Source organism: Globicephala melas, chromosome 1 (genome assembly GCF_963455315.2).
Source record: "Globicephala melas chromosome 1, mGloMel1.2, whole genome shotgun sequence".
Classification (NCBI taxonomy): domain Eukaryota; kingdom Metazoa; phylum Chordata; class Mammalia; order Artiodactyla; family Delphinidae; genus Globicephala; species Globicephala melas.
In genome coordinates, this window is record NC_083314.1 from 72,550,032 (window position 1) to 72,620,007 (window position 69,976).

Genomic DNA, 69,976 nt, shown 5'->3' on the forward strand with positions numbered 1-69,976 from the left:
CAGTTCCTTCTCTAGTCCTCTTGCTTAGGTTTTAGGAAGTAATTCTCTAGTCATCTTCTCTTAAACCTGAAATTCTCAAGAGCATGACTGTATGGAATCCCGGTGATTTTTCTTCTGTGCTCCTAGTAGAATAACTATCCTTGCTGCCCTGTTACCTTTCAGTTACTCTAGGCCCAGTCACATTGTGTGACTCTGGGGAGGGATTAATTTTTTTTTTTTTTTCCATGCTTCACTAGAAACAAAGGAGTTTTGAGAATTCATTACCCAGAGTCACAGCTTAAGCAGCAACCTGTCTGGAGGTTTATCCCTGTAGCCTCTGCTCCAAGGGAGCCTCAGGTGAGTCTCTGGAGTTTACGCTCTTTGTCTATCCAGCCCACCTGGAGGAATCATTTCATTTATTCCTGGTGTACGGGAACAAAATTGTCTCCATTCAGTTCCTTGCAGTTAGATGAGGAAAAACATGGCAAAGGGAAAGAACGTTGAGAGATGTGGAACTGTACAGGCAGGGAGATGGTGGAAAAGCATGGGCATGGTCTTTGTGCCTGCCAGTGAGAAGAGGACAGCATAGTCTTCTGCCACCCTTCTGTGGCCATTGCCCTCAGCAGTCTTCCCAGGTGTATTTTATTTTATTTATTTTTTTTAATTTATATTTTTATTAATTTATTTTTTCTGGTTATATTTTAGAAGGACAGCAGGATGGGACACTGTTAAGGAGGAGACTGAAGCCCTTGACAAAGGCAGGTCATTGAGCAGAGGAGGATGGAGTGAAGCTTTCGAGCTCATTTTTATAGTGGCTGAGTTTGAGGTGATGGTGGGCCCATGCTGGGTGTCTTGGGGAGAAAAGAAGGAAAAGAGGGAGGAAGAAAACTTGTACTAAATATTTGTGATTTAGTCATGCCCACATATGCAAAAGAAAAGTCCTCAGTTTTGGATTCAGACAAACGTAGATTCCTTGTTATTATTAAGCTCCCAAAGCCTTAATTTCTTCATCTTTAAAATGGAATAGTAATAGGGCTGTTTTGTGTGACGTGCTTATTACAGAACCTGGTACATAGTAGGGGCTCTGCGAATGGTTGATCCCAAGTCCCTAGTCTTCAATGTAGTTTCATCTCCCAGAGGAGGGCAGGCCTGGAGGCAGAGATCTAACCACACAGGGGTGGGGGGTGGAGGCTGAGGCAGTGGGAGGTCCAAGGCAGGGAGGGAGTGAGGAGAATGAAGCCTTAGGATTGAATTTGGGGATGGCTCACCACCTGGGGGATGAGTCAAGCAGCCCAGGAAGCAGCAACTAGAAAAGTAGGAGAACCAGGCCTTGCTTCTGAATCCTGGGAGGCACGTGCATGTATTAATATTGATGACAGTCCTCTTTAGTAATGGTGATACTAATAATAACAGGAAGCACCTGAAACACAAGCTCGGCAGGGTCCGGAGCCAGGCATGAGGATGAGCTGCGAGAATTCTCAAGGCCCCTCCTTGGACCAGGGTGTGCCCACTGGGCCCAGTGCCCACTGCAGCACCCCATGGAGCACTGACCTGACAGCCCCTCCAGCAGGGTCTCCACACAGCTCTCCCAAAGCTGAGGAGAGACCCTCCCAGCTGAGGGCACAGAGATTTTCTTCAACGTTTTTGGGGGAATCAGTTCCACCTTGGAACTGAGCTCCTTCAGTGACGACAGGCCCCACTTGCTGCCTATCAGGCCCTACAGATGCCCTTGGTCAGGGCACCTCCCGTTCTTCTGCCTGGATGCCACCTGCAGCCTGTGGCCCCTCCCCTTCCTGCCCTGACCCGCCTGAACTTGCTCATCTCCTTGGCTCCGCAGATGCTGGGATTCAATTCAGCTCCCAACCCCGACTCCAGACCCAGCCCCCAGCGGGACTCAGCCCCTTGCTCAAGGCTGTTTTCCTTGCCTGTAACTCTCTCTCCCCCTCTCACATCCTCTTTCTCACCCAGCATCCGTTCTTCAGAAAGGTGGCCTGGCCGTATCCTGTTTCATGATTAGTCTCTACCCTGCTCCCAGATAAGGGGAAGTGGTGTTTACTTTGTGATCTTTGCCCTGTCCTGGGAATGTCCTGTCGTCCTCTTATATCCATCAGACTAGGCTTCCACTGAGGGCAGGGCTGTGTCACCTCTTTTCTCAACACCTACTCCCTTCGAGAGTTCAGAATCTCTTCATGAGCTGACCTTCCCTAAACTTAGTGTGATGGATAAAGATTGGACTAAATACTCCTCTCCTAACTTAGGGTGACAATAGCCAATGCCCGTAATGACTTCAGTGGTACATGGTGGACAAAGCCACACATATCCCCCCAGGTGCCCCTGTTCCTTTGACTAGCAGGCTCCTTAGGAAGCTCTTTCCTGTACAGCATGAAGGCTTTCCATTTGGTATATTAAGGACTTGTGGAAATACCATCTTCTGATCACTGCCATTAAAAAACTGAGCAACAGGTTCTTGGGCAGGAGCCTAATCTGCTATGATAACATTGTTTCTGTGGGGAAATCGGATTCCTTCCTTTCAATACCCATCAGCTGTTCCAGGAATGGAACACTCAGTCGGAAAAAGTGAGGAATGAGGATGGGAATCATCTCCTACCTGGCCCCCCACCTTTCTATCTATCCACCCAGCTAAAATCGATATGCCCAAGGACCTCTGGTTAGTCCTGAATGGCTGAGGTTTTCCCTTCAATTACATGGCTTGTCCCTATACTTGTGCTCCTGAGTATATATAGTTATACCACACCCTAGGTTGTCTCTAGTTGTTGAATACATTGTACCCTCAAAGCTGCCTGTCCATTGATCTTTATATCAAATCTAAATGTAAGGCCAGTATAAGCTTGAGCTCATTGTTTGAAATTTAAATGTTAATAAAAAAAAATGGGCTTCCCTGGTGGTGCAGTGGTTGAGAGTCCGCCTGCCGATGCAGGGGACGCGGGTTCGTGCCCTGGTCCGGGAAGATCCCACGTGCCGTGGAGCGGCTGGGCCCGTGAGCCATGGCTGCTGAGCCTGTGCATCCGGAGCCTGTGCTCCACCATGGGAGAGGCCACTGCAGTGAGAGGACTGCATACCGCAAAAAAAAAAAAAAAAAAAAAAATAGTGTACCCCCAAATACATAAATAAGTAAATAAAATGGATATGCCTACAAAATCCGAATTTATGCACCCAGGCCAGGCCTCTCTCCCACATTGCACACTCCCATAACTGCTTCGATGTGTAACAGACACCTCAAACTCAGCAAACCCTGCCCCTGGTCTTCCCCAAAGCTACTGCCCCCACTGCCTTGCCCACTGCAGTTGATGGCCACTCTGTCCTTCTTTAATACCTTTCTTTCTCTCACCACTCTCCCCACAACATCCAATCTGTCAGGAAGTCCTGTTGGCTATACCTTGCTTAGATCCAGAATCTGAACATCCGCTCCTCCACCACTGTCACCTAACGGCTCCCAGCCACCATCATCTTTTGCATGGATTACAGCAGCAGTGTCTCAACGGATCTCCCTGTTTCCTCCCTTGTTCACCTACACTTTGTCTCAACAGAGAAGCCGGGGTGATATAGAATCTCCCAACCGGAGACTTTTGGCTTCCTCACTGAGGGAATGTCTGAACCATGGTCACGTGTCTTCCACCTCTATGTCCCCAACTTCTGCATCAACCATTTAGTTCACAAGTATGTTTGGCGATGCACTTCCTGCGTGTCTGTGGTAGGACTGCAGGATTAAACCTGATCCTTCCAGGAGCTCCCAGCCTCCCTAGGGAGACCATTAATCCATTTGGAAAAATTAAAGAATGATTCGCATGATTGTTGATTCAGCTTCATGCAAGGCTAGGAGAGGTGATGCTGTGAGATTCCTTGAGGGAAGTCTTCTGGGAGGAGGAGTGCCTAGGGCTGGGCTTTGAAAATCTGATTGGAGAACAAGGTGGATAAACAGTATATTTTAGGCTGAGAGGTAGGGGAAGAGCCTGCAAAAAGGGGCAAAGTGCATGAGCTTGTTAGCTTCAGGGACAGACAATATCTGGGCCTGTCTGGAATGGAGGGTGTGAGATGGGGCTGCTAATTGCTGAGTCACCTCCATCTTAAGGCCTCCCAGGGTGGGGTTGGGGGAGAGGGGAGGTGAGGTGTGTGTGTCAGCTGGTATGCTCCCCACTAAGGGGTAGGGGTGAGCGTGAAGGGAGGTGTGTCCTTCTCCATGGTCCAGTCTGAGGGCCCTTATTTCTTTCACTGAAAGTGACCATGAAGCCTCATCTGTCCGGAACTCCAACTTCCTCTCCATCTTCCCGGGACTTACCTGACCCTCCTCTTCTCTTTAGCGTAAGGGACTCAGATGACTCAGTCCTCCAGAAATGAGGCTGTGCTCTGAGGGCAGCCTTTAAGCTATGTTGGTCCCCGAGGCAAAGAGGGAACTTGGTGATGGGATGTTTAGGTGTCCCTCAAACCGGGTGCTTGGACTGTCTCACAGGAGGCTGTGTGTCAGTGGAGAGGATGTTCACTGCAGTCAGTGATGGCTAGATGACCACAGCTTCAAGGGATGGGACACAGCAGACCACTAGTACACTCCTCTGCTGGCCTGAGAACACCGCCACCCCAAGGCCCTGATTCATGCTGCCTCACTGCCTCTGACTCTCAGCCCTGCCCTCCCCTCCCCTAAGTACCCATTGGCACTTTGGAAGAATAAGAAACATTCCCAGTCCAGAGCACTGAGTAGCCAGATAGTCTCTGCTTTAGCGCTCCTCCAGCTCTGTGGCTGAGAGCCCCCTGCTGGCAGGCACGGGTTTCCATTCCCAGGAAGCTGCACCCTCCTTACCGTCCAGCAAGGCATAGCCGACGACTCTCCTTTCCCCAGCCAGCCTGACCCTGAGGCGGCTCCTCTTGAAGTCCCCCCACGAAAGGATGCCTCAGAGAGAGGCCCAGGGCTTCTGACCTGGCTGGTGAGACCTATCTCTATGGGACAATCATGGTGTCTGACGATGACTCCTTTCGAGTGACTGATGTGCTGCTCTTCTCTGTCTGACCATGACACGGCCTCTGCTTGGAAAGGCTCTCCTGAGACAGCATCGGGGCTCCACCTGGACAACTAGGTGGGACTCTGAATGCTGAGGGTGTGGGTTGCATTCAGAGGGTGTTGGGGTCAAGGACGGCCCCTCATGGCCAGAGAGGCAGCTCTAGTGTGCCCCACCATTATTAACCTCGGGTCCTGAATGTTTAGGGGCTCTCTGGGGTGACTAGGCAGGATTCAGGCCAGGTGGCTGAGAAACTGACCAGGACAGGATCTGCTGGGGCAGTTGGCGCTGAGGGTGCTGTGGGAGGACCCCTCTGCCCGAGCTGTCTTGCAGCCCTTTCAACCTCAGGTTCATGTTGGGGGGTCTAGAATGTAATTCTGGAGCTGAATGTAAAAACTTAACTGGTTACAGGCATGAAACAGCTGTCCTGGGTGGGAGTGGACCGGGGCAGAGGGATCGATGGCTTCTCTTCCTTAAATCGATTTACATTTAAATTATTAGTTTGGGTCGTATGAAATCGCCTATATTTGAGCATTTTTTAACGTATAATAATGACCATTTTCATATGATGCCACCCAATACATTGTTCAGCCTCCAAATGTCTTGTTCCTTTTTTAGTATATGTGCTGCCGAAGCGAGCACTGTCTTGTTCCTTTTAAAGTCCCGTTCCCCGATAATTAAGGGCCAATTAACTTTTAACTTCCCCCTAAAACTTGCCCTTCTTTCTGTATTTCCAGTTTGGGTAAGCGGCACCTCCACCTGCTTAGTTACTCAGGTCAGACGCCCCAGTGTCATTCCTGACCCCGCCCAGACCCCCCTTCCCATAACTAAAAGTCCTGTCTAGTCTAGCTCCTAGGTATTTCTCGAATCATCCACTTCTTCACCCCGCCCCCGCCCTCGCGCACCTCAGTTCAAAGCTATCACCGTGTCTTGCCAGGATCCCTGCACTAACTTCATCTTCCTGCTTTCACACTCTCCCCGCATCAATCCATTCTCCACACAGCCCCCAGAGCGAGCTTTCAAAAGTGCAAGTCTGATCATATCATTTCCCTTCTTAAAACTCTTCAGTGGCCTCCGTTTACATTTAGAATTAAAATTTAAATCTTACCATGTCCTACCAGACCCTGCATGATCTGACCTCTGCTGTTTTCTCCTCCCAGGGCCCCCCTTGCTCATTAAACTCTGACCATGGGGATCTTCCTTCAGACGTTCGTATATGCCAAGGTCTTTCCGGAAGGTCTTCCCAGCACGCTCATCCTCAGCGTAGCAGTCCTCCCTACTTTGCTTTACTAACTACTGTCCCTGCTAGTCTCAGCGGGAACATCCCTCCTCAGAGGAGCCATTGGGGTTGCCCTGCAACAGCTATATTTTGCTCCCTCATTATTCTTGCTCACAATTTTCAGTCCTTTTCCTCTCTAGAGCTTAGCACAATTTTAATTACATCGTTGTGTGTATTTGTTTCATGCTGCTCTCTCCAACTAGATGGCAAGCTTCCTGGGTGCAGAGCTCCATCTGCCCTACTCACAGCTGTATTCCCTGTGTCTCTGGCCACGGTAGCTACCTGCAAGAGACACGCTGAATGATGAACGCTGGAGATGCATGGCTCAGTCCTGCAGGGAATCAGGGGGCTGTTGTCCCCCGTTTGATTCCAGAACAGTTTGATTCTGGTCTGCAGTGTGAGCTGGGGGCTTGCTCTTCATCATGGGACGGCAGGGGGAGGGTCTCAGGTTCAGGAGGTGGATGGGAATCATGACAGAAAAAAGTCCAGGGAGAGGGGTCCCCATATTCAGGCCTGCCCTTAACTTTTGTAATGATAAATCAGGCTAACAAACTGTTACATAAAACATGTCCTGTCCTCCTACTTTGACACATATACCTTCCAAATGGCCTGGAAGTCTAGATTTGGATTCAGAAATTTTGGACTATTGGAGTTTCTTTTTTTTAATATAAATTTTATTTATTTATTTATTTATTGGCTGCGTTGGGTCTTCGTTGCTGTGTGCGGGCTTTCTTTAGTTGGGGTGAGCAGGGGCTACTCTTTGTTGCGGTGTGCGGGCTTCTCATTGTCGTGGCTTCTCTTGCTGGGGAGCACGGGCTCTAGGTGCATAGGCTTCAGTAGTTGTGGCACGTGGGCTCAGTAGTTGTGGCTTGCGGGCTCTAGAGCTCAGGCTCAGTAGCTGTGGCGCACGGGCTTAGTTGCTCCGCGGCATGTGGGATCTTCCTGGGCCAGGGCTCGAATCTGTGTCCCTTGCATTGGCAGGCAGATTCTTAACCACTGCGCCACCAGGGAAGCCCACTATTCGAGTTTCATACCAGAACTTGGTAGCATAGGAGTAACTGGCCCTTTGCCCCAGAGCTAAGGCCAGCTCAATCTTTTGTTGAGAGTTTTAATCTTCAGTGAGTAACATGGGAACAGAAAACAGAGATTTATCCCACAGTGGCCCCTAAGGAAGGGGCCTGAGGCTTGCATTCCCCAGGGCCACCAGGCTTTGTTCTTCCCAAGGCCTGGTTGGTCAGGGTTTTCTTTGGTTCTCTAAGTGCTATAGACTGAATATTTATGTTCCCCAAAATTCATATGCTGAAACCTAATTCCCAGTGTGATGATATTTGGAGGTGAGATCTTTGGGAGGTGATTAGGTCCTGAGGATGGAGTCCTCAGGAATAGAATTAGTGCCCCTAAAAACAGACCCCAGAGAGCTCCCTTGCCCCTTCTGCCATGTGAGGACACAGCAAGAAGACAGCTGTCTATGAACCAGGAAGTCTGGCTCTCACCAGACACCGAATCTGCTGTTGCCTTGATCTTGCACTTCCCAGCCTCCAGAAACATGAGAAATCAATTTCTGGTGTTTGTAAGCCACCTAGAATATCATATTCTTTTATAGCAGCTTAAGCTGACTACGACACTGAGCTACCCACGAATTTCTAATAAATTCTTTCTCCCACTTTAGTTAGAACCAGAGTTGGTTTCTGTTGCTTGCATCCAAAAATAGTTTCCCATTGTTCTTAAATATATATATATATATATATATTTTTTTTTTGATACGCGGGCTTCTCACTCTTGTGGCCTCTCCCGTTGCGGAGCACAGGCTCCGGGCGCGCAGGCTCAGCGGCCATGGCTCACGGGCCCAGCCGCTCCACAGCATGTGGGATCTTCCCGGACCGGGGCACGAACCCGTGTCCCCTGCATCGGCAGGCGGACTCTCAACCACTGTGCCACCAGGGAAGCCCTATAATCCGTTCTTAGCGCTGGAAGGATCTTGCGGATTGTCTAGGGCAGGAATAGCATCTTGGCTTCCCGCTTCAATCAATTGGTCAGAGTTACTTGAGTGTTGTGAACTCCGTGGGAAAATTGTGTCATAATTAGTTCTCCACGTTCGACGTGGTCATGGAAGGTGGAAGTCTGGATATATGTACCACATATTTGTCATTCCTGATCTAATGCAACTTCCCACCTAGTCTGAAAATTCTCTGATCTATAGCATTGCTCTGAGATGGTTTCTGATTAAGCACCTTCATTGGAACAGCTCACTTCATATTTGGATTTCTCCTTTTGTTATGAAGTTCTTCCCTGGGAGTATGGGGCAGAGTAAGGGGCTGGGTTGATTTAGATAACCTAAAGCTAATTCTGATTGACTGCCACTGACTAGGTATGTGATTCTAGGGAGTAACAGTCTCTTCGGGCCTCAGTCTTCCACCTGAGAAATGAAAAACTTGAACTGAGTAACCACAAAGTTTCCTTCCAGCTTGAAGATCCTATTATTCATGTGAGTCAGTATTCGCCTCACAGAGACATGTTCCATTGGCCTCACTTACACAGTAGGGCTTACGTGAGAGCCCTTCAAATATTGGAGAACTAATGGCCTTCTGAGCTTTTTGTTATCAGCTAAACGTGCCCAGTTTCTTTAATCATTTCTCATATGATGAGGTTTCCAGACTTTTCACCATCTGGTCATTCTTTTCTGGACATTTAAGTTTTCCAATGTCTCCCTGGAGGTGTGGCTCCCAGAACTGGACCTGGGCTAGTTGTGCAGTGGGGGTATCCCCACTCTTTAATTTTTTTTGATGTGGACCACTTTTAAAGTCTTTATTGAATTTGTTACAATATTGCTTCTGTTTTATGTTTTGGTTTTTTGCCGCAAGGCATGTGGGATCTTAGCTCCCCGACCAGGGATCGAACCCACACCCCCTGCACTGGAAGGCGAAATCTTAACCACTGGACCACCAGGGAAGTCCCCTATCCCCACTCTTTACCCATGTGATCAGCCTGGCCCTCCTGGCCAATGGGACCGGTGCTGACCAGTGCACAGCCCACTAAAACTTTCTTGAATCTAGGGATATATTGTATATTTTAGAGGCCCTCCTTCAACCTGCATGCAGAACGGATGCAGGGAGCCATGGAGTCAAGTCTGGAAGGAGATGGTGCTTCCTCTGAAGACCAGTACATAACCAAGTGCTGATGAACTGAATAGGTGCTACTTCTTAATAAACATGGAAAGAAGATTTGCCAGAGATATCATTCATGTTTGCAGCAGTTATTTTTTTATTTATCAATTTTAAAATTGATAAATACTATCAATTTTTAAAATTGAAGTATAGTTGATTTACAATGTTATATTAGTTTCAAGTGTACAAAATAGTAATTCAATATTTCATAGATTATACTCCATTTAAAGTTATTCTAAAATAATGGCTATAATTCCCTGTGCCATACAGTATATCATTATAGCTTATTTATTTTATGCACTGTAGTTTGTACTTCTTAATCCCCTACCCCTATCTTGCCCCATCCTCCTTTCCTTTCCCCAATGTTTTTTTGTTTTTTGAAATGAGGCATTGGGTGCTCATAGCTCCACTGGTGAGAAAATGTGTCTCTAACCCTTCTCTCTTGCGATACCCTCCCCGCTCCATTCCTTCTGACATCGTGGCACATGACTCCTTTGCTCGAGCAGCTCTTGTATTTACAGAGGACAGGTACAAAGGCTCTTGCTCAAAGGAGATATAATGAAAACAAGGAAAAGCAAACACAGATTTGGAGTGGATTCTGGTCTGACCATGAGCCCACTGGAGTTAATGGTGCCAAGGTCATTATGGGAGGAATCTGACACTCAAACAGAAGGGGTCGCTCCTGGCTTCCCTAACCCCAGGAACGGGGTGTTCTGCAGATCACAAGGTCCCAAGTGCTGTGGCCCCAGACCATCACTATGGTCCTCCCCTTTCCTTCCCCACCCCCTTTGTTTTGGCCCAGTTGCCCTGGTCTCCGCTCTCTTCTTCATAAACCCCAACTATGCTCTCCCTCAGGGCCTTTGCATCCTCTGCTCTCTGGAACGCTCTTTGCCCAGCCACTGCATGGCTCACTCCACTGCCCTAGGCTTCTGTTCGCATGTCACCTCATCAGGAGGAGGTGTCCTCTGATCCCCTTATCTAAGACAGACCCCTTCTCCCCAACACACCATTCTCTTGCCATTTACTCCACCTTAGCTTTCTTAATAGAACTTATCCACATGTGACATGTGCTTACTTGCTTACTTATATTATCTAGAATATAAACTCCATGAAGGAAGGACATTGCTTTACTCACTACTGAGTCCCCAGTGCCCTGAAGTGTACCCAGTGCATGCCGCACACTCGATCAGTATTTGTTCCTGGGTGACTTTTAAAGCATCAATCCCAATGCTTTTCAACACGAACACTGTGGTGGTTAATTATTCCACTAGTGGACAAATGAGTCATTGGGGATGGGAACCTCAGTTGATTTGAGCAGCGTGAATACGTTCAAAAGGCCCTGGCATACCACACAACAAAACCACCGTCTACATGACGTCACCAAGGGTTACCGCGTGAAGGAGAACTGTGGGTCCCATCCCATCCAGAACTGCTCTGATCTGAGGCCGGGCCCTGGAGATGAAGGGAAGAGAGAAGGGGAGTGGTGTGTGTGTGTGTGTTTCCCTCATTCAACCACCATGGCTCATTTGCTAGACCCTGGGCTTTCTCTTTCACATCAGTTTTAAAGACTAAGGCCAGTTTTGCCTGGTTCATTGACCAGGCCTGGGGAATGACTCTGATGACAGGTGGCGGCAGCATTAGCTACTGTGGCCATGTGCACTGTTCAGGTGGACTTGGAAGAAGGTGATGGGAGAGAAGTGGATGCAGGGGAGGCATAAGGACTAGATGAAGTCAGGTGGCCATCAGGGGACCTCTGAGCAGAGCCAGCAGGCAGGGAAATTCCAGGACTAGTCGTGTGCAGGAGTGGCCATATGAATCTGGAGGCCAGCTGAGCTGACCATTTGTCCAAGGTGAAGTGACTGCCCAGGAACTGGGGAGAAGAGGGAAGCCCCTTGCACAGGGCTGACATCCTGGGTGGAGGGATTGAAGCCGTCCTAGGAAAATACTTCAAAACCTACCCCTGTTGCTTCAATGCCTCCTTCCTCTATCATCAAGACTTGAGTGAGGTCCCAGAAAAAAATCCGGTTACACTTGGGAGGGAGTAATGCTGGACCATATCATCTACTAATTCTTAAGTGTAAGTTTAGCTCATCAATTATTTTTTCCAGTGGCAATATTCCAGAGCTTTTTAAGACAAAATCGCTCAGTGACAGATTGTGTTTTGCAGAGATGGCCACAATAATAATACCTTCCATCCCACATGCGCTCCTTTCAAAGTGACCTTGAACATCTTCCCATTGAGTGGTGGGTCCCTTGAACTTGGGTGGATCTTCTGCACTTGCATCTGAAAATGAGTGTGGCAGATATTAGGATGCCTCAGCTCCTTTCCCTCCATAATTTCCCTTCTGTTTAACTTTTCCTGGCTCCTCCCTCTCTCAGTCTCAGGCAGAGACTCTCATCCTGAGCTGAGCTGATCTTCTTGAAGTTGTGCAAGAACTTCCTGTTGGCTGAGGAATTTAATCTCTCTTTTTCTGGTCACTGTGCTAGACAGTGAGGAGAGAATCTCAAACCCAACTCCAGCTCCTGTGGGAGGTATGATGGTCAGTGCTGAGGGTGAAGATGTCAATTAAAAAGATGTTACCAGCAAAATGGCACCCATCCCAACCATGAGATATCAACCATCCCTTGATTGTCTAGAGCTGTAAATTACCTTTGAGGACCATGAACTTGCAAGTCCTTCAAGCCGGAAAGAGAAACCCTTGACCCCCATGTCTCTTCTTCATCAGGTTCTAGACCTTTTCTTATAATTCCTTGGTTGTGGGAAACATCAGGGTCTCAAATGACAGGGGCTGGGGTTAGGACTGAAAGTGGGTGATTGTCCAATGTCTTTTAGAGGCCAGGACCCAGGCTGGAAGTGATCCTTTGATGCTGGTTGGTTAATAGTTGTGTTAGTCTGCTAGGGCTGCCATAACAAGATACGATAGAATGGGTGGCTTAAACGACAGAAATTTATTTTCTCAGTCTTGGAGACTAGAAGTCCAAGACCAAGATGTTAGCAGGTTTGGTTTCTTCCAAGGCCTCTCCTTGGCTTGCAGAGGGCTTCCTTCTCTCTGTGTCCTTCCATGGCTTTTTCTCTCTGTGTGTGCATTCCTGGTGTCTCTCCCTCTTCTTATAAGGACACCAGTCATATCGGATTAGGGCCATCTCAATGACCTCATTTAACCTTAATTATCTCTTTGAAGACCCTATCTCCAAACACAGTCATATCCTGAGATATTGGGGGTTAGGATTTCAACATGTGAATTTAAAGGGGACAAATTCAATCCATAACAATACTTCATGAACAGTGGTGGAGGAGTGAGTGCCCTGGACAATCAATCTATGGATCCTGGAGAACTTCCAGTGTCCTTGAGGGGATGTCCTGCTGGGCCCATGTTTCCCAGAGCACAGCCAGGACATGCAACCAGGGGAGAGGGAAGGGGGAAGGTGTGGAAGGTTGTGCCAGTGTTTTCTGTCCTCCCAGTGTGATGGCTGCCCAGGCTGCTCCTGAGCGGTGGTACAGGAATCTCACAGGAGGTACGAGGTCCATGGTGGTTTCCAGGTACCAGCTACATCCCAGAGCATCATGTGGCTAGGCAGTGGGTTTCCTCATGATCCAGGCATTGCTCACGGTAGACCCTAAACGAGGGGGTTCTCTGTCTCTGGAGCCACTTCACCAGCACCGACATCCTTCTTCTTTGTCCCTGGCAAGGAGATCAGAACGAAGGTTACCCCTCCAAAGTTTGTACCTAAGGCCTCTGAATCCTGATGGTCCTAGTTCAAGATCACCTCAGGCAAGGAATAGCTCTCCTGGTTTTCCAAGACCCTGGAAAAGGAGATGCTTCAAGGACAGGAAGTTCTTCCTAATGTCTAGACTTTCTCTGCAATTAAGGCACGCATTTAGCTGTAGAAGGTATAGAAACTTAGAGCTGGGATGGACCCAGTTAAATGACTAGGCAGAAGCCACGTGTCAGAGCCAAGGGTCAGCCTCCAGATGCCCTGGGTAGAGCCTTTCCACTATCCCCGGTAGTTGGATTCTCTCTACCCTTCTCAGTGTCCAAAGCTGCTCTTTTCTGAGCCTTGAAAACATTAGGCGAAGTGAAAGAAGTCAGTCACAAAGGATCACACAGTGCATGACTCCATTTACAGGATAGACTGTCCAGAAGAGACAGTCTAGGGACAGAAAGGAGATTAGTGGTTGCCTGGGGCTGGAAGGGAAAGGGGCACTAGGGAGTGATGGCTAAGGGGCTTGGGAATTTCCTTTAGGGGTAAAGAGGATGTTCTCAAATTGAGTGTGGCGAGGGATGAACAACTCTGTGACTGTAATAAAAGCCATTGAGTCTTACACTTGAAATGCATGAATTACACGGTATGTGCAGTATAGTCCAATAAAGCTGTTAAAACAAAAAGCTGCTTGCTTCCTGGCTTCCACCTTCTTACCACAAATCCTGGGGGCTGTCTGAGGCAAAGGGCCAGGTCAGACCCTCTCAGGAGCAGACAGGGCCCTAGGTGGAGTGTGACCCCTGCTGCTCCCTCTTCCCTCCCTTGCCTGTGGAAAGAACATACAGGAGCCAGCCAGCCAGCCCAGCTGCATGCTCAGTGGCTGCGCCAAGACTCTTGCCTTTTAGGACACATCCACTGAAGTCTTATGCCTCCTTCTCCTTGCTGACCCACTTTCTCCATCCTGGGACCAGCCAGACAGCCTAGGATGGACATGTCCACGAAGCCCAGGTCAGCTGGGGTAGTTCTTTCAGGAGCTGGATGGAGAGCACAGAACCCAGCTTAACCTCTGAGTGTCCCCTTCCCTCTTCTCCTGGGGGAAGGAGGCCCTATCAGTCCCTGGCCAGAGAGGTGCTTCTCTCAGGAAGCCTTTCCTAGGATGATTGGCAAGAGGGAGTTGGGATTCATCTAGATTTTCACTCAACACACCTTTATTGATACCAGCTATATTCCAGGAACCCTTGCTAGATGTCAGGGGGTGGTGACTCAGCCTTTATCTTTCAAGACCTGAGAACTCCGTGGGAGAGTGAGGGCAGTAAGTGCTGTGACTGAGATGAGCACTGGAGAGTCAAGGCAGGACACAAACCCAGCCTGGGTGTGGGAGAGAAGGTCGGGAAGGCTTCCTGCAGGGGGCACACCTTGAAGATGGTGGAGGTGACAGCCAAATGAAGAAGGCGAGTTGGGTGGAAGTTATGGAAAATGTGTTCCAGACAGAAAGAGTAGAATGTGCAAATGCCTGCAGAGGCATGCAAGAGAGTAGCTCATTTGAAAACTGCTAAAGGAACTTCAGGTAGTTCAGTCTGACTGGAGACCAGAATATTAGATGGAGAGGGCCAAGAGATGACACGGGAGAGGGAAGCCTAAATAGGAGGCCGTCCAAACTTGGCCCTCCTTCCCAGAAGACCTACCTCCTCCAGCCACCCCTAGCCCCTGCAGGACTCCTACCTGAGCAGGGGCCCCAGTGCCAGGCAGAGAGACCAGCCAGGATCACAAGCAGCAAGACAGGCACCACCACCAGTAGCACATCTTTGTAGGAGGCCATCCCTGGAGCTGGACATGGAGGGGGCAGGGTCACAGGTGGACTGGAGGCTTCACAATCCCTCAACCACTGATCCCCAGCCCTCGGCATACCTGCCTGGTGATGGCAGCTCTCCCAGGGGGTGACTGTGGCCAAGTCCCAGCTGACAGGGTTTGAGACAATGCAGGAATAGGCCACACCTTTGTCACCTGGTCCCAGTGACACACTCAGCACCTGTCCGTCCATGAAGAGGCCGCCTGGCTTGATATCAAGGTCAATGGTTCCCTCCCGTCGCCAGCTATAGGTTATGTCGCTGATGTTGGGAGCCCAACAGGACAGGAACACTTGGCAGGTCTTGGGGGGCTGAGCATCCCCTGATACAGCAGTGAACACTTGCACCACGGGCCTGGGCACTGCACCTGAGCAAGGACAGCAGAACCAGTGTGGGTTTTAGGGATGCTGAGCGGGGCCCATAGCTCCAGCTCTGGGATCCATACAGGGCTAGGTGCCACCTCTGACTAGGCCACTCTGGCTCTAAAGCCTCATCAGTCTCCCATTGCCCACAGGACAGAAGCTGAATTTCTAAGTCTGGTATTCAAAATCCTTCATTAAATGGTTGATGTCAACCTCTCCAGCTGTACCTCCTGCTGACCCTCTCCACCCATCTTAATTAATTTCCTGTTCTCCCAAACGTGTCATGCTTCATATCTTTCATGTGGCTCAGCTGTACACATATGCTTTTCTCGTCTCACCCTCCTAGAAAACTCCTACTCATCCTCCAAGGCCCAGCTTGGACACACTCCTTACTGCTCTGATTATGAAGCCTTCTCTGATATTCCAGGTACGGCTCTGAGCCCTCTGAGAACTCTCTGTATCCCTTGTCATCAAATTTCCCCGATACATGATACATCAGTCAGAGAGACAATAAGCGTTTGTTAAGGTAGGCACAAAAACAACAAACACATTCCTGGACTTTTGGAGATTTTGGAGTTTGGTGAAGGAGACGTACTAACAAGTGATTATGAATAACTAAGAAAATTAACACAAGGATGCAAAATTCTGTGAAGGAGCGGGCCAGGGGGTAGGGGCTCTACCTTTTTGTCTCCATAACCCTTGCTCTCAAGGTGCTCAGCTACCTGGGCCATTGGACAAATTGGTGTCCTGGCATCCCAGGCCATGGCTGCCCCTTCCTACATCGGTTGATGAGTAGATCACGAGTCTCATGGTGAAGGGGGCCGGCGGGAGAGCATTCTGGCAACAGTGGGAGGGCTCAGTCTCTGAGAGCATTCCAAAGTTAAGCTGAGTCAAACCTCATGAATGCCAGCTCGATCTGGTGGGATTTGTGATATGAAAAAAGAAAAGATTTGCTGGGCGCCCTAATAGTATAAACAAAGATTACAGGGGAGGGAGATATTTACACCACTTCAGAGGACAAGCTGCTTCCAAACACGATCAGGCACAGTGGAAACACCCATTGACATTTCTAGTAACTGATCTGCTAATTCAAATCATTCTTATCTATTGTCAAAGCAGAGCTCCTAAGGACGGCTGCCTGGCAGCTTTGTGCAATTAGTTCTAATCACGCTACGTATTTGGAAGCAATAAAACAGCAATTTCCTTAAAATCTGTAATTCAGATGCTGAGAACAAGGCATTTTAGAGCTTAGTGGTGTGGGTGCTGCCTGTATTATCCCATTCAACGTCCTCATTTCACATATGTGGCAGCTGAGACCCAGAACGGGGGAGAGCCTCCCTGGCTGCCTGGATGGCTGTGAAGGCTGTTCACTGTGCAAGGGCGCTGGGCTCAGGGGGTAACAGGTGAGGGCGGGGTGCTGAATTCCAGCCAGCACTCTGCTTGCCAACACGGTGCAACATGGATCAGGGTCGTGTGCATCGAATAGGACGCACATTTAATTGTACACTGGCAGCCCGTGTGGCTCACCTAAGTGATGAGCCAGTGATCTTCCTCTAGGTGTGGGAGGGTCTCTCTCTTTCCAGTTTGCTACTGCCTTTCTCTCCCTCAGTGTTTCGCTCTGCCCAGCTATCACCTCTACTCTCCATTCTTAAATTTGGACCTTTTCCTCCCCTTATTCGATCTCAATTTCTGAGGTTTTACTGAAATAGGGGTCACTGACGTATCTTTTCCAAGCCACTAGATACATGAATAGGAGCTCAAAGGCCATTTTATCTTTACCAGCAGAAATACGGTGGCAGTGGTAGAAGTGTAGGTGGTGATGGTGGTGCAGGTGATGGTGGAGGTGGTGGAGGTGGAGGTGGCGATGGTGGTGCAGGTGATGGTGGGGGTGGTGGAGGTGGAGGTGGTGATGGTGGTGCAGGTGATGGTGGGGGTGGTGGAGGTGGAGGTGGTGATGGTGGTGCAGGTGATGGTGGGGGTGGTGGAGGTGGAGGTGGTGATGGTGGTGCAGGTGATGGTGGGGGTGGTGGAGGTGGAGGTGGTGATGGTGGTGCAGGTGATGGTGGGGGTGGTGGAGGTGGAGGTGGTGATGGTGGTGCAGGTGATGGTGGAGGTGGTGGAGGTGGAGGTGGCGATGGTGGTGCAGGTGATGGTGGGGGTGGTGGAGGTGGAGGTGGTGATGGTGGTGCAGGTGATGGTGGGGGTGGTGGAGGTGGAGGTGGTGATGGTGGTGCAGGTGATGGTGGGGGTGGTGGAGGTGGAGGTGGTGATGGTGGTGCAGGTGATGGTGGGGGTGGTGGAGGTGGAGGTGGTGATGGTGGTGCAGGTGATGGTGGGGGTGGTGGAGGTGGAGGTGGTGATGGTGGTGCAGGTGATGGTGGGGGTGGTGGAGGTGGAGGTGGTGATGGTGGTGCAGGTGATGGTGGGGGTGGTGGAGGTGGAGGTGGTGATGGTGGTGCAGGTGATGGTGGGGGTGGTGGAGGTGGAGGTGGTGATGGTGGTGCAGGTGATGGTGGGGGTGGTGGAGGTGGAGGTGGTGATGGTGGTGCAGGTGATGGTGGGGGTGGTGGAGGTGGAGGTGGTGATGGTGGTGCAGGTGATGGTGGGGGTGGTGGAGGTGGAGGTGGTGATGGTGGTGCAGGTGATGGAGGGCATGGTGGTGGTGGTTGTGGAGGTACTGGTTGTGACAGAGGTGGAGGTGAAGTTGCTGGAAAGAAAGACCCATCCAGCCTCCAGTGAATTCAGTCACCGCAGCTGAGGTGCTGAGAGCAGCTCTATGAATGACCCTAACACACCTACGCAGAGCAGAGGATCACCTCAGCTGAGCCCTGCCAAGTCAGACTTGTGAGAAACAAAAATATTTGTTGTTTTTAACCAGTAAGTTTGGGGATGGTTTATTTTGCAATAACAAATAACAGAGAATACCCATGAATGATGTAAATTTAAAATCTCTCAATACATCTAAAAGAGCTCTTTTAAGAAATATGACATAAAAATTCTATACTTTAGGGGGCTTCCCTGGTGGCGCAGTGGTTGGGAGTCCGCCTGCTGATGCGGGGGATGCAGGTTCGTGCCCCGGTCAGGGAGGATCCCACGTGCCGCGGAGCGGCTGGGCCCGTGGGGCGTGGCCGCTGAGCCTGCGCGTCTGGAGCCTGTGTTCCGCAACGGGAGAGGCCACAACAGTGAGAGGCCCGCGTACCGCAAAAAAAAAAAAAAAAAAAAAAAAAAAATCTATACTTTAGTTAAAATGAATTTTTAAATTAAAAACATTGTGTATCCTTATTTTTCTTTTTGGTGGTGCATAAAATAATGGCACGTCTTATAACCTGTTATCTTAGAATTGATGATGCCTAGGCCAGCCTCTATCCCAGATGCTTTCTCAAATGCCACTGATTTTACGTTTATTGGGATTTTCATGGTAATATTACTATACTGGTTTTACAAGTGAGAAAGGTCAATGTCAGGGAGTAAGTATTGTGTCCAAGGCCACTGAGATAAGAAAAGACCAAGCTAGAGTTCAGACCAGGACAATAGGGCGGAAAAGCCTGGCTGCCCCAGCCAGAAGCTCACCTGTGAGAACCCGAGGAGTTTTCTTACCTGTGCCTGTGGGGAAGCAGCTGTTCCCTGAATCAGCCATGAGGTCAGAGGCCAGAGGTTTCTAGACCCCAGTTCTCCCCAGTTTCCAGGACCCTGGATGCCTTTCCGGAGCTTTGTGGGAGGAGGTGGGGCAGAGAGCCTGAGTCAGGTGCACTCACCATACACCTTGAGCTGCAGGGTCTGGGTCCAGGCTCGACCTTCCTTGTCCACCAGCAGCACGGAGAAGTTGCCGCTGTCTCCAGACTTCAGTGGCCGCAGCTCCAAGCTGAGGTTGCTGTGCAGCTGGGCTCGGCCCAGGAAGCGGGAGTGGTACAGCGTCTCCAGAGACCCCCGGAAGAACGTGGCCAGGAGCTCCTCTGAAGGCCAGAGGGATCTCCAGATGGCCTCTCGGATTTGGAAGCCGGGAGGGCGCTCTGCCACCAGCAGCGCGGAGCCCCCCACCTGGCCCTGAACTTGGGCACCGGTTACAATGAAGGGAAGTAGTGCTGAAAGGACAGAACCCCATCACTCTGCCTGCCCCAAACGTCCTCATCTCTCTCCTGCGTGCAGCTGAGCTGCTGCGGAGCAAGTGAGGGCCCTTCTCTCCACACTCCCTCCACCCAAGCTGAGAGCGCACTGCGCCAGGGACTGGGAATAAAACAGTGAGGAAGGGAATCCAGTCCCTGTGCTCATGGAGCTCAGACTCTTAAGACAGCAATTTACCATGGTGGCAAAAATGGGTGCCCCGGGAGAACACAGGTAGGCTGATAGGGTGACCTTGCCAGGCCTTGAGGGACTCAGAGAAGAAAAGGTTAAGCTGAGACCGGAAAGAGAAATGGGAATCAGCCAGGTCACGCAGAGGGCGGCCTGGAGTGGGGATGGGGAAGTGTTAGAGACGAAGTGGGCAGCACACACAAAGGCCCGGACGGTGAGAGAGCTCGGTGCACTGTGGGGAACTGAAAGTAGTTCTCTGCAGAGGGAGTAAGAAATAGCACTGCAGAGTCTGTGGGAGCCCGATCCTGCAGGGCCCTAAAAGCAACTTTGGAGTTTGGCCTTTATCCTTAGAGCGATGGGGGGGCCTTGGATAGTCTTTAAGTAAGAGAGTGACGTGATTAGATCCATGGTTAGAAAGACGGCTCCAGCAGAGGTGTGCAGGCTGCACGGGAGGTGGGGCAAGACCTAGGCTGCGTCTATTAATCCCAAGGAGAGTGGGGTTGTACTGGTACTGGAGGTACTATGGAAACTTGTACTGAGGAAGTGAGCAGATGAGACAGGCAGAAGTGGGAGGAATGGAGAGATTCTTGTGCGTAGTCTGTGGGGTCTGGTAACAGATTAGATCTGGGGAGTGAGGGAGCCAGGAGTCAAGGATGGCTCCAAGGTCCTTGGGACCCACTGGATGCCATTCTCTGTGATCCAGAACAGGAGGAGAAACAGAATGGGGGTGAGATGTCAAGAGGCTGTTTTGCTGGGAACATAGTCAGTGTGACTTGTGTGGGTGACACTTCTGCTTGAAGTGCCCCTCTGACTCCTCTGCTGACTGATTTCTGCTCCTCCTTGAAGCATTACTGCCTCCCCTGGCCTCTGCCATCTGTCACTGCAGGTTACAAACTCTGTGTTCCCACAGCGGGCTGGGATCACCACTACTAACGCTCCTATCCCTCTATTGTGACCACTTGTTTATGAGTCCCATGAGACTGTGAGTTCCTCTTCTCATGTTTGTACTTCCTGTGCCCAACACAGTTTAGGAGTGGGATGTAGGAGAAGCTCGGAAGATATACTGAATGCATGACGAAATTGGCTGAGGACTTCCCTCGTACCCAGCACAGTGGTGGGCGCGAGGGTTCAGAGCAGAATAAAAGCAGATGGAGAACACACCCAAGTGCTGGGAGTTTAGTTAGGGAGCCGTGTTCTGGATGATCACTCAGCCAGACGCTGGTAGCTCCAGTCTCCTGTCCGTCTCACTGCCCTGCCAGCCCCAGTCGTCTCAGTCCTAACTGGGGATGGCTTCAGGGTTAAGGCACAGTGGAGACGTCACATAAAGAGAGCATAGCACTGGATGTCAATCCAGACTCCTGCTCTATCCTGCCCTGGCTCTGCCACTAACAAGCTGTGCAATCTTCAGCATACCTCTTCCCTCTAAAGGCTTCCGTTGTCCCATTCGTAAAGCAGGGGCGTGCATTCAACCAGTGGTACTCATCTCTTTTACCACTCAGAAAAATTCTTTTTGCTTCCCATGTCCACGGGTTTGAAAGATTTGTGAACCAAACAGATTCCCTCTTTTTGGCAGGATTTCCTTCACATGTTTAGAAATGTTGAAATCTGCAGACTTTTGGAGCCAGGAACTCAGGTGGGGACATCAGACAAAATCATCTTGAAGTCCCTGTGAGCTTCCGACACAAACAAAAGTGTCTGAGTACTTGCCACACCCCATGGCTCCCATCCCCTGGCCTAGCAGCGCTGGCCCTTGTCATACTGACCACTTGTTAACCAAGGGAGGGAAGTCAGGCATCGGACAGGATGGGGGGCGGTGGTGTCGCCCAGTGTTGAAGAGACCTGATTTGTCTCTTCTGACATCACACCGCTATCGACCACCCCAAGTCCACAGGCAATATATTAACTTGCTTTTGTCTCTCATCCCTCCTGAATGTCCACTTCCACAGACCTGCAGGGAGGAGTCTCAGCTCTCCCACAGGCTGTTGGAAAGACATCCTCAGATTGTAAGGGCCCTGCCCTCCCCTGCTCTCCCCAGACCACATTTAGAATTTGCATGCGTTAACACTGCCAGACCCTCACATTCTCACGACCATCTCTTTCAAAACCAATGGGGGGCTTCCCTGGTGGCGCAGTGGTTGGGAGTCCGCCTGCCAGTGCAGGGGGCGCGGGTTCGTGCCCCAGTCCGGGAGGATCCCACGTGCCGCGGAGCAACTGCGCCCGTGGGCCATGGCAGCTGAGCCTGCGCGTCCGGAGCCTGTGCTCCGCAACGGGAGAAGCCACAACAGTGAGAGGCCCGCGTACCGCAAAAACAAACAAAAAAAAAAAACAAAAAAAAAACAACAATGGTACCACCAGCCTCAGTTTTAACCTCCCTGGGCCACAAAACAGCTTGTGTCTCAGGGACATGGAGGTTCCTTGTGCTGCCATCCTTCTACCCAGGATCCTGCATCTCTTTGCCTCTGCCTAGCGTTTAAGGTCGCCCAAGAACTTGCTTCAGTCTTCCCTGCCCCTCCACAGCTCCTGGGTTCTCACTCGGGTTGGGGAGAGGATCCTGCCCGGATGTCTGGGGAAGGGACTTCAGCTCTCTGAGGCCAGGCCACCCACCTGCCCCACTTACCTTCCCAGAGAAGCAGACTCCACAGGGACCACACGGCCATACTCTGGAGAGGCAGGCAAAGTCGCTCGACAGCCAAATCCAGGACATCCCAGGTCAAGTGGATGCATGGAAGGAGCTGTGGTCCTTCTGGAAAGTCCCATGGTTAGAAGGAGGAATGTTGACTCAGAACAGGACGCCCTGAAAGTGAAAATATCCAGAGGAAAGTGGAAGTTGGCCTCGGGTCCAGCTGGGCTCTTTCAGGAGCTGATTCTTGTAAGTCAGCCTCTTTCAAATGCCTATGGTTGGCCAATGCAGACGGCAAGTCCCCCCCGCACAAGCCCACATCCTCCTCGCTGACTCCCGCCAGGCATCCCCGCATCCCACTCTGCCCGGCTGCCCCCTGCCTTTCCTGTTGTCACCGCAGAGAACCCTCTTAACTGCGATTCCCATCATCACCTCTCTGCTTAAAATTCTCCCGCAGCCTCCCACCGCCCTCAGGATAAAGACTAAACTCTTGGCTAACGTACAAGGTTCTCCTAAGTCCAACTCCAGCCTGCCGTCCCACGTCCATTCCGCTCTCCAGCCACGCCAAGCCAGGACTGCCTCTTCTCAGAACTGCCAACTCCACACTTCCGCGCGTTGTACTTGTTCAGTTCATCCTTCTGGATGTGGCCTGGCTATGCAGGCTATGCAGCTGGCTGGACTCCCGTTCCAGGCTTCCTGACCACAGGCAGCCTGAGGAAGCTTCCTTTCTGGGTGCCCAGGGCCTGCCCGTTCCTGTCATAACTCTTAGCACGCTGTTTCGCAACAGTTTTCTCATCTCCACAGACTGCTTGTTGCCGAGGTCTCATATTCATTTCTGTGCACCCCTCGGTGCTGGGCGTGTCATGGACGCTTAATGGACATTTGTTAAACCGGGGTGTGAGTTCTAGAGATTGCTGCCTATTTTGCTTCCTGGAAGCCCTACAACTCTCCTCTGAGAAGATCTGATTATCACCCTGTTAGAGATGGGGGAGGTTGAAAACCAGAGTGAGGTTAGCACCTTTCGGAGGTCACAGAGAAGCAGAGCTATGAGCTGGGCTTCAGCCTTCCAAGCGTGGTCCCTTTTGCCAGTCGCTCCATCCTAACTCCGCTTCTCTTCTCACTTGCGGCGGTAACTTGGTTTCTTTAGTCAGGGAAGGCTTTGCGAGAAGATAAGGAAAATCTCCGAGCTTCCTGAGCGTGGCTTTGGTATCTAGTCCTGCAGAGCTTCTGACCTGTTGGTCAAACTGAATGCTCTGCTCTGGACCCAGCTGGGAACGAGGCAGACGTGGTGGCACGTGGGCAGGAGGATTCCAGAACAGGGTTCCTGCCCTCCAGTTACTCACCACCAAATTGTAGGAACAAGATATGCCCGGGAAGGGAAGGCCCACAACAGACAGACACGGCTCTGTGCAAAAGAGCAGCACAGGGCTTCCCTGGTGGCGCAGTGGTTGAGAGTCCGCCTGCCGATGCAGGGGACACAGGTTCGTGCCCTGGGTCTGGGAAGATCCCACATGCTGCGGAGCGGCTGGACCCGTGAGCCACAACTACTGAGCCTGCACGTCCAGAGCCTGTGCTCTGCAGCAAGAGAGGCCGCGATAGTGAGAGGCCCGCGCACCGCGATGAAGAGTGGCCCCCGCTTGCCACAACTAGAGAAAGCCCTCGCACAGAAACAAAGACCCAACACAGCCAAAAATAAATAAATAAATTTATTAAAAAAAAAAAAAAAAGCAGCACAGACAGTCCACGCTGCAAGAGGGCATGGGAAGAGGTCTCTGTGGATGTGGGCAGGGGACACTTCCTTAAAAGGTGGAATTTGAGCTGCATCTTGAAGATAGACGTGATTTGGATAGGCTTAGAAAACAGGGAGGGCCAGAGGTTGGGGGTGGGCTCTGAGCATGAGGGGAAAGCTTGGCAGTGGGGAGGTCCCGTGTGGGCTCCAGAGACAGTGAAGGAGCAGAGGGAGGGATCCTTTAGGGCTGTCTTGGGTAAAATGGAAAGGGACGCTGGGGGTCACATTATGGGGTCCTTGAGTACTGAGTTAAGTTTAGGCTTTTACTCTGGAGGCCAGCCACTCTCACCCGTGCTGAAAACTTGGATTCTCAGGGATTCTGGTTCAGTAGGGCTGGGCTGGGGCTCAGGAACCTGTAGTTTTAACAAACACTGCACTCCAGGTGATTCTGAGCTAGTGAATGGAGGGAGGGCTCTGAGAAACACTGCTTGGAGGGAGGGGGCTGCTGTCCATTTGGGGCTAACTTGCTAGTGGGAGGACAGCGTGCAGGGCTGATTGGGGGAGAAAAAAGAGGCAGGGAGGTCTGGGTAGCAACTATTGTGATTGTCCTGACTGGAGTAGAAAAGAACTCTCTAGAGAGAAAGGGGCAGAGCTGGAGTTGTGACAGAACTCGGACACCACCCGCCTATGGGACACAGAGGCCAAGGGAGAGGACTGATCTGTGACTCCACTGTCAATTCCATCATCCATGTGTCAGCTATTTATTGAGCATCTACTTACATGTCAGGTGCTGGGGACACAAAGATGAAAGGCACAGCCTCTGCCCTCAAGGAGTCTGCAGTTTAGATGAGAAGACAGACATGTAACCCAGTAATTACAATCAGTGTGGTCAGAGCAATGCCAGCTGCGTGCATGGGATGCTATGGGAGCCCGAGGGTGGATGGGTGGGAACCAGCTGGGGGGCTAGGAGGCCAGGTGGGCCTCATGGAGTGGGTAGTGTTTGAGGTGAGCCTTAGGATATAAACAGATGAGGGTGAGGGTAGGACTTAAGAACTCAAGCTCTGGGGTCAAGCTTCTTGGGTTCAGGTCTTGGCTGTGAAACCTTGAGCAAAGTGGCTGCTCTGTGTTCAGCATCTTCATTCACGAAACGGGGATTAATAACAGTATCTACCTTTTCGTGGTGCCGTAAGGGTGAAACCACTTAAAATAGGGTCTGGTGCATAGTCAGGTCAAATAAAGGATGTGGCCCACCATCCAGTTCTACAAGTTACTGGCTACTGCAGTTGCTGACCTACAACACACCTTGAAAGGAATTCAGGGTGACAGTCAAGATGAGCCATTCTGTGCTCTGGGAAAACAGGCAGAACAGACCCTCAGATATTTTATGAAGCCAATTTCTTGCATCTTCCCATACTTATAAAAGCACTAAAATCATTAACTAAGATAGCTGTGCCTCGTGACAAGCAGTAACCTTCTACCAAAATGTGTGCTTAATTGCACGTACTCTTTCTCCAAAATCACGTATATGCTGACCTCCCCCTCTACCTCTTCAGAGCAGTTCCTCAGAGCTATCTGAGAGGCTGTCTCCCGGGCTCTAGTCCTCCGTAAGTCCCCAAATAAAAAGGAAACTCACGTTGTGCATTTTAATTTCAGTTGACAATCAGCTCTCAAAAAAATTAACCATTGTTACTAAGTGGCCAGAGAGAGGGAAGAAGGGAAAGCTGGGCAAATGCAGGTAAAGAGTGTTGAGGTGCTAGCCACCCTGCTTCAACTCTCTTCTCCCAGTTCCTGAGGGCGGGGATCAGACCCCCTTCATTTCCGCACCCTGTATATCGCCAAGGACAGGATTTCCATGAGGTGGTACCCTTCAAGCATGTGTTGAAGTGGATTGAATGATTCTGAAATGTCAAGGCCAGGTCTGGGGTGGCCGTGGAATGCAGGAGTCTGGCTGGTGTGTGAATGCTGGCAATACGGATGCTGAGTTCCTTTGGAGGAGACAGTGGGCAGTCACACTCCCTCTCAGCAGAAGGGGTGGTCCATAGTGGTCCATCCAAGCAGCGAATGAGTTGCAATCTTCTATGCACCACCCCAGCCCTTTTCCTTTAGGGGAATTTCAGGGAGGCTGAGAAAGTGGGAAGGGGGAGGTTGGGTGAGGACCTGAAAGTATCCCACCCACCTCCCCCAAAAGAAAAATTTCCAGCAGCCCTGCGACAGCTGGAGAAGAATGGACTGATGGAGGCATAGGAAGGGTTAAGTCTGCGGTGGCAGGTTCCCCCCCTTCCAGTGCTAATTACTGGTTCAGACCACATTAATAACCCAGCCACAGGGGGAGTGCATGGAGTAAATTAGCTAGTAAGTTCAAAGGGGCCACTCCCCACCTTCTTTAATTAAGAGAGAAGCTGGCAGCCGGGGCTGTGCTCAGCCTCCCTGGGGCCTTTCTCGGAAGCCGGGAGCCTCTGCCGCAGCCCAGGCAGGTGCAGTGGTAGCGCCATCTGCCAGGCAGCGTGGGCTGCACCTGCCATTAGCCCACCTGTGCTGTGGGCTGGGGTGGGGGTAGTGGGGGAGCAGGTGTAAAATGTGGCCAAACCAGCATCTGAGCTCAACCCTTAGCCCTGAGAGCAGCGTGGTGCAGAGATTCAGGGCTGGGTGGAATTTGATGGGGTGTGAAGGGTGGTCCAAGTGATGCCCTGTCCCTGTCCACTCACACTCGTCCTTGTTCCTTGGACTGGCCTGAGGGCAGAATGGGGCCTTGCTTCTCCTGGGATGGGGGGAAGTGGAGAAGGGAAAAGAAAAGGTGAGATGTTTGGAGAGAGAAGGGAGCTGGCAGAGAAGGAGGCAGAGGAACGGCGCCGGGCAGGAAGGAGGGGCCTTCAGCAGGCTTTTGGAAAGCAGGGGTGAGGGAAGAGGGCAGAGTGTTGCTGGAGGGTGGGTGGGCCTCTGGGTGCCACTTCCAGGGGGCTGTGCAGGATGGGGCTGAGGGAGCAGGTAGGCCCCCACCTGAGCCCTGTCTTTGTGTCTACCTTCACCGGCGCAGTTCCCATAGAGTGGACCAGCTGCCTGCACCATCTGCCAGCCGACACCATGCCAGCCCCAAAGGCTGCCCTGGGCAGGGGAGCCCATGTGCGCCCCTCCCTTGGCAGCCAGCTTGGGCAGTGGCGCTGCCATGTGGATGAAGACTGGGTTTGAGGCAGTGCATGCATGTGTGAAATGGAAGTACTTTACCTGCCCCAGAGGGCACTCTCATGTATGCACAGCCCCGAAGATAACTCCCTCTTCAGTATCTGTGCCCGGGGCACTTCTCTTGCCTCACCCTCATCTTGGCCCTGCTGGGAGTAGTTAGAGGGAATGGAACCTTCGATGGACCAGGGGCATGGTGCTCACAGTTGCAAGGGGGGAAACTGAGGAGAGGGGAAAAAGAAGGAGCCTATGAGATGGCTCGTGGGAGACTGGGTGGGAGGCATCTGAGGCTTTGGTAGGGTCTGCTTTTGAGGCAAAGACATACCTTCCCAGAGAGTCAAAGGAAGGCTGCACAAAAAAGAAACAAAGCCACAACTGTGTTGTGTTGAGGTAGAGAGCCGGAGGCTGGAAACTCATTTCTTCATTCACTCACTTGCCCAGCATTTGTTGGATTCCCATCTTGTGCACACTAATGTACCGAGCAAATGTTTATTGAACACCTAGCCTGTGTAAGCCCCATGAGATCAGGAACACATGCAGATGAGGACAGTGACCACGTTCCTGACCATGAAAGGAACAGTCACTATTCATCTGTACGTCACATGGGAGAGCATTCCGGAAACGAGTACAACATAGGCTCTTCACTCACAGAGAGTGGTGCGTGCTGAGTGAGCCGCCTTAGTGACGCTCCAGGTCTGCTGGGTGCAGCTCCTTCCGGCCGTGTAGACGGAGATATGATATGGGAAAGCCTGGGTCTTTCCCGTGCTGTGCACCTTGTCTGTACTCACCGTCATCACAGGTGATACAAAGATGAAGGACACAGAGCTGTTTAGTGGATGCTTATTTAAATAAAAAGGTAGGAGGTCTATTTCCTAGCCAAATTAAAAATAACAACCTGGAACTGAAAGAAATTCCAGTATGTGCAACCTGCCTGGTTCAGGAAAAGGCCATGCTCCATTTTTATTGTTTGTATCTAAATGGTGTAGCCACATACAAGGCAAAGATGGGGTGTCTAATGATATCTTACAAAGAAGCTGTCCGATGAACGGATCAGACCACAGTGCGGGCTGGTGCTCAGGTCCCTGACTACCCAAGAGAGCCACCAGAGGGCAGCCTTGAGGCTGCTGGCTGTCCTCTTACTCTCTACCTTAAGGGGGCAGCTCCAGGCTGCGTCTCCATCCTCATCCCAGCTAAGAATTTCTTTCTTTTCTTCTTACTCTGTAAGTGATACGACCCCACAGAGCACAGGTCCCTAGATGAGGCACAGCCAACTCGCCTCTGCTGGATATGTGTCTGCATTTAGCTCTGACTTGGAGAGAAAAATAAGGTTTCATAGCTCAGAGCCTTGATCAAGTGTGGAGGCAGCTTGTGTGCATTCCTGTGGGGAGCAGCACAGTGGCAGGCTGGGCAATGTGGCATCCTTTTTCTGTGTCTGCAGGGTCTGGCCCTGGAGAACTGTGAGGGTCCCATCCTCCCTTGGCTGTGGCCCTTCCTCTCCTGCCTGCCAGCATCCTCTAGGAACAGAAGTAGCTGCCTGCTCTGAGGACTGGAGATGGGATTTGGGGCTGGGTGTGCTGATATCAGGCAAACCAGAGAGAGTCTGGGCTGAAGAGTGTGGGTTTCCTCTGAAAACTCTGTTTTCTCTATGTTCTTTTGGGGATTCTCTTTTCCTTTAATTTTCCTAGTAATTGTTCATTTTGGAAAATCCCAGCTCATTCTTTTATAAATTAAGGGTCTGAGGAGAGAGCAAAGTGTCTGAGAGACCAGGCCAGTGGTGTGTGAGAGTGTTGTGTGTATGTGTGTGTGTGTGTAAGATAGGACTTCTCACCTTCCTGTGTTGAAGGACCTGTTTTTCTTTTTTATTTCCAATCCACTGTGGAGCTATACTTTGTAAATTATAATAAAAACACATTACCAAAAATAAATATTAAAAATTAAAAGAGAGGTACCAAATATGAGCCCTAATTTTTATGATTATATTAAACAAACATAAAATTACTCTGTCAGATTGCTATAAAACTTCCTAAATTTTTGCTTGCGATTGTTCTATTATCTTGCCTGGACTGGTAAATCCAATTCACAGACAGCCCCCAGTCCATGGACCAGGCGTTGAGTTCTTGGGTGTAGGGCAGGGAGGAGGGAGGTATGAAAGCTCAGGAAGCAGGTGGCCTGTGGGGACGACTGGAGATGTTTTCACTTTTTAGAAGGGGGCGACTCATTTACAGAGGGCGTGGCGGGGGCTTAGGGTCGGGGGTGCTTCCTGATTGACCAGTGAAGACCCTGTGCTTCTAGATGGTGTGTGCCTCTCAGTCATCCTGGCAGAACCAAGGAGGCAAAGGGGAGGGGACCCTGGTGTATTCTGACTGTGGATTTTGACTGGTGATGACAGAGACAGGAGGATGAGGAAGACGAAGGGTTGGGTTGGGAGGAGGGAAGGGAGAAAACGGAGTAGAAGACAAGTGAGAAAAAAGGCTAGCATGGGTTGCCTTATCCACTGTCTTTACCCAGAGCAGAACCACAGGTAATTAAGCTCCCGAAGACAAGTGGACTGATTAACTTCCATGACGTTTGTATTTTGGAGGTAGACCAGGCTTTTAGAACTTTCATGTAATAGATAGCTAGTGAGAAGCAGCCGCATAGCACAGGGAGATCAGCTCATGGTTTGTGACCACTTAGAGGGGTGGGATAGGGAGGGGGGGAGGGAGATGCAAGAGGGAGGGGATATGGGGATATATGTATACATATAGCTGATTCACTTTGTTATACAGCAGAAACTAACAACATTGTAAAGCAATTATACTCCAATAAAGATGATTAAAAAAAAAAACTTTCATGTACTTGCAAATCGCCTGGAGATCTTATTGAAATGCAGATTCTGATTCAGCAGATCTGGGCATCTGCATTTCTAATAAGCTCAAGGGGAAATGCAAGATGTTTGCAGCTCTGAGGGACCAAGAGTGCTCTGAACAAGCAGACTTCTTGCTAGGGGAGGAGGGTACCAGAGTTGCTAACTCGGACCTCACTCCCCATGATTCCAGTGCAGAGGCCTGCAAGCTGGGGCCAGGGCCTCACAGGAGCAAACATATAAATCCTTCACTGAGCACTCTGGCTGTGGACTGGACTGGGACTCCCTTCCCTTCCCACCCCCTGCCCCGGCAACTCTACCCTTTCCTCGCCCTCTCATCTCCCTCATCAACAGTCAGGTCCACAGGGAGTCCATTCTCCTTGAATAAACCAGACCAAATTATCAGGCAGCCCAAATGATCACTACTGATGAATAATATGAAACAAATCGATACACCTTTATTAACAAATAGACTCTACAACCATGTATCTTTTTAAACGCGTAAGGGGTAACAGAGTTTTCTGATGTGCTCCACAAATGGGGCTTCTGGCTGCTGGGCTGGGGAACTGGAGGACCACAGAAGAGGCTGGGGTCCCCTGGTCTCCTGGGGAGCGCTGGGGGCTGCGGATGGCTGTGTGTCTTGGGGGAAGGAGATGCCATCACTAGCAGAGGACCCCCTCGCAGTCACCAACGGGATCTTGCTGGGTCCTGCTTCTTCTGTTCAGCCCCTTGGTTGGAACCTCACTGAGCTGAGGGCGTCTCACCTCAGCGTAGATGACAGAAATGTCCTGTGGGAGAGTCAGGTCAGGGTGAGGAAGCAGACGTCACACAGAGAATGAGCAAAGAGCAGGGGTCCCATCTCACTGTTTCCCGCCGGGCTGACTGGGCAGGCCTGGCTGTGGGGAAGAGCAGCAGTAAGGTTAGGGCACTGGGTTCATGGGGTGTCCCCTTCCCGCCTCCTCGTGGCACCTTCCTCCAGAGAGCATGGGCCGGCCAGGGTGGGGGGCTGCTCCCTCTTTTACTTCTCAGGGCTTCTCACCCTCAAGCTGAAAGCAGGTGGGCCTGGGAATCAGGAGACCCCAGCTGTGTGACCGCAGGCCAGTCACTTGGCCTCTGAGTCTCAGCTGCTTCAACCAGGAAAGGGTGGTGGTGTTGACAGTGACTGCCTTGCAGGATTACGGTGTGAAGCAAGAGATAAGAAGATGCCCAAGATACTTCTAGAATAACTCCTCCTTTAGACAGCCACTCTGCACCAGGCAACCATTTAGCTGTGAAAATTATATAGCTGATCTATCTAGTATACTGCTAACAGAACTATAATTCTGTATATCCAGTCTCACATCAGTCTTGCCAAGTAGGGGGTATTGATGCCTTCTCACAGTGGGAAGAGAAAACTGAGGCTCAGCGAGGTGAATAACTCTCCACAGTCACTTCCATAAGAAGTGGAACCGTAGGCAAATATTGAATCTTTGTGAACGTGAAGCATTCTCCCACTGATAAAAGATCCAGTCTCCCCTCTTCTATGCATCTTGGAACGTAACGGCTCTCCTTACTCTGGGTTTCAGATCCCTGCACCCACCCAACAGGGAAAGCCTGCTCAGAGCTTGAGCTGCAAGCACTGTCCCAGACCCCACCCCTGCCCCGCATCATGCCTTCACCCTTGTTGCCTGCTAGGATTAAAAGGATCACATTTTCTTATTTTCCTTATTTTGCTAATGAAAACCATAGAGTCTGAGGTTGGCTTCATTTTTCCTTTCTTATGTTTAAGTCCTCATTGTGACTCTTCTCAGGAAGGAACTGGACCCACGTGGGCTTTCCCATCTGCTTGGCAATGCTCTGGCCAGCAACCGGTCAGGTCCTGGGAGAAGTGTCCTGAGTCCAAGAGACTTCCTGGCTGTCCACTTTCCCTAGTGCCCTTTATGGGTGGGAGCAGAGTCCCTAGACTGACTCAGATCCATTTGACAGACCAGGAATTGAAATCTCAGCACAGGTGAGACATAAAACAAGCTCCCTATTTTTGAACACCTATTGCATACCAGACAATCTTTATGGATTCTAGAACCCAGGTTCTATTCCTAGCCATTCATAATAATCTTACAAAGTAGGCATTATCTACACTTTACAGATTAGGCTCGGAGAGCTTAAATAACTTGCCCACAGGCACACAGTGAGTACAGAGAATCAAGTTTTGAACTCAAGTCTGACTGACTCCACATTCCACAGAACTCAATTCTGACTGACTCCCGCATTCCTCTCATGATTCCACGTTGCCTGTTTGTCTGTTAGAGCGTGGACTAGCCTTCCCCGTGCCTGCCGTCTTGACTCTGGTATCGGTGGCCGGGGTTCATGGTCTTTATGGCTTCCTCTTAGAGCTGAGGCTGCCCTGTTTAGACTTACCCTCAGGGTCAAAGACAAACTGTATCATTCTTTTTCTGTTTTTCCCTTGTTGCTCCACAATGCTCAGAAAAGGGCAAAAAAAAAAAAAAAAAATTCCTCCCTGGTTGGGATGGTAACAGTGGAGGTGTGGTGGAGATGATGTAGATGATGGTGATTATGGTGGACAGAGCGCTGTTTGTGGTGATGGTGGTAGTGAAGGAGGAAATGATGGTGGTGGTGGTGAAGGTGGCCGTGGTCAGGGTGTTGTTGGTGGTCATGGTGATGTTGGTGGTCAGGGTGATGTTGGTGGTCAGGGGGATGATGGTGGTCAGGGTGATGACAGTTGTCATGGTGATGATGGTGGTAGTGATACCTCACCCTAGGCCCCAAACTTCCCCTTTACATTAGCAAAGATGTCAAGTTTGACCCGAGATCACTCACCTTTCACTCTCCTTTGGGATCGTACGTACCACAGAGCAGATAACCCCTTCATCGTTCTCATTCTGGCAATGAACTGAAAGAAGGAGCGCAGCTGCAGCTTGAATAGGACCCACCTGCTCTCCCACCTCAAGACCTAGAAACACTTACGGAGGGAAGCTAATTAGGGGCTGTTATGGTGATAGATAACTGGCAGTGGGAAGCAGTTATTAATGTGGGATATCCATCTTGGTAGGAGGTGCCTGACCCCTGCAGCAGATTCTAGCAGCTTCCCCAGCCCTGACATTGTTTAAACTAGAGGTTGGCAATCTTTTTCTGTAAAAAAGGTAGTGAATATTTTAGGTTTTGCAAATACCTGTCTCTGTAGTGTGATAGCAGCCACACATGACACATACACAACGCTCTTCACAAAAATACTTGGTGGACCAGACTTGACCCATGGTCAGATTTGCTAACCCTGGGTCTCCACCTCCCTCTTGGGGGCTGGGATCCCTTCCTGCTTCCCTCTCCCACCACCAGCTCCATGCACTGGCCCCTTAAGCTCTCCCCAGAAGCCATCTGTTGCCTTCCCCAGATGACTCTGATTCCTGAGACTCGGGCTCATGAGGCCTTCTTTCTCATGACTCCCCTTAAGAGGCCTTTCTCTGCCTTTATGGACAGACACTGGTGCTACTGCAAGTCCTTACCATTGACATACAGTAGGTGTTCCTCTCCACCTGTGGCTGGGGGCAGATTCCGGGGTGGAAGGGGCCCTAGGAGATGCAAAGGCACAATTCACTGAACGCCCTCAGAGAGCAGAGTGGGCAGCGGGGACAGAGAGGCTGAGAGAAAGAATGTCAGTTACCTTTAAAAATTGTATAAAATCACCTTTAAAAATTGTATAAAAAATTAAACTAAAAAAAAAAAAGAATGCCAGCAGAGGTTGCTGGAGGTCTGAGGCTGGTTTGTTAATGAGGGTTAATTCACAGGTCTGGACACGGTTAACTTTTTTTTTTTTTTTTTTTGCTGTATGCGGGCCTCTCACTGTTGTGGCCTCTCCCGTTGCGGAGCACAGGCTCCGGACGCGCAGGCTCAGCGACCATGGCTCCAGCCGCTCCGCGGCATGTGGGATCTTCCCAGACCGGGGCACGAAGCCGTGTCCCCTGCATTGGCAGGCGGACCCTCAACCACTGCGCCACCAGGGAAGCCCTGGACACGGTTAACTTTTATAGGATGTTTCCTTTGAAAAATACCCCAGAGGGGAGGATGGCTCCATGGGAATCACAAACTGGGAGGAAGCAGGGTCAGAAAGGATGGGTCACATCCTTGCATCGAAAGGGCTCAGACCCACCAGTCAGGCTGCTTTTCAGAAGGAGGAAAAGCTAATAACTTTGACAACATACCATGTGCCAGAAACAGGGCCAGGGAATTCAAATACAGCGTCTACTTAATAGCAAACCTCCTTACCCAGGGACAAGCACAGAGCTGGATGTCACAAAAGCCCCCCTACCTAAATCTTTGGTGTCCGATGTTCTTCACAACCACCTTGCAAAGGTTGATACTGTGATTTCCATGTTTTAGATGAGGCGACTGAGGTCGGGAGAGCTGACTTCTTCGAGGTCACGCAGAAAGTGGTGGAGACAGAACCTTAATCCAGTGTGTACACTTCTTCTCCACGAGCATGCTGCCTCTGTGAAAGCAGGCGTTTCCAGGACTTTAAAAATTAGCTCTTGGGATAGGAATTGGGTCACAGGTGGACGTTGGGTCACCTGGCTCATGCCTGGTGTCCAAGAAATATTCATTAGCTCTAACAGCAAGAACGCATCAGAGTTGCCAGGTAGCACCTTGGGACATGGCTCCTCCTGTGAAACCAAGAGGGCGTTTGTGGAGACTCAGAGAGGCCTCTGATGCTCGTTTGTCAAGGCTGTGTTTCTGAGTCTCCATTCGCGAAGAGCTCTGTGACTTTGATGGAGCTGTGTTTTATGGGAGGTGTGACAGTGGGAAATGAGATGAACACTTTTAAGCAAACAACCAGCACTTGCACACTTAGGTAACTGCTACTTCGAAGTAGACCTCCTGTATGACCACATCCTTGTCCTAGTAATTCCATAATTGGTCAAAATGTCTTGAACCTTGCCTTCAGAGATACAGTCTGTGGAATATCTTCAGTGGTGGCACATTTGTGTTTGCTGAGGAACGGATATGCTGTCTGGAAATGGTTAAGGGTCTTCTAAAGCTGGGCATGAAGAAAAAAGCTGTTGGACTGTGTTTCTTGTGTGGCTATGGAATTGGGCCTGAAGGTGGTTTTCTGAGTGACATTCTAAGGAAGGGTGTGTGCCCCTGAGCTTCTGAGATGATAGGCCCACCACCAGGAGTCTTATTTTCATGAGAGACAGGTTCCTTAACAAAATGGAGCCCAGGTGCTCCCAGACTGGCAGTAGGGGCGGGGTAGGGGAGTGGGAATGGGTGGGGAGGCAAAATCGCCACATGAAGAGGGACGCTTCTTTGTTCCCTGTGAAAGGCATCTTCCTCTTGAAGATCTTTCACCAGTGACTGTTCCTCCACCATCTTGTTTGGGCCTGGGAGGGAGATGGCTGTACTGTGTTGCTTTGCCTTTAACTCTCTGACCCAGAGGTGAGTGGACAGAAACACCCATGCTATTGAGACCAGGCTGGTTTTATGACAGGTGCAGAGACGGTAGAATTCACAGACCTTCAGTTCATGGTCCCCTACTCCAGCTGCTTCCTCATCTAACTCTGGGCCTGGCTCCATCTTTCTCCCACTGCACAGGTATACCTTAAAGCAACTCTGGCCTGCCTTCAAGAAATCTAGACTCAAGACTAAAGGAAAGGAGAGATGAGAAGTTAGATGGACAAAGGCTGCTAAATTAAAAAGGGGAGAGGAAGTCGGAGCCTGGCTCAAGCCCTAACTGGGGTGCCTGGTGAGGTAGTGGGTCTAGGGCTGGGGAGAGATGCTTTCAGGTATCCTGGCTGATGGTCAGGGAAGACTACTTGGATTGCAGGACTGGGTGGTCTTCCTCAAAGAACAGTCTGGCTTAGCTCTCAGAACTCATCCCAAATTCCTTAACTGAGGGAGCTGCCAACTTGAAAAAGCAAATCTAGCCGGAGGTCTATGAGAACAATTACTTTTGCCCTTGGCAAGTGGAAAATAAAAATATTGCCCCCAGGGAGGAAGAAGCAGGTGGATTTGAAGCCCTAGGAATAAACCGGCACCAGATAGCTTTGGCGCTGGGAGCCATTCCCTTCAACATAGTCCCAGGCAAACAAGGGGTAGAATAAACTTGTAGCCACCAAAGGTGATTGCTTTGAAAGCCAACATTCGTGCTTAATTATCATGACTGTGACAGGAAGAAGAGGAGAGTCAGGGATTTCAAAACCAATAGGTGACCTAGAAATGCCATTTATCTGATTATTTTCACTTATTTCTCTCTATAGAATTCTCTCCCTATAGAATTTCTCTCATCTGAATTTTAGCTAAACTTTTGGCCTTTCGCTGCTGTGGCCTCTCCCGTTGCGGAGCACAGGCTCCGGACGCGCAGGCTCAGCGGCCATGGCTCACGGGCCCAGCTGCTCTGCGGCATGCGGGGTCTTCCCGGACCGGGGCACGAACCCGTGTCCCCTGCATCGGCAGGCGGACTCTCAACCACTGCGCCACCAGGGAAGCCCTTAGCTAAACTTTTTATGACTCTGATCAGAGGAATTACAGAATGGATAACAGGAGCAAAGGCAGTTTGGGAACCTGCCGGGGTGATGCACTCAGAACAGAATGAGAATGTACTGAGCACCCACTCAGTGCCAGGCTAATAATCAGGTATGAGACAGATGTCGCCTCACTACCTCAGACCTTACAACATCCCAAGAGGGAGACATTTAGTGAAACCTGAAAGAAGCTGGCCCAAGGTTACTGAATTAGCAAATAGCAGTGCTGGGACCGGGCTATTCCCCAGTGCTCTCCACCACACTTCCTTCCTGATGAGTTGACAGCCATGGACTCTCACCCAGGGCACACCACGGCACAGAAGTGTGTACACGTGAGCATGCACGTGCACTGGAGTTCTCACGTCTTCTTTCTCCTCCGCTAAGCAGACCGGAGCTCTGCTGACTTTAACAAGAGAACTGGAGGCCTTGGATTTGTTCAGTATATTCACAGCCACAGACTGTCTCCCAAATGTGAAGGACGTTGATCTACACCTCGTTTGGCTTGTAAGAAATCCTGTTTGTGCCTTTATTCATGCCCCAGTGGGCAGGAGTGTGTCTGTGCGCTCTCTGGGTGATTGGGTGTGTGAGACACGGTGTCTGTGAGCTCTGGAAGCTGTAAGTGTCCCTCCTGGGGCCCCTTTGTATGACGTGTGAAGAAAAGTCCCTCCTCCTCCCAATACCCAGAAGTAAGCAGTTGGTCCTGTCAGCCTCTGGCTTTCCAATGGCTGGGCTGTACCTGGCATAGGGATTGGGCAATCAAGAAAGCCAGAAAGAGTTACTGACCGGTTTTTCTCTGGGGTCTGAAATACCCTAGAAATGCAGCAGCAACGACCATCATGCCAAGCAGGCTTGCAGGCAACCAGGGAACCAGCCAGTTGTTGCTAGTGGGGACAGAGAAGACCCGAGGACCTGGGGGGTGAGTAGGGGTGACCATGAGCATTGAGGATGAAATTAACAAACGCACCCCAGACTGGCACAGGAGAGGCAGAGTGGTTGGCATTAGTGGGAACCCCCTGGCCTGACGGAGCCTTGCCAGTGGGAATGAGGGGTGGATCAAAGGATGTCCACATGGATGGGCAATTCCATGGAAGACCATGTGGCCCTCCCTCCACGGTGCCCCTCGCTCTCTGTGGACTTCATTGTTTCCCTGCCAGGTTCAGTGGACAGGTGCTCCAAGCGGGGTCCATGCTCAGTCAGTCATGCAGTGCCTGCTCTGTACCCAGCATGGCGGGAGGAACACAGAGGAGTGAGATCTGACCCTGGCCAGCTTGCTGGGGCTCACAGCCCAGTTGGGGGACAAGACTTACCATCCACGGAGAGTGTCTCAGGCTTGCTTGTCTCTTTGGAGACGCTGTTCTCAGCCTCACAGGTGTAGTCCCCAGCATCCTGCTCTGACATCACCGGGAAGAGGAAGGAGATGGCTCCACCATGGGGAGCCACGTGGTTCCGCAGGGTGTCCCCATTGAGGTAGAATGAGGATCGGAGGGGAGGAGCTCCACAACTCGGCTGGTGGGTCTCAAGGTGAGCAGAGGACGGGACACAGGAACCGGGGCAGCACACAGTTGGAAAGGTCAGCGGGACCCCCCGGGCTCCTCCCTTAGGAACCCCTCCCCACATTCCCAGGGGGCCCCACTGCCCAGGCCCCTGGGGAGGATCTCCCCGTCCTCCCCTCACCCTGACCTCCAGCTGGGGACTCTGTTTCTGGACCCAGCCACCCTCAAGGGCCGCCTCGCACCAGTAAAGCCCAGAGTCTCCCTCCTCGGCTGCTGGGATGCAGAGTTCTGGGTGGAGGCCCCTGTCCTGCAGGGTGTGGCCCTCCTTGTGCAAGGAGAAGAGGAGCTGCCAGGCTGACCTCTGGCTCCCCTCACCGGGGAGTGGGCTCCGGGCTCCCCCCGCGGAGCTCACGAGAGGGGTGGGCTCTCAGCACAGGAGGCAGGAAGAGCTCTGGGAAGAGGCAGCCCGCAGCTCAGGAGGGGAGCCCTGGACATCGAGGCCCCTGGAGTCTGAGGTGAGGTCTGAGCTTCGGCACATCCCGGGCCCTGCCCTGTGCCTGTGGGAAGTGCTGTCACTGTCTCCCAGCACCTGGCCTCTCATCCCACACACCAGCTCTGAACCGACTCCCACAGCCCTGAGCCCCTCTGGGGTCCCAGAAGGCCAGAGACAGAAGGGCCTTAAAGGTCACCTAGTGCCCAGAGGAGAAGGGTCTGGCTCAGGGTCTCAAGGGGGGCAGCATCAGGGCTGGTTCTTCCCTTTCCCCACAGGGCATCTTCCCCCCCTTCCCTGGCTCCAGACATGCCCCATGGGGGGGGGCAGGGCATGTGGACAGCATCCTGGACACCTCAGGGTCCTGCAGATTGGCCCAGCATCAGGGGAAGCCAGAGAGAGGGGCGTTGCCCAGAGCGCTGCTGACCTGTAAGACCAGACCCCTGAGCAGCACCCTTCCCGCTCCCCCCAGTCCCCCAAGTTGTGACTCACCTTGGACTTGAACTGTGACAGTCCTTGAGGTTCGTCTGCCCACATATTGCATGTATGTCACCTGTCCAGTGCAGCTGTACCGGCCACTGCTGTTCACTGTTGCTGTTCCCGTGGACAGAGTCTGGCTGTCCTTAGAGAGATGGAGGAATTTTCCGTCCCTGTAGAATTTCACCTGGGACAGCGCTGCGTTCCTCCTTCCCCAGCAGCGCAGAGTCAGGATATCCCCTTCAAACACGGGGTCTGGCTGCACTTGGAGGCTGAGCCAGGCTGTGAGACACAGAAGCAGGGTCACCCTGGAGCTGCAGGTCCCTCAGTCCCCCAGCCTAATGCCTCCCGCAGCCTAATGCCTCCCGCAGCCTAATGCCTCCCGCAGCCCTCCCTGGGATGGAGGCTCCTGGTCAGCTCCTTCACAGCTGCCACTGTCTCCCAGGCCTTCACGCCAGCCCACGGCCCGGGCTTCTGCTTTCCTGCACCCCTCCTTCCTCTCTCCTTCCTCTGCCCTTCTCCTCTATTCCCCCCTCCCCTCCCCTCCTCTCCCTGTGCCTTCTCTCTGGCCTCTTTCCCTCCTACCCTCCTTGTCTCTTTTTTTTTTTTTTTGGCTGTGACCAGAGATCTAACCCATGCCCCCTGCGGTGGAAGCGCGGAGCCTTAACCGCTGGACCTCCAGGGAAGTCCCCCTCCTTGTCTCCTTTTATACTGCATTTTCCTCCGCCACCTTGACAAGCCTGAGTCAAGTTGGATTCCTTCCATCTATTGTTCTGCTTCATTCCTCCTTATTAGATTCTCACTCCCCTAGATGGGTTTCTTTTCCTCTGGTGGCTCCAGTGCAGCTCTTTCTTCAGCGTCCACCTCTGATGGGAGCTGCACCCCTGTCCACCAGAGAGGAGCTGGAGGGGTGGGTGTTGGACGTGCCACGGCCTGGGCTCGCTCCCTCCTGCTTCCCTCATCAGGTTTCCCCAGGCCCAACCTCCATCGGCACTCCCAGCAGTGAGGTTCATTTCCACCACAGTCATGGTGCAGGAGCTGTCATTTCTGTCCTCATTTCTAAAATGCATTTTATGTCCTGACATGGACAAGAAAAGAGCTCCTGGGGACCCAGCATCACCTGCAGGGCAATCCCAGGCTGGCCTGGCCCCAGGACATACTCCTTTGATCCCAGACAGCCTCAGAAGCCTGGGAGTAGTGATGAGTAATCAGACAGGGAGCCCTGAGGAGAGTCCCAGAACATCCTGCCTTTGTCTGGATCCACCTGGATCCCTAGACCCCATTCCCCTCCCCCTACACTAGGGAATGATGCTCACAGCCCAGCTGAATAATGGGTCTTGCTTCCCTGGCTGCTCTTTTTAGCAGCACTAACTACTGGTTTAGATTTCCCTCCCTGGCGTACACAGAACATGTCCTTGGAGGTCAAGAGGTTTCTAGGCCAGAGTTTCCACCTACTTGACAGAGGCTCCATGGAGTTCAGTGGGACAGGATGGGCGGGAGGGCAAAGGTAGCCAAGAGAGAAAGAAGGAAGATCCCCAGAGAAAGATGCCTGCTTCTTTGAACATTAGAGGGATGGAAGGGAGTCCAGAGCCTTGATGAATGGAGGTTACAGGAGCTCCAGAGCCACACTGAGAGGAGGAGATTGAAGCCATTGCTACTTGTAAGGGAGCCGGACAGTGGCTGAGAGCCATTCTTCTGGGACTTGAGTCACCCTATAACTATCCTCGGCCTGAGAGAGTAGAGTGCTGGGTTTTTCCTCTTCCTGGGCATTAGTGAAGACTCCTGAGGAAGAAGCCTAGGCAGGTGCTGCTCTGAAGATGTTTCTGGGGGACCCAATGGCCCTGACTTTTCCCCGTCCATTAAGTTTTGGCCCAGAGACACACTTGGAAATGAAAGAGACATAGACAAGACTCACCAGTTTTCCCTACGCAGGGAACTGCAAGAGAACAAAGTGATAGAATTCGATTAAGTAGCAGAAAAAGCTTTCTGACAAGGAGGACTGTCACCTTATAAATGGGTGCTAACATCCATTCAACCAGTCAACCACCCAGCCCCCTAAGCACCTAACTATCTAAGCTGCCCAACCGCTCAGTCACCCAGCCACTCAACACCCAGCCACCCAACTATCTAACCACTTAACCACCCAGTCACCCAGACATCCAGCCACCCAGCCACTCAGCCACTCAACTTTTACGGTGGACCTGCTGCCCAGAATCCTTTACCCTATCTCAGTTCAAATGCCACCTCCTTAAACAGGTCTTGCTGGGGGACCCCAGTCAAAAGAATTCTCTTCCGTCACTATCACAATACCCTATTGTATTACCATCAGAGCACTTATCACCGTTTGAAATTATCTTATCATTAAATTGCCTACTTGTTATCACCTGTCTCCCTCTGTCTAGAATGTAAGTCCCATGAGACCAGGTACTCTGCCTGTCTTGTTCACTGCGGTGTTACCTATGCCTAGTGCCTGTGCCTGGATCGTGGTCTGTGTTTAATAAGCATATACTGAATAAATGCATGAATGCTTTCCTTTGTGCCCACTCATGCGGGGCAGGGAACAAAAATAGAAAACATAGGACTAGATTCTTACACTAATGTGCCGAGGGTCCAATTTACACCTCCAGAAGAACTCAGACAGCAAAGGCAGGACCTGATTCCTGTGGTCCATCTGTCCACAGAGCTCTGGGGAATAGAGTATGGGAGTGATCAGAGGAAAGAGGTGAGATTTCCCTGGAGGTCGTGGGACGTGGACGGGCAGCTCGGACGGATAAGAGAAGCATCAGCGGGCCAGCGCATCACACACCGTGTCTCACCTTGTATGCATTGCACTAATGCTTCTAGAGGAACCAATGTTTGAGGAGAACAGGTGGCCAGGAAAGAGAAGCCAAACCACAAAATGATGACAGATGAAGTGAGGCAGGTGTGATCAGTCCAAGGGATGGAGGACCCTATATTGAGGGGCACAGTTGTATATAAAGCAGTGGAGCGTATTCTGGGCTTTGGGGCAAGGGGTGAAAGGATGAATGGTGTGGGGCTGAGTGCAGCCAGTCCAGCCTGTCCCCAGGCATTTACCTGTGCCCTTCATTGTTGGGTGCTGTGCAGATCCCTGAGAAATGCAAGAATGGCCTTGGAGGGGGTGGGTGAAGACCCCCTCAGCAGATGTTTGGCATGTTCATTCACAGGCTGTCATCCTTGCTGTCCACGTGACCTGGGACACATTCTCTACCTACTCAGGTTAGCTCATCTGCAGGTTCTCAGTGTGTGCAGAATCTCTTTCTTATCATCCCTCCATCCCTGCATGTCTAAACATATCTTCTATGAGCTTGGTGTAGTGGAGAGCATGCAGGCTTTGGAACCAGACGACCTGGACTAGACTCATGAATCCGTCTCTTTCTATGTGACCTTGGACAAGTTGTTTAATGTTCAAGAGCCTCCAGTTCCTGGTTCTGTCTGCATAACAGAAAAGATAATAGTCATTTTTCCCTTACAGAGTAGTTACATAGATTGTATCAACCCTCTGCCTGGGAAGGTGGTTACTACATTGACTGAAAGCAGAAAGAAGGCCTGACCTCAGAGTGACTAAGTAAGACCTTACTGGGTAGTGATGCCTCCCCTTCCTTTCTCTTCTCCCCTGGAAAACGATTTTGCAGCTACAAAGCGATGAACAGACAGGGTTGAGGGGACTGACGCCTATAACAAGGGAGAAGGCATCCAGGGAGCATAGGCACTTCAAATGAGCTCGTGTCCCCAGATCCTGATGACTTGCTGTCCAGGGCACTGCAAGACCTTGGGGTTGTGACTGCAGGATCACAGTGTATAATCAAGACAGCCGCCAACTGGGGACAGAGTGGGCGACACCTCCCTACAGCAGTTCCTATAAAGAAGACCCGAGGGCCTCAGTGAGCTGCAGGCTGAAGATGTGACAGCGTGATGAGATAGCTGAGAGCTATCGTCATGCTAAGTCGCACAACAGAGTCCCGAATGATGCAGGGAGCAGCCCCACTGAGCTCGGCACTCAGGCCACTATGGGAGGGATGAGAAAGCCCAGCTCCTGGCCCACTGACAAAGCCCTCAAGATCAAGCAGACTAGGACAATGACCAGAGTCTGGAAAGCATTTCCTATTACAGGAATTGGGAGACATTTATCCGAGAAAGACGGGAGAGAGTACACAGGGATACACAGCGGCCTTCAAATACCTGATGGGCTAAGCTTAAAAGAAGGGAGAGACTTGTTACTTCATAGGGCAGAAGTGGAACCAATTCACGGAAGTTAGATCGGAGAGGCAGATTTCAGTTCAACATGAGGAACTATGTCACGGTCGAGTTCTACCACATCGGAACTTGCTCCTTTGTCAGGTGTGGCTGCCATGCAGCTGGGAGGGTCGTGCGTCACAGATGCTGTGTTTGCACATGGGGGGTGGGTTCCAGTATTGAGAGTGAAACTGGCTAATGCCCAGCTCAGAGGAAGATCAAGGTTCATCTCCTAAACTTGAAATACATCTTTAACGTACAGCCATGTACCAGCATGTTCAATGTCAGGGCTTCTAGCCTCTTGAACCCCTGATAGCCAATACTAATAATAGGCACCATTTATTGTGTGACCATGTCCTGCCAGGCACTTTACATGAATTTTATCTTCTAGTTTTACCTGATTAGAATCCAACTATACCCAGACTAGAGGTAGTGAGGTAGAATGGAGAAAGCACGGGGTTTGACATCATATGAACTTGGGTTTGCATTGTTACCAGGGTAATTGTGCTCTTGTTAGCAGCGTAATTCTAGGCAAGTTTCTTAAACATTTTTGAACCTCAGTTTCCTCAACTGTTTAATAGAGATAAAAAAAAAAAAACCCTGCCCTATAACGTCCTGAAGGTTAGATGAGATAATGTATGTACTACAAAGCAGGTATTCAGTGTTTTGTTTTCTCTGTCTCTCTGTCCACATCTGAGAGGAAATAGCAGCTTTACCTTCACGGTAACTCCGTTCCTACACACTTAGCCGTGGGGTCTGAATCTTAGGCTGGCTTTCTGGGGTCCTGAGCCTCAGGTGTGACTCAGTCCTGCCTGGGTTCCCCATACTCTGTCCACTAGTCAGCCAGTCACTGACTCTCCCTCCCTCTTCCTTTGCTCTCTCCCATCCAGATCCTGGGGTACACGCTGGGAAACTCTTAGACTTTATCTAGTCAAGTCCAAGGGCTGTTCCTTTCACAAGGAAGTGATTTGCCCTTGGCAACCTCTCCTCTGGGGTGTATCCGGGCACGAGGCCATCCTGTCCCTGCACTAACGTGAGCACTGACCTTCTCACTTGTCCAAACGGCCATTCATAGAACACACAGGGCAACACGGTGATGTCGGGGAAGGAAGAGCCCTGAGTGAAACAGGTGGTTTCTTCCCAGGGGATTAACGCCCACAAACTCTGTCTAGGAAGCAAGTGCATTTAGGAATGGTTTTGCTTTTCTGGTTCAATGAAAACAAACAAACTTCTGGGACCAAGTTTAAAACAAAAAGTGAGTCAACTCAGAAACCGTAAAGCACTATGTGCCCAGACTTGTTCCTTTTAAGTGTAGCAGGGGGACAGTAGATGAGCCTGAGCCGAGCCTGAGCCGAGCCTGAGCCGAGCCTGGGCCGAGCCTGAGCCGAGCCTGAGCCGAGCCTGAGCTGAGCCTGGGCCGAGCCTGAGCTGAGCCTGGGCCGAGCCTGAGCCGAGCCTGAGCCGAGCCTGAGGTGAGCCTGGGGGAGCCTGAGCGGAGCGTGAGATGAGCCTGAGCCGAGCGTGAGATGAGCCTGAGCCGAGCCTGAGCCGAGCCTGGAGGAACCTGAGCCGAGCCTGGGCCGAGCCTGAGCTGAGCCTGAGCCGAGCCTGAGCCGAGCCTGAGCCGAGCCTAGGGGAGCCTGAGCCGAGCCTGAGCCGAGCCTCGGCCGAGCCTGGGGGAGCCGAGGAACTCACCCCACAACAATCCTCTGCCTGGAGACCAGTCCCTGCAGTCACTGGCAGGGGCGACTGGCCCGGGGGTGCTCAGAGCAAGGAGAGTGGTATAGATTCAGAAGAATGGAATTGAACCTTCGTATCGGTCCCCATGGACCAGTCAGACCCAAATCAGAACACCCCCGCCACCCTCCACAATAGAGAGAGGGTGCAGGCAGAAGAAGAATGGTCAGTTTGAAGGGGGCTTTGGACACTTAGAGCATAAACCTCTTGACCAGGTGTGAAACCCAGTCATTGGTGACTGGTTCTAAGAAAAAGCTAAGGCTTCGGGGCTTCCCTGGTGGCGCAGTGGTTGAGAGTCTGCCTGCCGATGCAGGGGACACGGGTTCGTGCCCCGGTCCGGGAAGATCTCACATGCCGCGGAGTGCCATGGCCGCTGAGCCTGCGCGTCCGGAGCCTGTGCTCCGCAACACGAGAGGCCACAACAGTGAGAGGCTCGCGTACCGCAAAAAAAAAAAAAAAGCTGAGGCTTCATAAAAACGTATCTCCTTATAAAACCCCATGTTTTGCTCCTGTTGCTGACAGAAATGCACGGAATTGCTTTTTTCCCATTTCCCCGATCTCTTCTCTTACATTCTGGCAGCCTCCTTCCCTTCTATAATATCGTTTTCCTTTCAAAATAGCACTGATGGATATTTTAACCCGGTTTCACAGGGTAAAAGTGTCATTGGGTCTCAGCATGTGATTTTCTGCCTCCCTAAATTAGCTCTGATACATCGAAGGGTTGCCCTTCCAGGAGCCAGGAAAATGGGATAGGAAACACCAGGACTCCCCTACGTCTCCATGCCCATCACTCTCATCCCCATCACTCTCAGGCACGCCCATGTGCACGCACTTGTCTCAAGCTCCAGCCATAAACCCACTTGAACTAGGAAAGGTGAAATAAGGAACTTCGCGTCTTAGGAACGACTCACAGTCTTTGGTGCCCAGAAGAGGATGCTGGCGCTTGGTGACTTACCGAAGAGCAGCGCAACTGTCCAGAGCAGCATGGGGCCTGGCCTGGCGTGGAGGAGGGAACCCGGGGCAGACTGAAGGCAGGGGTGAGACTGGGAGGGACAGCATCTAGGCCACAGGCACAGGGGTGGGTGGGTGACCCCCTCTGACATGGGTGGTGTTAGTGCTTGATAATCTAAATACGGGAAGTGGGAAGAAACTTTAAAAGCTCAAATTGGTATTTCTTCTTTGGTAGAAGGAGTGTTACAACCAATGAATTTTCTTGACCGTAAAGCATAAAGGAGTCAGGTAAGCGACAAGCAAGCACTTTTGGATGCTCTCTCTGTGGTTTGAAAAAGCTTATGCTAGGAACTAGGGTGGGACAGGGCTGTGGAAAGACCCAGACACTGCCAGGATTTGCTTGACCTCAGCATCACTTAGTCTGGAAGGTAGCACAGCTCTAGAAACACTAAGATCATCCACTCCCCACCCCGAGTGACCTCTAGTTCTCCAAGGTACCCTCTTCTTCAAGGAGAAATGTGTCTGGACACTGCAATGAGGTAGAGAGGTGGAATCATGAAAAGAGTTCACAGGACTGTGAGGTCAGGAGAGAATCAGGGATTGATGAGGTTGGGGTAGAATGGGGCTGGAGGTTCTGAATCTGAGGCTTTAAGACTGTCAGGTTATTATTTTGAGAAGAATCATTCATTAAAAGACACCATTAGGAGAGTGAACAGGCAAGCCACAGGGTGGCAAGGTATTTTCAATACATATGGCTGACAAAGGACTCGTACCCAGAATATAAGAATTTCTACAAGTCAGTTAGAAAAAGACAGACCACCCACTAGAAAAATGGGCAATATTTTGGATAGGTACTTTACAAAAGCAGATATCCAAGCGCCCAATAAACACAGGATAAGGAACTTGACTTCATAAATCACTGTGGAAACGCAAACTTAAACTGCAGTGAGATACCACCACAACCCCCATAAGAATGGCCAAAACTATAGACAACCAAGTGCTGGTGAGGATGTGAAGCAACTAGAACTTGCGTACACTTCCACAGGGAACACAAATTGGTACAAACACTTTGGAGAACTGTGTGGCAGAATCTACTAAAACTGAACATATAGATGCCTGATGACTGAGCGTTTTCACTCCTACGTATATGCACACGTGTGGGCACCAAAAGACAGGTGCAAGAATGTTCATAGCAGCATCAGATTAAAAACTGGAAACTGCTGGTCTCTCAACAGAGAAGGAGGCCATCTCCCCAACCCGCACATCCTCTGAGGACTGAACATGTGAGTTTAAGGTGAAGCATGGAGAGGTGGGTAAGATACCAGGAAGCACTTTCTGACAGTAAGGTTGTTCCTGGAAGTCTTTGGGTGAGAAGTTTCATATACTGTAGTCTGGAATTTGCTGTGCTTACTGCTGAAAGCAGGAACAGACAGGGTGAATTTTCTAAGTTTTCTTGCCCGAGATTCTCTGATTCAGTGGAAATGGGAAACCAATCTGGCACTGCCAGGCAATTCTTTTGAGACTCCGTTGATTGGGAATGAGGTAAAAGGAGTGAGGAAGTAAAGTAGGAATCGAATATCTTGTTGGCTCAGCTCAATGTTAACACTTATACATTTTCCTCTCTTGTTCTCTTTCCAACAGATCTCCTGACTCTAGTTGTCTTTAACTTTGTTCAGCTGCAGGTCTAGAGGGTAACGTGGGCTACAGCTAAGGTAGGAGATGGGGCAACCACAAACAGTCTAGCTTGCAAGCACTCGAGGTGCTTTGCAGGCAGAACCCTTGAAGCCTCGGCCCCTGGCTGCTTCCGCTTTCACTGGGTTCCGGCAGCTTGAGTGCATGAAGCCTCCCCCACTTCTCGCTGTACCCCTGCAGAGTAAGATTTGGTTGTACCTTCAGAGGTGTTAGTGAAGTTGGTTCTCTGAGCTGAAATGGCTGCACATCATTTCTTGGGGACGAAGGTCACCCGAGGGAAGTAGGGTTGCTCCCAGGTTAGGATTCTTCCCAGACCCAGGCTCACCTTGAATCAAGGCGGGGATGGGCTGGCGGGATTAAAACCCATAATACTAATACTTTAAGGGAAATAAGGGGCTAAAAGGGGGTGGGGAGGGTAACAGAGGGGGGGTTCTCAGCCAGAAGGGGCTTGAAGCCCAGGGCCCCTCATTCCTCAGGGTGAGCTGGCAGGAGAGCAGTGGTAAGGGACAATGGCTTCTGGGGAATGGGAAGATTCAGCCCCACCCCTAGGAGGTAAGAAGGAAGGGCAGGGTAGATAGCAGGGGTTAGGGGCAGCTCTGGGTGTGGAGACAGCATGGTGGGCCCCAGAACCACCCACCTGAGCTTAAATCCTTGCTCTGGGTACTAATAGGCTGAGAGCTTGGTGAAGTTTTTAACCTCTCTGTACCGCAGAATCCTTAGTTCTAAAGTGGACAAACAATTACTCCTGCGTCATAGGGGTGTTAGGAAGTTTAAAGGAGATAAAACCTTGAGAAACACTTAGACAATGCTGTCTAGAACTTTCTGCGATGGTGGTGATGTTCTCTGGGCTGTCCAGTTCAGTAGTTACTAGCCACACGTAGCTACCTGTGGTTGCCTAGTGAGACTGAAATTTTGTTTTTAATTTTACTTAATTTCAATTTAAATAGCTAGTAAATCAACTATACTCCAATATAAAATAAAAATTAAATTAAAAAGTAAAAATAAATTTAAATAGCTACACGTGGCTAGTGGATGCCTTGAATATCGCAAGCGTAGCATAATGACTGGCAAGTGGGAAGTGCTTGATGATTAGCTACTGTTGTAAGGAAAAGAGTGCGGAAGCCTTGAGCTACCAGAGCCTTCCTCTCAACCTTAGTTTGTACTGGAAAGGCCCAAAGAGGTGAAGTAAATTGTGTAAAGTACTCGGCCATGAAGCCTGCTGGGATTGGAGCCACATCCCTAGCTGGGACTGGAGGCCTAGGGAAAGACTTGACATTATTTCTCTGAATTAGGTTCGAAAGAGAGAACTGAGGAGATTTATCAAAAGCCTAGAATTTAGGACAGGAGCTGTAAAGACCAGGAGTCCAGTGAAGATGGAGCCAGTCTGGGAATGAAGCTCTGGGCCTGGCTGTACTATGAGGCATCTGATCAACCTCTTCTCCTCTCCCTCCTAGAGACCTGGAGAGAACTTGGAAGGGCCAATGGGAAAGTTTGTGTCAGGTCTGCAGCGATCCCCTGTGGTTACATGGACAATTGCCTAGTGAGATCATCTTTATTAATAGCGAAAGGTCATTCTCTGTCCACCTACCCACTTATCCATCAAGCTTTATTTTTTATTTTTTAGCTCTTGCTCAATGCCCAGTCCATCTGTGCCCCTGGGAGCTTAGGAGGAGACAGGCATACACTCAGTATGGTCTTTGTGGGTTTTTTTTTTTTTTTTTGCGGTACACGGGCCTCTCACTGTTGTGGCCTCTCCCGTTGCGGAGCACAGGCTCAGTACGCGCAGGCTCAGCGGCCATGGCTCACGGGCGCAGCCGCTCCGCGGCATGTGAGATCTTCCCGGACCGGGGCACGAACCCGTGTCCCCTGCATCGGCAGGCGGACTCTCAACCTCTGCGCCACCAGGGAAGCCCATCTTTGTGCCTTTTAAACCATTTTTTTCATGCCTCCATTATCCTATTTCATCACACTGTATTGTATTTGTTTTATTGTCTTTCTCTAATTCCAGTTTGTGATCTCCCCAAAGCCAAGAGCCAAGTCTAATTTATCGTTGTGTCTCCAGGCCTACCATAGTAAGAGCTTCAAGATACAGCGAAGTATAATTGTTAGGAGTTCTGGAGTCAAAGAGTTGGGTTCTAATTCTGGCTCTGCTGCCTACTAAGTGGAGGATGGGGGGTGGGAGGGGTCGCTTAATCTCAGATTTTAAATCTCTAACAAGGTAATAATGACCTTGATTTCTAGTATTGTGGAGAGGATTACACTTCTGCGCACACAATATCTTGTACACTCATCCTTCCACCTGAAATTGGGGTCTACACTTATATCTTCTCAGGAGCCTTGTACCACCAATGCTACGTGAACTTTTCTCTCCCGTGAGTACGGTCACACCGTCTCAACTGGATCTTTCTGAAAGATGCTCAAGTCTCTTTTGTCTTCAAACCAAACCAAACCAAACCATGCCAGCAGCCCTTCTCTTGACTCCACACTCACCATAAGCCCCATTTACAGTCACTCTACTTCAAAGAGTAGAATATGGCGGTGCTTCCCAGTTGGTGTTCTAAGACTCACTGGTGTATCTCAAATGGTTACAGGTGTTACATTGATCTTCTCAGCCCTCAGGGCAGCTGGGTGGGGCCACACTTCCAGCGGGGAGCAGCCTTGCTCAATTATCCAAAGTTCCATTTAAATATAATTTTCTAGGTCTTTCCTGGTGGCGCAGTGGTTAAGAATCCGCCTGCCAATGCAGGGGACATGGGTTCAAGCTCTGGTCCAGGAAGGTCCCACATGCTGCGGAGCAACTAAGCCCGTGCGCCACAACTACTGAGCCTGTGCTCTAGAGCCTGCGACTGAAGCCCCCGTGCCTAGAGCTCGTGCTCCGCAACAAGAGAAGCCACCGCAATGAGAAGCTTACGCACCACAATGAAGAGTAGCCCCCGCTCGCTGCAACTAGAGAAAGCCCTCGCGCAGCAACGAAGACCCAACACGGCCAAAAATAAATAAATAAAATAAATTTAAAAAATATATTATTTTCTATATGTCCACAAAGTGAAAGGGTTTGGGAAGCACTGACGTGCATTCTGCCATCCCCCAGTCTCCATTTGCTCCCCTCTCAATCACCCCTCAACCCGCTCCAATTTGGCTTCTGCCTCCTTCATGTCTGCAGCATATCCAGTGGGTGGGGTTTTGTTCACACTCTGTTTGATTTCATGCTCACATTGTTACTGCTGATTACTCCCTCCTTCCCTAAACACTGGGACACCAGGAAACCTCTCCTATTTTTCCTCCCCACTCTCAGCAGGCTCTGCTCCCTCCCCCAGGGTCTTTGAAGAAGTCCTTCTGACCCCAGTCCCAAGCCCTGTTCTCTGTTCACTTTACAGTCTCTCACTCAATAGTCTCATCTGTGCCCACGGTTTAAATGATCACTTCTAACGCAGACTCCCATATTTGTCATTCTAATGCAGGTCATAAGCTTGCATTTAAGATATGAAACTGCTGGGGGAGGGATACATTGGGAGATTGGGATGGACATATAAACACTACTATATATAAAATAGATAACCAATAAGGACCTACTGTATAGCACAGGGAACTGTACTCAATACTCTGTAATGGTCTATGTGGGAAAAGAAGCTAAAAAGAGGGGATATATGTATAAGTATAATTGATTCACTTTGCTGTACGCCTGAAACTAACACAACATTGTAGGTCAACTATACTCCAATAAAATTTTTTTTAAAAAGATATGAAACTGCTTACCAGAGAGCTCTGGTAAGGTCTCAGAGGCTTCATAAGCTCAACTGTCGAGACTGAACCCAGCCCCTGCCTTCGAACCTGGTCCTCTTCTGGTGTTTCCTGTGTTAGCTGGCAGCGCCACTCACCACCCCGCTGTGCAAGACACCCTGCTGGGTGTCACGACTCTGATTTGCCCCAAACTTTCCCATGCTATGACCCTTTTGGATAACTGGTATCGTGCATGTGTGCATGCTTTGTATTTCTGTTGTTTATCATTTCCCCACTGCCAGTCTGCCTGAATCCCAGTCGTGTCTTAGATTTCAGTTTACATAACCATTCCTATGGACGCTTTTTCCTGACCACCCCCCATCCCCCAGCCCAGGCCGGCTGAGGGGCACATACATCTGTCTCAGCATTTAGCACGCCCATCCGGCATTGTAATCGCCTCTTGTGTGCATTCCCTCCACAGGACTGCAAGCTCTCAGAGGGCATGGGGCAAGTTTGTCTTGTTCTTTGCTGTGCATTCAGTGCCTGGTTCAACAGACATGTGTGGGATGGAGACTGAGATACAGCAGAGGCTCCCCTCTTACTGGTCCTGCTTATGCCCAGTAATAGCCCAGCTGGAGGGCTGCTGAATTGTCACCTGATCTGCCCTTCTTCAGGTCCTCTCACCCCCGCTTCCATTCTCTTATTCATAAATAAGTGGGTCTTAGGGTGGGATTGCCCTACCTAAGGTGCTTGGCTGTCTCTGAGTTAGCCTAGTATCCAAATAATTCAGTACTTCTATTCCTTCCTTCCTGGCAATGGGAGATCGTCAATTTCTTTGGTGGGGGGGCTTCCATTTAATCTGTGTTTCTTTGAATCACTGCTGCATCCCATCTGTATTTCCTTCCTTTTGATTGTATACACACCCATTACATTCCTCCTTGCATATATTTTCCTAAGTAACATGTTAAAGTTTTTTTCAGCTGTGGTTCAGATAGGGCAGCCTAGAAGCCTGTGGTCACCAAAAGCAGTCTTAGAATTAGGCAATGGCTCCATAGAAGTGGCTGAAAATGGAAGGAGGCACCTTCTTCCCTGGAGATTGAGGAAGAAAAGCATATATAATTAAAGCAATAAATTGGGTTTTTGGGGTTGTCTGTTTACCACTGTCAAATATAATCTATTTCATGGATTTAACCAGAATGCATAAGATAGGTCAGATTACATTTTCTTCAGTTTGCTTATTTTCTCCTCCAGTTCCCTGCGTAGACACAGAGCCCAGATGGAAATGGGAAGACTGTTGACTTGTGTACTTAGAGAAGGTGGTGGTAAAGGATTCAGTGCACTGGACCCTGGGAATTGGATGCCCGTGAGCAAATAAAAACTAAAAAGAGGCAATGAGGTATCTGGGAAAGAGCATGGTGTTTGGAGTCGGACAGATCTGAGTTAGGATCCTGGCTCAGCTGCATTCACTGTGCAGCTTGGATTTCACTCTCGTTCCTGTCTTCCCTGCATTCACTCCATGCGGTCCTCCCACCACCAATTTCTCTCTCCACTGGGTTCTTTTCATCTGCATATGGACATGCGCAAATATCATCTCAAAACAAAACAAACATTGCCCTCTGTCTTCTGCGTCTCCTTCAGCTTCCACCCAGTTGTCTCCTCCCTTTACTGCCAAGCTTGTCAAAAGAGTCGCCCACACTCCCCGTCTCCTCTTCTGCAATCCCTACCCACTCCCCAGTCTCCGATGATCTGGCTTCGGCCCCCACTGTACCACTGACCTACTTCTGTCACAGTCACAATGACTCCTGTGTGGCCAGCCCCAAAGACCGTTCCTTGCCCTCTGGTCATCTGGCTACTCAGCAGCATTTCCAACAGTCGAGCTGCTTCCCTCTTGAAGCAACTTTTCTTTCTTGGCATCCATCTCATCCCCCTCTCCTGGATCATCCTCCTACCTCTCTGGCCTCTCCTTCTTAGTCTGTTTGCTGGGTCCTTCTCTTCAACCTGACACTGAACATAGGGGTCCTCAGAGTTCAGTCCTGGGGTCCCCTCCCTTCCCCTTCCCATCACTTCTCTTCACTGGTTACACTGTCTCCCTAGTCCCACGGCTTTAAATAGTGGAGAGCAACACGAAATCCTGACCTGACCCGACCTCTCTGGTAGACTTCGACCTGGAATATACAACCGTTGGCTGTCCTCCTCCACTGGGGTAATTCACAAATATCTCAGACTTAACGTACCCAAATAAAATCCTTCATCCTTCTCCTTGGTGGGAACAAACTACCCTTCCACTGTCCCTCCCCTCCTCCCCATGTTTTCTCATCTCAATAAGCATCACCACTAGCTACTCAGATAGAAACTTCAGAGTCATTCCTCACAGCTAATCTATTACACAGTTCTATTGGTTCCTTTCCAAAATATATCTCGAATCCACCTGATTCTCCCCATCTTTACTGCCACCATTATAGTGGATCTTCTGATATCTTTTGCCTCCATTACTGTGGAAGCCTCTTAATTCTTTTCCCCACCTCTGCTCTTGCCCTCCCATGCATTTGACACAGAGATATGACCTACACAGAAGATAAACAGACCCAGCGTAAACACTCCTTGGCTTAAAACTTCCAATGTCTCTCTCCATTGCGCTGAGAATAAAACATAGCCCTTTTTATAATGCCCAGCAGGGGGCGCCCTACCTCTCTTTCCGGCTTCCTTTGAAACCACCCACTTCTCTCACCTTGCTGTGGATGATCCTTCAGTTCTGCTAACGACCACAGCTCCTCCCTCCATGCAGCCTTCCTCTGCTGTTTCCTTTGCCTCAGAGGCTCTGACCCCACCCCACCTCTGCCTTCACTCTCTCTGGTGTGTGTGTGTGTGTGTGTGTGTGTGTGTGTGTGTGTGTGTGTGTGTGTATAATATTAAACATTCAGAAAAGTAAAATTTTATTGTATGTAAATTATACCTCAGTACACCTGATTATCAAGAGAAAGAAAGAAAGAAAGAAAGAAAGAAAGAAAGAAAGAAAGAAAGAAAGGAATGCATAACAGATAACATAAGAAACACCTGGGTACCCACCACTCAGCTCTATTTAATTATAAAATGTCATATTTGCTTCAGCTATTGTCTTTCTTAAAGGAATAAAGTAGTACACAATGAAGACACCCCACCTCTGGATTCCTTCCCAATTCTATTTTCCTCCCTTCTTTCCCAGAAGTAACTCCTGAATTTGGTATTTGTCATTCCCATGTTGTTTTTATACTTTCCTTACATGTGTGTGTCCATCAACAATACATAGCATGGTTTGCATAGTTACATTTTATGCCAGTAGTTTTATTGTGGGAGGGTTCTGTAACTCACCCAGTTCCTCAGCATGCTTTGTGAGATGGATGGATCCACAGTCACACAGGTGGCTCTGGCTGTCATGTCCACGGCGGCATAGTATTTCACTGGATACGTACATCTAACTTGATTTATTCTCCTCAAGATCGATAACGGTGCCGTTTTCAATTTTTGACCATCATAAACACTGCTGCAAAGGACATCTGTACACGTCTCCTTGGACACATATTTGAGAGTTTCTCTAAGGTGAAACCTTAAAATCGGAATTTCTGAATAATAGCGTACTTGCCTCTCCAACTGTACTAGATAGTGCCAGATTGCTCTTCAAAGCCGTTGAAGAGTTTCCACTCCCACCGCAGCGGGGGCATTTCCGGAGCTCCTTATTCTCACCTGCAGAGGTGCAGAGCTCGGACGGGCTTCCAGGAGGCGCCGCGCAGCTCGCTGTGATTCTGGGCGGCCGTGCCGAGAGCTGCTGGACGCAGTTCTTCTTTTCGCTAGTTCGTGGTCCCTTGGCTCCGCAGGTAGTCATTGTTGAGGATGAGATCCCAGAGGTGCATTTAGGGCAGGCTCCAGCCCCTGGGTCGCTGGGAGATGTGGCCTTAATCCTCCTGTCCTCCAAATCTTTTCCAAAATTTGAAAGCAGTACAAAACAAAAACTTCTCCATCTTGAATTAAAACCAAAAAAGGACCTAGGTTGCTAAAAGAAACATCTGTATGCTTAACATGCAAAATATAGAATGCTAACATTTTAACCTATATGTTTGCTTCAGATGTTTTCTTTTTAAGAAACAAAACATTCCAGTTACACTTGAAATTCTCCTATTCTTTCACCTCCCTGCCTTCCAGGTGGCAGTTAAGATCCTGAGTTTGGTTGATAATCCAAACCATTTATTTGTATAACATATGTATCCATAAACAATGTATAGTATTGTTTGTTTTTATTTACACAAATGCTATTCTGTACCTAATACTCCTGCAGGTTTCTTTCCTATGCACACAACATTGTTTCCAGGATAAATCTACCTTGATGCCTGTCTATCTGGTTCAGTGTTTATCTGTTCTCCTAACAATATATTTTTAGGTTGTTTTCAGCTTTTGGCTATTTAAGCAATGCTGCATACACACTTCACAAGAGATTTTTGTTTTGTTCATGCTTACTTTTGAGTCCCTAGAAGTATGCCTGGCACAAAGAAGTTGCTCAGTAAACTTGTGTTGAGTTAATGAATAAATGAACAGCCTCATACACGTTTCTAGGTTGCTCACGTGCAGACTTTGCCCAGAATATACATATAAAAGTGAAGTGGCTGAATTTTCAGGTGAGCTCGGCATATTACTCTCTAAGGCTATTGTTCCATTTTATACATCCCTCAGCAAATTTGAGAGTTTTCATTTCCCCTTAGCTTCGCCAACCTTGGTGTCTTGAGATTTGGTGTATATGTGCGTCCCACCTGACGTATATCAAATCATATCTTCTTGTGCTAATTTGCATTGCCCTAATTCCTTTCTGACTATCCCCCCACCTTCCGCCATCAATTGACTTCCTTTGTGCCTTCCAGGTTATCAGATTAGCAGAAGTAGGTTGGGGTGGGTTGAGGGTCACTCTTAAGCTCTCAAGGGGGCAGCCTGACTCCTGAATGGGTCTGGACCTCTCCACGTATTTCCAGCCTCCTTCCTGTCCTGGAAGGTTTTGAATACACGTGCCAGATCCAGGACCTCGGGACTGAAGAGCAACGTTGGAGACCCAGGGCACCCTCCCCACCCAGTCCCACCTTGAGCTCTGAAGCCTCCTGTGAGGAGTGGGAGAGGGCTCTCTGGGCGCCCACGTGGGTCTGTTATTCTCCAGGTCTCCAGCTGGAGGGTGCCAGCCAGGAGAGCCTGGGACCCAGGGTGCTCTGGCATTTGTAGCAGCCTTGACGCCTCTGAGGACCCTGCATGTTCCCGTGGTGGGAGCTGTCTTTGGCGTCCCTGGCACTACCCCTCCTGCGCACACACCATGCCCTCCACTTACAGGAGAATATGCCTTTTGGTCTGTTTGGCTCCTCTGTATTTGACAAATTGACCACTATTTGGAGAAAAGAAGACAAGTTCAGAGGTAAGGGGATAGATGTAATGGGAGAGAGGGCTGGGGAGCAGGGGTGCAACTGAGGAGGAAAGTTTGAACTCACAGGGTACCCCTTGGCCTTGGGACAATAGGGAAAAATACTGGGCCGCTGGGCTGAATGTAGCACCGGGAGTCACCACCCCTGTAGGCCTTTGAATTGGATCAACAGCCCAAGATGTAAAATGTGACACCAGCGGATCAGCTAGAACAGTGGGTGTGCAGGAGCCACTGCCAGCTGCCGTTGGAAAGGCCCATATTTCTAGCATGTAGGGATGACACGCACTTGAGATCCTTTCCCATTTGAAAAGCATTAAAAAATCATAACCTGCAGGCCCAGAGAATGAGCACTCTGACTTAACAACCCTTTTACTTTCTTTTGCAAAGCATTAAAGTCATTAACTTCCAGCAAGCAGGGACAGGTTCTCACTTAACCCTTCTCTTCTGAGAAGTCTTAAAAATCAGCCACGGTAAGACCTTGTCTCTCACTGGCAATGTTAAACCATAAAGCGCTGTACTGCTGCTAAGTAATGGGGCCAATCTGTCACTGTGTAACTTAAGAAAAATGGAATCTAGTGACATGTCTTCTGCTCAGAAGCCAGTGGTGACTCCACACTTTGAACCAGATACGATCCCATTGGTGTGAGGTTCTGCTGCCCCTTCACTGCCTTAATCTGACCATGTGTTTTCTGCTACCACTGGATGAGGTTTTGCCCTCATCCATGCCAGCTGACTCCCTACCTATTTCCCTCTCCCTCACTGCTGCCCATTCATCTAGCCCGTCTCTCTCTCTAAGCCTCCCTATGTGGACCTGACGTATAACATTCGTATTTTTAATAACATCCAGATTTGTATATCCCTTTAGGCTATCTGACCACACCCTCCACATCTCACTGAAGGTTCAACTTTGTGAATTCTACCAGATGCACTCCTCTTATCTCTTTAATCACTCCATCATTAAGTATTTATACATTGCACCTTTTCTAATTGTATGTGTCCAGCTTTGCACGCACACTTAGGGGTGTACACGTGTAATGTATTCCCCAGTATATTATACAACTCCGAAGTTTATTCTTTTCTTCCCATTTCTTAATCTATGTGCAGATACCCAGGCAGGGGACGCCATGTCAATTAGTCAGTTGCCACATGCTTATTGAGCACCCAGGTGCCAAGCATTGTGCTGGACGCTGTGGGTATGGGCACAGTCCTTAGACTCTAGTAGGAAAGAGAAAAATTAAACAACTGCGTGAATTATTATAAGTGAGCAGGGGGCAGCAAAGTAGAAGAACAGATGCTTTGGTAATATGTATGAGTATATGTGGAGATGGGTGGACGCCATTCCCCAGGAAATGATGTTAAACTGAGACCAATAGTAGGGGTAGAAGTTGGGAGCTAGGCAGAGCTGGGGAACAAATCATTTCAGGCAAAGGGAATAGGATGGGACCAGACTTCATGCAGAGAGAGCACAAAGCATCTGGTAACATGCAGGAAAGGGTTAATTCAGCTGGCGTGGGTTGCCCCAAACTTATACATTCCAAAGGTCTTCAGGACTGCCCCTGGACCAGCTCCTGCAAGATGACCTCCGAGCTCTTGGAATATCCTGCCTGATAAGAATGCCTTTGTATATCTGAGACCTTGGGCCAGGTCAGATAGTCTATGCTAACAGAGGGACATAGTGAATCCTTGTTTTTATATGCTGAGGCTGTTTGGGGCCTTCCATATCAATTTGACCTCTGTTGGGGCTGGAGACTGAGGAGATAAGGTCAGTTATACAGGTGTTGACTACATGATACATGATGACCCTCAACAAACACCCTGGACACCACAGCCCAGGTGAGCTACCCTAGTTGGCAATATTTCTTATGTGTTGTCACACATTGCTGCTGGGAGAACTAAGCACTGTCCATGCAACTCCACTCAGAGTGCGTAACCGGAAGCTCCCACCTGGTTTCTCCTGGACTCTGCCCCATGTGCCTTTCTCCTTTGCGGACTGTAATTTGTATCCTTTCACTGCATTAAACCATAATGGAGAGGACACCAGCTTTTCTGTGAGTCCCTCTAGCAAATCATCACAACCAAGGGTGGTCCTGGGGACTCCCAACACAGGTAGAGCAGAGAGAACAAAGGCTGTGGGGGGAGGGGAACGACTGAGGTGATGAAAGAGATGGAGAAAGAGACTGGATTCCTCAGAGCCTATAGGTCATGATCGAGAATGACATGGTTCTGCCTGTGGGCTTGATTCCAACGTGGTTACTTTATTTCATTCTATTCCATGGCCCTAGGCTGCATCCAGCCCTGGCTAGATCTCACAAAAGGTACCTACAGAAAACATGCCCATCAGTGAATTTGCTTGGTGTGGGGTTGGGGTGAGCCCAAGGGCACATAAAAGCTACTGGAGGAGATGAGCAGTGTCACCTGTCCGGATGGCTGCCCCCATTATTTCCTGTATGACCCACCTTGGGTTTGGAGCAGTTACCACTCAATATATATTGGTGAAGAAGAAACAGTGGTGTGTTTATTATAACAGCTTGGGGGAAAAAAAAAACCAGAACTGTTTTCCATACTGAATCCCACATAATGAAAACTCAGAGGTGACATCACCCATCTGTTTCATGATCACATATCCATGGTGACAGAATAAGTCAAGGGAAAAATAGGGTGAGAGAGTGGTTGAAGCGAGTTAAGCCATTTGTTGGCACAAAGGACTCAGTTATCAAGGTTGCAAATAAGTCATCAGCTTCAGGCATGGACGGGCACCAAAGTGTTTCTCAAATTTCTGCTTGCTTGGACAAGCATGCCGCCTTCTCAAGAGTGTGCCTTGAATCCTTAATAGCCGGAGAAAACTTTTAAAGTAATGGAAGAAGTACTTATGTAACTCATTTCTAAATCCACAGGGGCCTATATTTTTGATGGTGCAGGAGGCTTGCGGCAGAAGCCTGTTAGGGATGATGGCTGTACCTGCAGCCCAACACTCCCAAGTCAGAGCGGTGCTCCCGAGGCCTGGGGCAGCAGCAGGGGTGGGGTAGCCGTGTGATCTCAGAGCCACACTGATGGCCCCGTAAGCCAAGTGCCTCGATTCTGGAGAACACAAGATGCTGTTATGCAATTTCTAATTACAACGAACTCTCTTCTTTCTGTTCCCAAGAGGGAAGGCAGTTTATACTCAAACACAGACCTAAGTTTGAACCCTGTTCTAGCTATGTAACTTTGGGTGTTATTTAAACTCTCTGGGCCTCAGTTTACTCATCTGTGCACTGGTCATTATAAGAAGACCTTGTTCATAGGGTTGAAGACTCGATGAGGTAATGCCTATAAAGCGCTTGGCACAGTTCCTGGCATGCATTAAGGGCTCAAACAACAACAACACAACCAGAAAGGACGTTAAGGTGTTTAGTAAGTCCTCTGACATAAAAAGACATTTTCGAGGGTTCGATGCCAGTCACATGTGCCTCAAGATTGTCAGGCTGGGTGAGGACATCCACGTACTCTGAATTAGATACTAGTGGATGTGACAGACGTGCCCTAAGGAATCAGCTTTACTACGTTGGCCTTCAATGCTTGGGCGGCATTTTAAACAGCAGCCCGTAACTCAGGTGCTGCCGGCTTCAGGGTCAGATGCAGCGCTGTTCTTTGGCTTCCTAAGATGATGAAGAGAATGGATGGCGGAGGCTGTGCTGATAAAATGGCCCTCGAGGTAAAGCTCTGATCGTGAAGATAGACCCCCGTGTAACTGGAACTAGGGGGAGGTCTTGGCAGGTGCGACATCTGGTGGAAGGAGAATGAGTCTGGAGTCACCACTTGGGTTTGATCCCAGCTCCTTTACTACAAGCGTGTGAAGCTCCTACACTGCAAGTGTGAGGTGTTGGGCAAGTTACTGGTCTCTAAACCTCAGTCCCTTCATCTGCACAAAGGGGAAAATACTTGACTTGCAGAGTGACTCTAAGGATAAACTGATACAGTGCAATGTATGTAAAACACCTGCTATATGGTAGGCACTTCATAAATGATGATATAAGCAAGCAAAGTACAGTCACAGCAAAGCATGAAATGCATTAGTGGTAACTGATATTGTTTTGTGACAAAGCGATCCTGTGAGACCAAATTAGTTTCTTAGAAAGAACGGCAAGATACAGACAGCAGGTTTGATGTGAAACTTGGCAGCTGAGGGCAGTTCATTCTGGGAAATGGCTTATGGTTTGGATCAAATCCCTGCCCCGGGTGACATGTTCATCACTGCCCTGGGAAGACCTGATCTGGGGGATCATGGGGGACAGATGGAGAGGACCAGACCTCTTAGCCAGTGACGAGCCGCCCTATAAGGGTGATGACAAAGCACAGCTCCAAGAGAGGTGCGAGGAGCCGCAGGGAGTGCGCAGGATGTAGCCCTATCTCTGCGGCGGGAAGCTGTGTGCTGGGACACGTGGCCCGGGAGGCAGTCACGGAGCTTGCAGCCCAGAGAGCAAGCGGACCCCAGTCCAGGCGTGCTGCCGCTGAAGTGGAGGTGGGGAGCCAGGCCAGGGAGGAATGGTCTCAAAGAAGGGCTCCTCCTATCCTGACTCCAGTTGCTTCTGCATCAGAACAGTTTTCTGGGAGAGGGACCCAAGAGGTGACGAGGGCAGAACCCAAGTGATAAGGGGGATGTTTTAAACACAGAAAAGCCTCTATTCAGCAGGGAACTCAGGTCACATGTCAGAGAATAAACATGAATGAAACTTTAAAAACACGGGGGTGGAAGCTGACATTACAGCTATGCCCACCAGCAACTCACTGAGAATAAAGCCCTCCTTCATGTAGAAAGTTAATGGTGTCTATCACCCTCTTGGAAACCCAGCCTGGGGAGAGGAGAGGGACTGGGGACAGGTACCAGACACTGCTTGAAAAGGTAACGGTGTGTGATGGGGTTCGATTGGCCCTTTCTCCCCTATGAGGATGTGTGCGTCCACAGGAGAAATCCCCACGTATGCTCCCACCTCTACTCCCATAGGAAATGAAAGCCTATGGTCGCATGTGGCGCTTGTTGGTCTGATGAAGTGGTTTTCAACTGGGGCCAATTTTGTCCTCCCAGGGGACGTCTGGCAATGTCCGGGAACACTTTTGGTTGTCACATTTTTGGGGGGGGTATGCTACTGGCATCTAATGGGTAGATGTCAGGGATCCTGCTAACTACCTTACGGAGCACAGAATGGCCCCCGCAGCAGAGCTACCCAGACCCTAGTGTCAGTAGTGCTGGCGTTGAGCAAGCCTGGTCTGATGCGATGCGGAGATTCTTTGTCAATGGAAGCGGCTTGTTCCTCTCACCTGTCATCTCAGTGTGGGGTAGAATGGGGAAGGGTCACAGCTAGTCTGCAATCCCTCTTTGGTGGCCATATACAGAAGAGGGTGTGGTGCGAAGGCAAAAAATTGGGGGTGGAGTGGGAAAGAGCCCAAAGAGAGACTCAGGCTAACCTCTCAAGGTAGATGGAAGGCCAAGCACAGAGTTTTTCATTTCAAGTCAACTCTTACTTATTTAAAAACCAATTTCCTGGGCTTCCCTGGTGGCACAGTGGTTGAGAGTCCGCCTACCGATGCAGGGGACACGGGTTCGTGCCCTGGTCCGGGAAGATCCCACATGCCGCGGAGTGGCTGGGCCCCTGAGCCATGGCCGCTGAGCCTGCGCGTCCGGAGCCTGTGCTCCGCAACGGGAGAGGTCACAACAGTGAGAGGCCCGCGTACCGCAAAAAAAAACCCAAACAAACCAATTTCCTTAAGCACATAATTGTATGTTTATTTCCCTGAGGAACTCTTGAGGCAGAGGAGACCTGCTGAAATTATGGGGATGGAGGCTGCACACAGGGTTTTAATGGAGTTAGAAAAATTTTTCCTCTCCTTTGAAAGAGGGTTGGGAGAAAGAGAAGGGCAGGTTCCTCTCCTGCAGGGCAGAGGATGTGGGGGGATGGAGTTAAGATAGGAATGGAGGCTCAGACAACGTGAGGAACGGTTGTGTGACCCCAGCGGGTTGGGATCAGAGACAGAACTCCGAGGTGCAGCTTCAAGCCTGTCTCTTCTCTCCCCGCATCCTGGTAACTGGAGGGAAGGGATCCAGGAAGTGGGCTGTTCATACCCTTCCTGCCCCACCACCTTCGCGTGTACACACAAACACGCGCACACACACACACACACAATCAAAATACTCCTTTGGAAGATGCTCTGGTTTGCATCAGGAAACAGAATGGGTCATGCTGTTGCGGGAGGAGTGGGTGGGTGGGCAGGGCAGAGGGGACTTTGATGAGCAGAGGGTAAGGGCTTCAGTGCTTCCCCTCTTCTGCTACTTCTCACTCCTCTGTTTTAGCCTGAATGCTTGGAACTGTAGGTTCTTCTCTTTGAGAGATGCCCTCACCTGGGTAAACTGGGTGGGGACCAAGGGAACAGAATGAAGGAACTGATTATCCAGATTCGACACACAGAGGAAAGGAGGCGGGGGCGGCGAGGGCACTTTACAGTCTTGCTCTCGCTGCTAGATTGGCAAGACTCTGGCTCATACTCCTTTTGTCTAAGAGGGTCGGAGGGGGGTTGAGTTGGGTGGGTGGCAGAGGAAGGAAGATGCAGTGAGGAGTGGGTGGCCTGGAGCTAGTAGTGGCCTGGGCTACAAAGGCTGGGGTCTGCGGGGGGACCCTTGCCTCCTCCCTCCATGTCTCCATTGGATGTGGAACGCATGTCTGCCATGGTACCTATTCTATGTGGTTGGACTCTGTCGGGCTCCCCGCCTCCAGAAGGCTGTGAATCATGTCCCCTTCAGCTGCAGGGCCTCTGCATCTAACAAAGCCTGGTATACAGGCACTCAGTACACATTTCATGATGAATTCCTACCTTATCCATCCTGGCCTGCCATTACAGAAGAGCGGACAGGAATTCAGGCAGGGGTTATAGCAAAAAGAGTCCACCTGGCTAGTCTAGCCCATTCATCCTATCTCTCGAAGCTGCAGGTGTGGTGGTGGTGCTGGTATCATGGCATCCAATGGGGAAGTGAAGGTAACATCTGAGAAACATGGCCAAGGTTCGAAGCCCTGAATGTCTTCATTTAATCATCAAATACCCTCTGCATACCTGCCCAGAGAGAATGGGTTCTGGCATTCCTCAGCCTCACGCTGTGGGGCAGCATAATGGGCTGGAGGTCACAGGTGAGCGGAGCAGCCTGAGGCTGGGGAAAGGCACCCAGCCCCTGGGAGATGGAGACAGTGATTATCTGTGAGCACAGCATCCAGGCCTTCTCTGTCGTAAGAGGGCTAAAGGGATGACACACGTGGGGCATGCGGGCCTGGACTGAGGGGCTGTGTCCACAGGGTCCCTCCTGGCCTGCGAGCATCAGAGACCTTGGGCTGCCAGGGATTTGTTTCCTTTTCATTGACCAGCTCCCCAGAAGACACATCAAATATTATTAGAGATCGGATACATAAGAGTTTCAGCATCTTTAAAAGGCTGAAAATGTGTGCTGTAGTCCTAGCCCATACTTCCACTTTCCGGAAGTGTAACCTTGCGCCTTTCTGAGCCTTGGCCGCCTCATCCAAAGAAGGGATGGCCCTTCTGCCTTCCCTTTATTATGGGGCTATTGTGAGGCGCAAAAAAAGTCACAAAGTGTGGGAGCACTTTGTAAACTTAAAGTGCTATGCAATGTGAGCTGGTTCTTTATTTATTCAAGGCAGTGGCAGAGGGACACCCCACATTGGTGCTGCTCCAGCCATCCTCCTACCAGGACCTGCCTGCAGGGAAGGGCTACTTCTGTCTTTTGACCGCTGGAGGGCTTAGCACTTTGAGTTCACTTCCGCATCTCTGGCCCCATCTAATAGACAGGTCAGGGCCGTGGGGGGCCTGGCAGAAGAGTGCTGAGGTCCCTTATTTCCTTCGCTGGTAGAACTGGAAGACCGCCTTCTCTTGCTCATACGTCTCGATGGAGCCGGGTCGAAGGCGCCGGATCTCAGCGATGGCGTCCCCTGCAGCCAGGCCCCGCTCCTTCACCAGGTAACAAGCCAGCATGGTACCCGTGCGGCCAAAGCCCAGGGCACAGTGCACTCCCACCGCCTGCGAAGGGGGAGCTGGGTGGGGAGGAGCTCAACGCCCTCCCAGCACTCTCCTGACCCTCACTTGTAAAATACAACCAGGTTTTAAAGATGTAGGACAATGAAAAATATAAATATCTGGTTAAGAATTTATTTTATATTGCTTATATGTTGAAATGATATTTTGGAGTTACTGGGTTAAATTATATTATCAAGATGAATTTCTCCTGCTTCTTGTTTACCTTTTTAAAATGTGGCTCCATTACATTTGGACAGAACCTTGCTCTGGAGACTGCTCAGTACCCCCTGACTTCAACCCTCATCTCTCCCAAGTATGTTCACCCTTTCTCCTTCTCAACTCAACATCAGCTGGTTCTTCGTTGCCTTTCCTCGAGCCCAATTCACACTGCTGGGCCCTCTTCATACTCCTCCCCCTTGCCCCCGCCCCGCCCCCCTCCCCCCGCCTCCGCCCCGCTTTGGCTTTCTGTTCTGGTTGAGATGGTCTCCTGGCCCCACCCTCTTCCTCCAGTCTTTCTCCCGGAACCCAGCTAAGTTATTCCTGGCCCCGCCCTTCCCAGCTCCGCGTGTCCCCGCTGACCCCTCCCAAGTCCCACCCTCTCGGGGCTAACCCCGCCCACTGACCTCTCCCCTGGCGTTGGCCTCGTCGACAATCTTCACGAAGCGGTCGATCTGCTCTGGGCCCGGCGAGCAGAAGTCTGGGATGCGCAGTCGGTGCAGGGTGAGGCCGGGGCAGCTGTCGCTGTGCGGCGGCCCGCGCTCCGTCAGTGACACCAGGTGCCGCACACCCTGGTCCAGCAGGAACTGGTAGTGGGCGGGGAGCCGGGGCAGGGCCAACCCCGCCAGCCGGCCGGGGAGCACCCACGAGAAGTTGGGGGGCTGCACGCCCATGGCTGACGGAGGGCACAGAACAGCGGGTCACCGGGGGCGAGGCCGGCCCGTCCCGCTCCGCCCCCGGGCCGGGTAACCTTCCACCTACCTAGCACTGGCGCCTCCTGGAGCCACGTGGTCTTCGGGACACATCCTGGGTGTCATCCTGCTCCGCCTCAGGGGATTGGCCGAGCCGCCTGGGGGCGGGGCTAGAACACCCAACTCCCGGCTCCTAGTGACCGTCGGAGCGTTCTGGTCCGGCCCCAAGCAGAACACTCGTTGATTGGTTGGATAGTCAATAATGGGCGGGATTACTGCAGCCGTGTGCACGGGGATTGGTGGACCACGCAAACAGCCAAGACAGAACACCTAGAAGGAATTAAAAATTCTTTTCTGTGGCTGAAGCAACCCCGGGTCGAGCTCTGCTGCTCCCTGGCGGTCGGTGGGAGTTATTGCATCACTGGCCAACTGCCCCTGCTGCCCAAGGGCCTGGCCTTGTCTTAACTTTCTTCACAATGGATGCCCAAGGGTTTAAGAGGTGGCAAATCTACATACGGCTTGGGGGAGGAATCTTCTCTATAATAACTCTAAGTCATTATCAGTGACTTTTTGAACTCATCCAGTAAGTGGGAATCGCCACTGTACAGGGGACTATTCTTGTTTTTCCACTGCTGAAATTATTAAAAAAAACCCCAGTGTTTCTGCCATCTGGTGCCCTGAAATCATACCCGGGAGAGTAATAATGTAATAATAATAACAACAACAAAAGCACCACCACCACCAACAATATAAGAATTAACAAATTGAGCATTTACTATGTGCCAGGTATTTTTCAAACTGATTTAATTGCCACAATAATCTTACGAGGTGGGTAATCTATTTAACTATCTTATAGATGAGAAAACTGAAGCTCTGGAGAGGTTCAGGAACTTGACCAAGAGATGACTGATGGTGGGGGGGGGGGGTTTGAAACCAAGCAGCCTGGCTCCAGAATCTTTAACAAAACGGTATTGTATTCTAAAGTTAAATAGAAGGTTACTGCCTTTTTACCTAGCCATCCTCATGTCCCTCAGCTGGGTTAAACAGTTGCAGGATTTGTTAATTTTTCTTCATATTTCCTGATTCTCAGGTTCTGTGAGTCACCCTTCCCTGGGGAGGCTAGAGTTTCTCTGTGTCATTCATAGCAGGTGGGGAACTAGATCTGAATACAGTGTCTTAACTGTGATCTGACTGGTTCATATCCTCATTTGAACAATGTGCTTCTAGTGATCAGACTAATTATAATTATGAAAATAGTTAACCCTTACTGAATTTGCTTATGTACCAGGCCCTGTGCCAGGTGCTTTCTGGAAGAGCCACATTGGGAAGGTATTTTTATATCTCTTTTGCACATGCGTAATCTGAGGCTTAAAGAAGTTGGTTAACTTAGCCAAGCACACATAGCTAGTAAGTAGCTGGGCTGGTTGAGCCAAGGTCTCTCTCATTCCAAGCCCAGGGTACCTAGTCATGAAGATGTACTTCCCTCCTTCTGTTCCCATCTACCCCTGACACACACATTTGGTTCCAGCAAAATGAAAAGGAATTTTTCTTCCTCCAAAGATCAAAGCCTGCTCTGACCCTGTGGAAAATGCACTTACCGTTTACCCAGGCAACTCTGAAGCATCGCCTCTGCCTACCCTCCCCAGGTTCCAGGAGCTGCCAAATCTACCCTTTCCCTTTCTTCTGTACAATCACAGCCCTGATTAAGCCCTTCCTGTCTGCACTCCCATTTCCCACACAACTCCCTATGACTCTTTCTAGCCCATCCCAATTTATTCCGATTGTGCCCTTCAGCCACCAGTCACCCCTTCTCCCCTCCCAGCAACTCCTCTCAATCCCTTGCTCAGGATTTCTGGCTGCACTGCCTCTGGAGACAAGACTCCAGACTTGCTCCTTTCAGGTTGAACTTTTCTCAGTCCCTTTTCCTTGCTATCCTTTCTTTGCTCCCTCACTCATAAGGGGAAAACTTCCCACATCTCTCTCCACTACCCTATGCCCCTTCCTTGCCTCCTTGAGATCCAGCTCAAAGCCCATCTTCTTCAGAAAGAAGACATTTCGCGGGGGGAGACAGAGATTCCCGTGTGGGTCTCTGCAGGGGTTGAAGTGCATTCATCAACCCACCTGGGCTTCCTTTGTAGGAATTCCTCCCTCTTTACTGCTCTGCCTCTGGCTTCCAACAGGTCCCTGCCTTGGTCTGTGTCCCATTGTCAAGAATATTATTTAATTTTCTGTCTTGGGCCCAGGGGGCCTCACGTTGAAAGAAAAACTCCTTTCTGATGGTTTCCTGGCTAGGATCCCGGCAACTAAACAATGTCAGCTCCCCGCACGTAGCCCTCAACCTCATGCAACACTGAGCTTCTTTTCCTTCCTCTTCTGTGTTGCCTGACCTTCAGTAAGATTTAATCTTCATACTCCCATCTCATTTTATATAAATATGTACTCCTAGTATAGCAGTTAGTTTATTGGATTGGGGTTATCTGTGTCAGAGCCAAGAAGGCATCATTCCATCTTCAGATTTCACACATCTAATACAGAGCCTGATACCCAGTGCTCAAAATTGTTAAATGAATGAAAAGATAAGTAGAATGCATAGGCCAGACTGTGAAGGTACATTTCTGGGAGTGTAGGAGAGTCTCCAGGACTATGTGACAATCAATGTGTGTTTATGTGTCTTTTTTTTTTTTTCCACCAGCAAGGTGAGTTTACTCAGGAATAGTAGAGAATTGCAATTCGGGCCAAGCAAACCATGGCAAACCATAAACAGGTTCTGGGAACAGAGGAGAGGGGCTTGCTTTTATAGAGGAAAGGAAGAATTGAGGAGGGCTGTGACGGTTCTTCATTGGCTGCAGCCGGTGGCAGCTTGTTGTTGATGGGCCAGAAGGAAATCTTTCTCCTTCTGGGGTGTTTGTGTGTCTTTTTTTTTTTTTTTGTGGTACGCGGGCCTCTCACTGTTGTGGCCTCTCCCGCTGTGGAGCACAGGCTCCAGACGCGCAGGCTCAGCGGCCATGGCTCATGGGCCCAGCCGCTCCGTGGCATGTGGGATCTTCCTGGACCAGGGCACGAACCCATGTCCTCTGCATCGGCAGGCGGACTCTCAACCACTGCGCCACCAGGGAAGCCCTGTGTGTCTTTTTAATTGCATGAGTTTGAGGACTATTTGAGTGCGGTGTAACACCTTCTTGAGATGTACTTTTTAACATGTGTGTGCTTTTAAGGAGAGAATGACTGTGTCAGTATGATCCTGGCTAAGTCTAATTACTGTTTTGTAAAAAGGGAAAAATAAGCCTTGCTCTTTGCAGAGCCCTGCTCCTGTTGTGTGCGTGTGTTTGATCTTGTGTGTATGTAAGTGTGTTGAGGGAGATATTTTCCTGGAGAACAATCTGTTGACACTGACAGTGGGCTGAGTGATAAGCTTAATTTCCCTGACTTCAAGGAATTTACAACATGCTGGGGGCGGATTTAGACTCAAAAGTAATTGTTCTCATAATATATAGTAAAGTACTAAATTACTCATCAAAGACAATCAGATCATATATATTGAAAAGTTAATTGTGCAGTAAAAATAATAAGCACAAGAGAAGTCAGTGGGGGAAAGATAAGCTTGGGTTGGAACCACCAAAGTCTTATGAGGACAGCGGTCTTCGTTCCCTTTTGTTCTCGGCCCATATTGTGAAATACTGGAAATAACATTATTTGGAAGCTCAACAGAACAGTGTTAGAGCATCCTAGCTCCCCCTTCCCCAGCTGATAAGACTGTTTTGACCTAATTCTCTTTGATGTTGAGGCCCCCAGTTCCTTGAGGGCTTGATGCTAGTGGCAGTTGGAGGTGAAACCAGAGACAGAGATTCCTTTCTCCAAGTAGGTCCCTGTGTCCCACCAAGGCAGAGGATTGCTTGGGTTTGGCTTCCTGTGGCCCTTGGACTGTAGTCAGAGCTCTCAGTGTCTTAAATGTTAGGATCTTTTGTCTAAACACATCTCACACCTGGGACCCAATGATCTGGAAATTGGGTTACCGAAGGGATGGTGTGGTAGCCAACCTCAAAGACCACCTCATGTCTTTTCCACATTGATAGGCCTGGCTTGTGTAACAAGTAGAATATTGTGGACATGATGGTGTGTGACTTCTTAGGTTAACTCACAAAAGACAGTATGGTTTTGACTTGCCCTTTTGTGGGAGAAGCCAGCTGCCATATTAGGAGGACACTCAAGGAGTCTAATGAGAGATCCGTGGGGGGAGGCTTCATACCAGCATCACGTAC

At 50.2% G+C, this 69,976-nt stretch overlaps 3 protein-coding genes across 5 annotated transcripts; all 3 read right to left on the bottom strand.

Annotated features, from left to right (window-relative positions):
• Positions 1–12,142: 12,142 nt before the first annotated feature.
• Positions 12,143–22,893, bottom strand: SLAMF8 (SLAM family member 8). 3 transcript variants are annotated; one of them, XM_030842072.2, is made up of 6 exons: positions 22,756–22,893; positions 22,250–22,426; positions 19,098–19,424; positions 15,042–15,347; positions 14,856–14,960; positions 12,143–13,114 (listed from the first exon to the last, which is right to left on the bottom strand). In XM_030842072.2, exons 2-6 carry the CDS (start codon positions 22,287–22,289, stop codon positions 13,050–13,052), a joined length of 843 nt encoding a protein of 280 aa, XP_030697932.1. In that variant the 5' UTR covers positions 22,290–22,426; positions 22,756–22,893; the 3' UTR covers positions 12,143–13,049. The 3 variants fall into 3 exon arrangements, with proteins under 3 accessions (XP_030697932.1, XP_060153614.1, XP_069900185.1); XM_060297631.1 differs by lacking the exon at positions 12,143–13,114 and adding an exon at positions 13,170–14,167; XM_070044084.1 differs by lacking the exons at positions 12,143–13,114; positions 22,756–22,893 and adding an exon at positions 13,170–14,167 and having other exon boundaries at positions 21,046–22,432.
• A 7,745-nt stretch (positions 22,894–30,638) lies between these two features.
• Positions 30,639–45,952, bottom strand: FCRL6 (Fc receptor like 6). Its single transcript, XM_070045069.1, is given in 12 exon segments — positions 30,639–30,791; positions 30,887–30,899; positions 32,518–32,752; positions 33,504–33,569; positions 37,299–37,424; positions 37,823–38,016; positions 38,057–38,104; positions 38,149–38,400; positions 38,402–38,459; positions 38,991–39,257; positions 40,891–40,911; positions 45,922–45,952. Coding segments are annotated over 12 exon segments (1,437 nt in total). The 3' UTR covers positions 30,639–30,665.
• Positions 45,953–64,402: 18,450 nt separating this feature from the next.
• DUSP23 (dual specificity phosphatase 23) lies at positions 64,403–65,825 on the bottom strand. Its single transcript, XM_030841828.2, has 3 exons — positions 65,788–65,825; positions 65,433–65,701; positions 64,403–64,812 (listed from the first exon to the last, which is right to left on the bottom strand). Exons 2-3 carry the CDS (start codon positions 65,697–65,699, stop codon positions 64,627–64,629), a joined length of 453 nt encoding a protein of 150 aa, XP_030697688.1. The 5' UTR covers positions 65,700–65,701; positions 65,788–65,825; the 3' UTR covers positions 64,403–64,626.
• Between the last annotated feature and the right edge of the window lie 4,151 nt (positions 65,826–69,976).

What these genes read in the sequence shown, in the direction of transcription:
- SLAMF8 (XM_070044084.1), bottom strand. Translation starts at nt 21,097, where the DNA reads ATGCACGCCCCTGCTTTACGAATGGGACAACGGAAGCCTTTAGAGGGA. An exon ending in GAAGCCTTTAGAGGGAAGAG is followed by an intron (nt 19,425 to 21,045) that starts GTATGCTGAAGA and finishes CTGTCCTTTCAG; the next exon opens with CACTACTTCCCTTCATTGTA. An exon ending in GCACTGGGGCCCCTGCTCAG is followed by an intron (nt 14,168 to 14,855) that starts GTAGGAGTCCTG and finishes CTCTCCATCCAG; the next exon opens with CTCCTGAAAGAACTACCCCA.
- DUSP23 (XM_030841828.2), bottom strand. Translation starts at nt 65,699, where the DNA reads ATGGGCGTGCAGCCCCCCAACTTCTCGTGGGTGCTCCCCGGCCGGCTG. An exon ending in AGGCCAACGCCAGGGGAGAG is followed by an intron (nt 64,813 to 65,432) that starts GTCAGTGGGCGG and finishes CCCCCTTCGCAG; the next exon opens with GCGGTGGGAGTGCACTGTGC.